This window comes from Tenrec ecaudatus, chromosome 18 (genome assembly GCF_050624435.1).
Source record: "Tenrec ecaudatus isolate mTenEca1 chromosome 18, mTenEca1.hap1, whole genome shotgun sequence".
Taxonomy (NCBI): domain Eukaryota; kingdom Metazoa; phylum Chordata; class Mammalia; order Afrosoricida; family Tenrecidae; genus Tenrec; species Tenrec ecaudatus.
The window spans coordinates 15,083,599-15,155,687 of NC_134547.1; the positions used below are offsets into that span (position 1 = coordinate 15,083,599).

At 45.0% G+C, this 72,089-nt stretch overlaps 3 protein-coding genes across 4 annotated transcripts in view; all 3 read right to left on the reverse strand.

The window, feature by feature from the left end:
• Positions 1–572: 572 nt before the first annotated feature.
• LOC142432119 (uncharacterized) lies at positions 573–18,082 on the reverse strand. Its single transcript, XM_075537218.1, is given in 6 exon segments — positions 573–3,396; positions 3,398–4,922; positions 9,427–9,553; positions 13,249–13,307; positions 16,753–16,823; positions 17,937–18,082. Coding segments are annotated over 4 exon segments (1,788 nt in total). The 5' UTR covers positions 13,264–13,307; positions 16,753–16,823; positions 17,937–18,082; the 3' UTR covers positions 573–3,275.
• A 6,183-nt stretch (positions 18,083–24,265) lies between these two features.
• Positions 24,266–46,028, reverse strand: LOC142432118 (uncharacterized). The gene is made up of 4 exons (XM_075537217.1): positions 45,830–46,028; positions 39,588–39,666; positions 35,252–35,378; positions 24,266–32,098 (listed from the first exon to the last, which is right to left on the reverse strand). Exons 2-4 carry the CDS (start codon positions 39,600–39,602, stop codon positions 30,249–30,251), a joined length of 1,992 nt encoding a protein of 663 aa, XP_075393332.1. The 5' UTR covers positions 39,603–39,666; positions 45,830–46,028; the 3' UTR covers positions 24,266–30,248.
• An 18,610-nt stretch (positions 46,029–64,638) lies between these two features.
• Positions 64,639–72,089, reverse strand: part of LOC142432116 (uncharacterized) — a 16,231-nt gene continuing 8,780 nt past the window's right edge. The window contains exons 6-7 of one of the 2 annotated variants that reach the window (XM_075537215.1): positions 71,642–71,737; positions 64,639–67,632 (exon numbers count right to left, since the gene is read on the reverse strand). In XM_075537215.1, the coding sequence (XP_075393330.1) occupies positions 65,861–67,632; positions 71,642–71,737 (1,868 nt within the window). In that variant the 3' untranslated portion in view covers positions 64,639–65,860. The other variant, XM_075537216.1, reaches the window with a different exon arrangement.

Genomic DNA, 72,089 nt, shown 5'->3' on the forward strand with positions numbered 1-72,089 from the left:
ACTACTATTTGACATCGTTTTGTTCATCCGTGATTGTGCGCTTTGGTAACGGATGCTCACTGAAAACTCACAGAACGTATTGAAGTAGGAATTGAAAAGAAAATCCTCCCAAAATGCTGCCTGTAAACAAAACCATTAAGGGGAATATCCCTTTACCTATTACTTCATGCATATGTACCAACACAGATACGTAAAGCTGGAAAGAGAGGGGGGAGAAGAGAGAAAAATAAACAATGGAGAAGGAGAGTGATGGATGGGTTTGACTATGTAAAGAGGGCTATGATGGCCCAATTGCCTATTATATTCTATTAGTACATGTCTACACCATCAGGATCCCTGGTGGCATAGTGGTTATGAGTCGGGCTGCGGTCTACAAGGTCCACAGTTCGGAACCATCAGCCACTCCATGGGAGAAAGATGCGGCTTTCTATTCCCATAAAGTTATAGTCTCATAAACCACAGGGTCAGCTTTACCTTGTCCTGTAGAGTCACTATGAGCTGGCATCAACTCAATGGCAGTAAGAGACCATCATTCTACTGCAGCATTTCCCACTTACTGCCCCCCAGAGAGGGGAACTGAGAAAGCAATGCCCACATTTTGTCCTGGATTATGGGGCTACAGCACAATGTTTTAATTGTGGGGGTGGGGAGGCAGGAAGGACTGAGTAGGTCAAATTAAATTTGGGAAATTATGAGCTAATGGTTTCAGACTATTACAGGAATCTAGCCAAACTGATTCCTAATAGTAAACATATTCAATCCCAATAAAACATCGGGGCACCATGGATGGGTTACTCTGGTTTCAGTCGCTTAATCTCCTAAATCCCGATCCTGAGATTTCTGGTTCAGATATGCAAATGACGTATCTGAGGCACGCCTATCTGTCAAGCTATGTGTTCACTGCCACCAACACAGAGAGCATGTTGGCTCCAGCCCAAGGGATACAGTTGATGAAATTCTCAAAAGCTGCTTGGGTTCCCTAAAAGAAATGATGCAACAATTGAACCCAGTCTTATCGAAGCCATCACGGAAATGCAGAGATGTAGAAGTGAATGGCCAAGCCAAGACCATGCTTCTCTTCAGCAACTGCTACTTACACTTCCCAGCTATTAAAATACAAAATAGTTGAAAAAAAATCCAAAGGTCTAGTATGCAGTGTCTTGTTACCAGAAGTTGAACAAAACTTTTCAGCCTTGTATAGGGGTAGGGGAGGAAGGGGGCTTACACACAAGATGGTAGCCTTTAGGTGCAATTCTAATCTGTACACACGGGGCCTCGGAGAGTCGGAACCTACTTGACAGCAATTAGCAATCACAGCAGCCCTGTGGGGCCGACACTAATGGAGAGACGTCTTCATGTGCAGTAGGCTTTATCCTGTACTCAACTGAAAGAGGAAAAAGGGAAACGCCCACCCATCACCAGAGAATGGTGGATAGGTTTGGCTATGTCATGAGGGCACCAAGTACCCAACTCCCTTGTATGTTGTTATCACGTGTCTACACAGACCTAAGTAAAAAGGCCCTCAACTCATGAACAGAGGCTGGGAAAGGAGAGGAGCCAACACACTAGGTATCAACATAATCTTCCGGGTTCCCATACCAAGTGGTTTTCTGTATTCCAATGATTACTTCCCTGAATCTAATCTCCCCACCCCCTTTTTGTCTTCTTCTGGCTCCAACTTTGAAATATTGCACATTCTCTCCTTCTGAGTCACGTAACAAACGAGGACTGCGCACACCGACCAAGTTCGGGTCAAGGTTAAGGCTGTCTAGAGTCAGCAGTGAAGGGCCTGGCCTCAGGAAGCTCACATCCCAGAGGAGGAGGAGACTGATGCCCATCATCACACTTTTGTCAAGATAAGACCACACACTCCTGGTCTTTCCGCAGGAGCCCAGGTGGCAAAGTGGCTACACAGTGGACCGCTGTTAGGTCAGCAGTCTCCTTGGGAGACACACAAGGTTCTCAACACTTGTAGACTCTTCCAATCTCAAAAACTCACAGGGGCAGTTTCACCGTGTCTTACAGGGTAGCCAGAAGTCAGCATCCATTCAATGGCAGTGAGTTTGGTTTGAGTTTGGTCTTTCTAAGTGAGGCTGAGAATCCTGACAATGGGGCACCATTCGGTCGAGGCGATCGTAAGTCAGCGCAGACGTAAACCAAACCACCTCTGTTTGTTTTATTATGGCCTGTTTTTATCATACAGATCCAATCTTTGAACATCGGTGAGGGACCAGCTAAGGCTGACAAATACCATCAGGAAACTGTGTGCTGCGGCATTGTATGAAGGACCGATTCCTAATGTTACACTGTACCAAAATCATAAAGCAAAGTGTGGCTCGGTGTCACTAGAGGATATACTAAGTTGCCCGATACCTGTATCGCTGTCATGACTCAGTGTTAAGCCTCTGCTGCACTATTACACGAGTTCTTCTCTGGCGCGGGGCTCTGGACCACTGGGATGTGTTGAGCTGTGGCTGAAACACTCGACTGTCATGAAGCAAATGTTTTCACACGCAGGAGGCCCGATGATAGCAAGAGCTCAGGTGGAATAAGCATTTTTAATCAACCGTTCTACAGAACTTCTTGACTCTGACCGTCCCCGGCTGTTTCTGGCGCTCCTCAGGGATCCCAAAATTACCACCACCGCAAATTCTTTGCAGGCCTCCGAATGGCACAAGTTCTTTGAACTCAACTTTGAGACCGCGAGCAGGAAGTTCAATCCCATCCACCGGTGCTGCGGAAGAGGCCTGCTGGCTGCTTCTGTGGATACCGTTGTGTGCCGCGTCTCTCCTGACTCACGGCAACCCTACAGGGCAGGGGAGCGCTTCCCCACGGGGAATTCCAGGCTGTAACCTTTATGGGAGCGGACTGCCAAGTCTTTCCCCCTCTTTCGCAGCTGGGGATTTAAGCCATTAGCAGCCCACGGCTTAAGCACTGAGGTCTCAGGGCCCCTTACAGCCCCATAGACACTATGGCACAATTCTCTGTACTGCGTGGGGCCGCCATGAGTGGGAACCAGCGTGCCGGCCACAGCTTTCCCTCTAGATGTGGTCTGATGACTTGGAAGATCATGAGCTCAAAGGGACGTGCTAAGTCTATACCTCACGTTTGTGAGGTTTCTCTCCGGTCTGGATGCTGAAGAATGATGGAGTCTTAACTAAACATCTTACTGCCTCTGTCCCCTGTGGGCACTATGACCGAGTGGATGACCTGAGGCACAATCATTGACCCCTCCCCCATGCCATTAGGGACCTTCCTGTGGACCCTCTTGGTGATCAACATTCAAGATCCAGGTGAAGCCCCCACCCACCCTCTTCATATCTGTACAGCCTTTCCCCATCGTGAGCCCTCCGGTGGGACTGGACGGGGGAACTCTGGCCAAAGGTCTTTCCACTGCTCGCATTTGACTGGCTTTCCCCCACTGTGGACTCGCTGGTGTTTCCGAAGATACGAACCCCGACTAAAGCGCTTCCCACACTCCACACAGCTGTGGGGTTTCTCTCCAGTGTGGACACTCTGGTGGACATAGAGTTTGGAGGGAAAGCTGAAGCCCTTCCCACACTCCTCGCACTTGTACGGCTGTTCTCCGGTGTGGATTTTGCAATGGTTATAAAGTGTGGATTTTAAATGGAAGTGTTTCCCGCACGTCTCGCATTGGAACGGCTTCTCCCCAGTGTGGATTCGCTGATGCTCCCGGAAGCGGGCGGCCTGAATGAAGGCCCTGCCACATTCGCCACAACGATAAGGCTTCTCCCCTCTGTGGACTTTGGAGTGCACGTTCAGTTCGGACCGACGGATGAAGCCCTTCCCGCACTCCTCACAGTTGTACGGTTTCTCTCCTGTGTGCACCCGGCAATGAACTTTCAGGGCCGATCTTCGGCTGAAGCCCTTCCCACACTCCTCACAGGCGTAAGGTCTCTCTCCCGTGTGGATCCTGCGGTGGATATTAAAATCTCCCCTCCGGCTAAAGCGCCTCCCACACACTTCACATTTGTACGGTTTGTCTCCGGTGTGGACGACCAGGTGAAATTCATAATTGTACTTCATCACAAAACTCTTCCCACACAGGACGCATTTGTACGGCTTCTCTGTCGTGTGGACCCCCAGGTGGGACCGAAGGTGCGAGCGCTGAATAAAGTTTTTCCCGCACACTTCACATACGAAGGGTTTCTCACCGCTGTGGATCCTCTGATGGGTCCGAAGCCCGGCGGACTGACGGAAGTCCTTCCCACACACGGCACACTTGTGCGGTTTTTCGCCCGTGTGGAGCATGTAGTGGATATTCAGCGTGGATCTACGCCGGAAGCTCTCCCCGCATTTGTCGCACTTGAAAGGCTTCTCTCCAGTGTGGATTCTCTGGTGTTCCCGAAGATGGGAAACATAAATGAAGGCTCTCCCACATTCCTCACAGCGGTACGGTTTCTGTCCTGGGCGGACGCTGCAATGACTGTTCGGTCCGAATCTGGGACGGAAGCCTTTCTCATACGCCTCATACTGGTGTGGTTCATGCACAGTGTGAGCGTTGGGGTGAGTTTGCAGATGCGAGCTCTGACTGCATTCCTTATCGCCGTGGCCGCACTGGCAGCATCCCTCCCCTGTGCGAGCTTCCTGAGGAACATGAACGGCGGCGCTGTCATGGAAGCCTTTCCCACACTCACTACGTGTGGGAGTCTTCTCTCCCGAGTGAAATCGCCGATGAAGGTCAGAGCCGGAGGCATCGCCAAAGGATTCTGGATGCTTATGACCCTGACAACGCTTCTCTGACGTGCGGATCGTCGAAAGTCCTGCCCCAAACTGGCTGGCCGAAGCATCCTGCTTGAGGAGCTGAGAGTTACTTCTCCTGGGGCCTTGGGACTTTGTTAGGTTTCGCCAGTAGGAAAGCTCTGCTTCAGGGCCAGTCGTCTTCTCACTTTGGATTTGGTCTGTGATGACAGAGAATTCGGAGATGTGGACAAGTGAAAGCTTTGTTTAGAGGGTTCAACAATTCACACCTAGGACAGAGCCTGAGACGCTAACACACCCAGGAAGGACTCGGTTCCACTCTTTCACTGTGTAAAATGTGCTCTGGCTTACAGGCCTACAGAAGTGAAAAGGTGGCCCAGTGCACTCCTATTCGCTAAGCCTTAACGAGACCTGTTAGATCACACCAAGTCTTCTATTAGACGGAGAAGTTAGACACCAAAGGCTTAATACAGGAAGGAGAAGCATCCGGTGAAGTGATACAAACTGTTAACCCGTTGTGACTGCTACTGAATTTTAAAGTCAGCACAAAACCTTTATGGTGAACTTTCAGACTAAAAAAAATTATAGAGATATGGCTGGGACAACTACAGTCCCTCTGTAAAAGAACGAAGCTGGACCCATTCCTCATGCCGTATATGAAAATGAACTCAAAATGTGTCAAGGACCCAACCCACAAAACTCTTGGCACAAAACACAGAAGCCACACAGTAACAATGTGTTCTGCGACCGGACACCAAAAGCATGAGCGACAAAAGAGAAATACCGTATAGACTCAAGGATAAACCGAGTTTTTCAGCACTTATTCTTTTTTTATCGTTTTATTGGGGGCTCGTACAATTCTTTTCGCAATCCATACATCCATCCATGTGTCAAGCACATTTGTACATTTGTTGCCATCATCATTCTCAAAACATTTACTTTCTACTTGAGCCTTTGGTATCCCGTCCTCATTTTTCCCCCTCCCTCCCACTTCCCCCTCCCTCATGAATCCTTGATAACTTACAAATTATTAGTTTTGTCATATCTTACACTGTCAATGTCTCCCTTCACCCACTTTTCTGTTGTCCATCCCCCAGCGAGGAGGTTATATGTAGATCCTTGTTATCAGTTCCCCCTTTCTGACCCACCATCCCTCCACTTTCAGTACACTTTTTAATGCTGAAAAGCCCCCCAGTTTTTTTGTGATAAAACTAGGTGCCTCCACTTATACTCGAATATATACGGTAAACTGGACTTCATTGAATTTAAAAAACCTTTGTGTATCAAAGGACATTATCAATAACATAAAGAAGCAACCTGTAGAATGGGCGAGAACTTAGGAGCCATGGACCTGAGAAGGAATTAAAGTTCAAAAGGCACATCTACAGGACTCCTGCCGCTCATCAACACAAAACCAACAACAATCCAATTCTTAAAAAATGGACCAAGGGTTTGGATAGACAAATAAATGACCATGAGCACAAGATGCCCCATGTCAATAGTCAGTAGGGAATGGGAGGCAAACCCACAGTAAAACACACTGCACCCTCACTAAGCTATCACCAGAAGAAAAGAAAGGGAACATAATTTTTAATGAGGAAGCAAAGAAGTGAGCATCCTCGTGTATCATTGGGAGGACTGTAAAATGACCCTTCCACTGTAAGAAACCATTAGTGGTTCCTGAAAAAGTTAAGCAGAAGCACCATCCATTTGGCCCAGCAATTCCTCAGTATATGTTTCCCCAAAAGACTTCCAAGCAGGGGCTCACGTAGTTGGATATCCGTGTTCACTGCAGAATGATACCTAAGAGCCACACGGTGGAAACATCTCAACTGTCCATCACTAGACGAATAGACAAACAGAAGGTCTATCCATTCCATGGAATAGTATCCTAGCATCAAGAAGAACGGTCAGATGAATCTGGAAAACACTAGGCTGAACGAAATAAGGTGGACACAAAATGACAAGTGGTGTGTGGTTCCACCTATAGGAAGTATCTCAAATAGGCGAAAGTCTAAAGCGCAAAGTTTATTAGTAGCTACCAGGGGTGGGTGGGGGAACAAGAGGTGTTATTAATTAAGGGGCACTTGTTTCTGTGAAGTGCTTTACATGTTTCTATTTAATTTGGATAAAAAAATTGGGCTGCATGTGAACATGATTAGTATTACTGAACTGTACAGGTAAAAATGGTTGTGATGGCAATATTTCATGTATCACAATATCAAATCAACTGGCAAAAATTTATAGAAGAAAATTTGAATGAACAGGAACTATAAGAAAAGCAGAAATAAAATTATTACTTGAGCTTATGCATCATATCTGAAAAAAAATCAAGTTTCTATGTGGTTATGGCTATACTGTCATGGCTGGAACTGTGGCCCCACAAAAGTATGTTGAGGACAGTCCCTGGGACTTGTGAACCTGACCTTTTTTTGAAAGCAGTCTTTGAAGATGGACAACCACTGCCATCGAGTCAATTCTGGCTGACAGCAACCCTACAGGACAGCGTCCAACTGCTTTTTATGGTTTCCGTGATTGTAAATCTTAACAGACGCCTACAAAACTTTTTCGTTGGGAGTGGCTGCTGGATTCAAACTGCTGACCTGTTGGTTAGCACCCCAAGATACCTGGACACTAGAAGACAGACTGGGTAGGTCCTAATGCAAAGGAGTGATGCCTTAATGAAAGGGGAAAGACCAAAAGGCACTCTCACACTGCAGCTACAAGTGAGGTTTGCAGAGGGTGACAGGGAGAAGACAACCTCCTCCCATAGAGACCTTGAACAAGAGCATGTTCACTAACACGCTGATTTGATTCTGGAGTTCTGGCCTCCAGCACCTGAAACAATAAATGTCTACTCACAAATCCACCTAGTTTGTGATGGTATGTGATGGAAAAGCAGTATTTTCTTTGTCACTTGGGGTTATTGTAAAACATCCACAAGTGGATGGCTTCAAAAATCCAGATTTCTTTTTAATAGTTCTGGATGCTCTAAGTCCAAACAGGAGTCTTGGCCATGTCAATTTCTTCTTTATTGGTAGGCTTGGGCATTCCTTGATATCTTGGCATTCCTGACTTATACAGGATTCCCAAGTGGCATATGTCTTCCCTAGTGGGAAGACATCTCCATTTACAACTGGGAAGCAGAATAATTCTATTTCATCTATTTCAGAATACATTAGATTACATCATGGACACAGGATCTACTCAACGCCAAAAGCTTTAATCATATATCACTCCATGACATCAGCTAGACAGATTGTTTGGACAAAAAACTGGCAATCACAGACTAGCCAAATTGACCACCACATACTCATACATACATATTCAACTGCACACACCACCAGTACAATTGTAGAAAATGTGGTCCCTGCTGATACTCGACAACTAATCAAAGGCAGTGTTTCTCAAACATATTTTTTCTAACATGAAGAAATAGTTCCGGAAACATTTCCCTAAGTACATAAATACAAAGGGGCTTCAAAAAGTGGGTGTGTGACACGATCGCTGAAGACAAAAGGGGTGCATAAGCAAATGTGGTGAAGACAGCGGATGGTGTCCAGCTACCAAAAGTTATAATAATCTGGGGTCTTAAAGGCTTGAAGTTAAAACAAGTGGCCATCCAGCAGGGAAACAAATAAACCCACATGGAAGACGCACACCAGCCTGTGTGATCATGAGTTATCAACGGGATCAGCTATGAGGTATCAAAAGATCCAAAACAATTATATTGATGTAAATGAGGGGGTTAGAGTGGAAACCCGAAGCCCATCTGTAGACAATTGTATATCTCCCCCCACATAGAAGGGTTATATAAGGAAGGGATGATTCAACCAAGGTGCAGTACAGCACCAATGAATCACACATCATTCCTCTAGTTCCTGAATGCTTCCTCCCGCCCACTACCATGATCCAGTTCTACCTTACAAATCTGGCTAACTGGAAAAGACACATTGATATGGATAAGAGCTCTGGACATATGAAATTCAGGACAGATAAACTCCTCAGGAACAGTAGTGGGAATAGTGATATCATGAGGGTATGGGATGATTGGGGAGGGGGGAGGGAGAGAAAGGGAGAACCCATCACAAGGTTGGAGATGTAGCCACCACCACCCTAAGGAGACAAATAACAGAAATGGGGGTAAAGGGAGACGACGGACAGTGTAAGATATGAAATAATGACAATATGAAATTGATCAAGGATTCATGAGGGTGGGAGAGGTAGGGGGGGAAAAAGGAGCTTATACCAAGGGCTCAAGTAAAAAATGTTTTGGAAATGATGGCAATATATGTTCAAAAATGTGCTTGCCACAATGGGTGTATGTATAGATTGTGGCAAGAGCTGTATGAGCCCCCAATAAAATGACTGGAAAAAAAATAGTGGGTGTGAATGTGCTGTATAATTTTTTCCATTTCCCCATGAACTGTTTGAAGCTCCCATGTATCACTGAGACATGGATTGACCCACTTCTGACCAGTGTCTGCTTTCAGTAAGTCTCCTTCCACTGACTCTCATGTCATTCATATGATTGGTCAGTGGATGCTGAACAAACTCTGGTATTTTCTACCCTATTTTGTTTCATAAAAAAAGGGGGGGAGAGATAGGGGAGTCAGTTCCCAAAAATCCAGTGACCATTCTAGGAGCCCCAAAGCCTTGGACACCTGAAAAAATACCGAAACTCCAGAGAGAGGCTGTCCTCACCCACAGAGACCAGGTTCCGGAAGTTCTCCAGCATCACCTCCTGGTACAGCTTCCTCTGGTTGGGGTCCAGCAGCCCCAGTTCCTCCTCGGTGAAGACCACAGCCACGTCCTTGAACGTCACGGATTCCTATAACATCAAGCACAAGTACGGTCCACCAGAAAAGGGGCAACACTGGCTAGGTAGGATGGGGGTGGGAGTCATTCCAGATTGTGTGGGATGGCCAAGGTGTGGGTCTCCCAGCCCATCTTGAATCTTGACAATGCCCTCTTTTCCTCAGCTTGACAGGAAGTGGAGGCAATGAAGTACAGCACTTCTATTTTCACTTGGTGTCTTCAAACGAAACCCCTATTGCTCTCCAGTGGTGCGTGCCAGGATACACAGTTGACCTACGGTCAATGACCCCAGAAACGTTTACCAATTTCTTTTCAACAGAATTTGATAGCATGTACCTTCTTCCGTATACAACCTGTGGACAGTTTGCTGGTCTGCCTACCTAGCAAGGTTTGGGTAACCTGTCTTGGATCGGTCTGTCGTTGGTCCTGTGTAAGGTCAAGTGGCACTTCCTCAGCTCTGAACTGCAGCATTTGATTTAATGCTTGGAGCCATCCAACACCCCAAGGGCCTGCTGTGTCCCCAAGGACAAGGACCTTCACACTACTGTATAGAATGGTTCTTGCATTACAGGGTTCTTTGGGGGAGTAGGAAAAACAATGGACAGGTAGCCCCCGACTTCTGTAGTTGAGTCCCGGCAAATTGTAGTCAATGCCATCCTTGGCTTTTGCATCTTCTTGTAGTTGCCATGTACAACATGCAGTGTTACAGTGTGTAATCTGCGGATGTTATCAGTCTCACACTGACCACCAACAGCAATGATTGGATTTGCAAAAGTATTGATCATCAAAAGTTGTGGGAAACAGAAAGATTTTTCCCTAGTGGTCTCCCCCAAATATATGTTAGACTCAGGACACTGCTTGCAGCTCGTGGTAAATGATTGTCAAGTTACCTCCCTGAAGGCAGCCAGTTGCCAGACTACTGTCTGGTCCCACCACAGGTAGGGCCCAGTCCCTGCTGTTAAGGACAATGGGCTTCTTCTCCCTAGAGGCTTGCGGGCATCAGTTTGGTGCCTGCAGGGTGGGTTTACACCCTACTGATAGTGGTTTCTATAGTGAGCCAGAGAACAGGGCAAACCTGCTCAGTGACATCCAAAGTTAGGCAGCCATCATGCATCTAGGGTCCGCCCATCTCGTTGCATGTATATCCTTATTCCCTTCTCTTCCAATAGCATATGAGCCCCTAGATCAGTCCCCTCCCTTTACTGTATTACCTGGAGCACAACCCTTTCCTGTGGCGTATGCCTTCACCTGTAATTAGGGGGCTTGCATGTCCCCAGAGAATATAAAAGCCTTGGTTAGCAATAAATAGCTCTCTCTACGTGGATCACCAAGTGAGGCTGAGGTGAGCATGCTACCATGAAATGTGTCTGACTCCATTATTTCAATCCCTCTTCTATCTCTCATGCTCTCTGTGACTTTAATCTGTACATATCATTGCTGTATAATTGTGCCTACCGGACCTGTGCTGATGTGTTAGGGGTGGGTAGGCTGACAAAAAGTAAAACAACAACGACAAAAAAACAAAGAGCAGATCAGCCATACAATGAGGTAATTGAAACAGAACCCCGACTCCCTATACATAGCTCTTGAACACTGGCACAGACAGAGTGAACACACATCAACTGCTTTTCTTATTTTCTTTCTTGTTCTTGCTCTCATCTCATTTCTTGGCTGCACATTAGTCCAGATGTGGAACAAGGAATTTGGCTGGGTTGTTCCTGGCTCCTACATGGAGCCGATAAACTAAACCACTCTCTGCCATCGAGTCGATTCCGGTCCCAAGTGACACAGTAGGGCAGCCTAGAGCTGGTCATGTGGGTGGGAGAGTGCAGCTCTTTACAGGAGTAGAAAGTCTCATCTGTCTCCCACGGAGCCACTGGGGGTTTCAAACTGCTGACCCTGTGGTTAGCAGCCCAGAATGCCACCAACTACACTGCCTGGGCTCTGAACATAGCCTGGAAGCCTTGGTGCTTTTGCAGTGATTCGAGCATCTTCATTGTTCAGCGTGGGTACCTGGGACACACTTGATCACTTAGTCCATCAAGTAATTCAAGACGGTGACTTGAAATCTCTTTGCACAGCCAGAGATTCATCCGAGGACAAGAAGTTTAGCGGGCTAAACTTCTATCTCCCTAACTTCCAGGATGTGGGACTCGCCTTGGTTCAGGGTCTTGGGCCCATGCGGGGAAATCTCATTAAAAACTCTGGATACCGAAGTTCAGATAAACCCCCCCCCCTTGGCTGACAAGATTCTGTGCATCGTCACACATCGAAGTGCCAGGAGAGAAAGGAGTCCTTGCAGACAATGACAGCTTTGTCTTTGGGACCCTCCCATGACTCAGCCTGTGTGCGTCTTCCTCTGGTTGGTTATGTTTTATATGCCTCTGTTACAATAGATCTGTTAATGTTAAGTACGGTGGGCTTTCAAAGAGTCGTGGAAGAATTCCATTTCCCCTTAATTCCATTTCTCCATGAACTTTTTGAACACCCCTTTCCCCCCAGCCCGGTTACGCCATCTTTCTTGAGTGCTGTGAGATGTTTTCACAAATGATTGAAACTGAGGGGTTGGTGAGAGGCCCTAGTTTGCAGTCAACTGGTCCCAAGGGATGGGTGGCGGTTCAAATCCATCAAGAGGCGCCCTGGGGGAAAAGAGGCTTAACTACTCTAATGGTGCGTAGTGGGTTACAAGTTGGGCTGGCTGCTAACCGTAAGGTCAGCAGTTCGAATCCCCAGTCATGTATGGGAGAAAGAAGAGGCTTTCTACTCCCATAAAGAGTTACAGTCTAAGAAACCCGCAGGGGCAGTGCTACCGGTCACTGAGTAGGAATGGACTTGATGGCAGTGAGTTTGAGTTGGACCTGCTTCTGGAAAGTTCCAGCCCCGAGAAACCCCTCTGGAGTGTAGTTCATCCCTGAAAGACCCGGGGTCACCAGGGGTCGGAAGCAACTCGAGGACAGCTGCTATTTTACAAAATAGTCAATGTGCCATGTGTCCAACACGCCTTTTCAACTGGAGCTCCCAAGTACACGGAGGACCACACAAATTGAAATGGCCTATCTGCCTTAGAACTATCATTAAGTAACCCCGCAGGATTACTTAGAACAATAAACCGCCTCAATCACTTCAATGGATACGAGTGAGGACCGTCAGTGGGAACGTGGAAGTGGGAACATCAAAACGAAGCGTGATGTAACCTCCGATGCAAAAGCACCATTGAAAATGAGGCGGGCAGCATGGACACAAACAGAGTTAGGAATGCCCACGAGGGAACAAGAATGAGGACAATGAGTTCGTGCGGAGGAAAGCGGCACAGTGGGAGGATTGGCTCCTTCTTCTTCCTTTGTTTGGAAATGAGACTCAAAGATAAACATAAAACAGTGGGAAATCCAAACTCCAAACCCACTGCCGTCGAGTCGATTCTGACACTCGGAGACCCTACAGGAGAGTGCAGACCTGCTGCTGTGGGTTTTCCAACACTGGCCGTCTTTACGGGAGTGGACAGCCTCATCTTTCTTCCACGGAGAAGCACGGATTCCAAGCACTGGCCTTGTGGCGAGCAGTTCACGGTATAAACCCCAAGAGGCCAAGTTCTCCGGGCACCCACACTGTCCTGAAATGCCCGCTGTTTCCCTTGAGCGCTTCGCCCACAGAGCCAACAGGGAGTGGTGAGATAGGATTTTAACAGTGAGAAAGGCAAGGTCTACTCACCTTGAACGTGTTCATTTTGCTTCTGATATCTGGTGATGCCGAAGCCTGAGGAGGCAGAACTAGGGAAGGGTTAAAAAGGACATGAAACAAAATGATTAAAAAAATAATGAGAAATGTTCTGTTTTGCTTTTTTAAAGGCATGGGGGGGGGGGGCATGAAAGGTGGCCAGGGATGCTGTCTGCCTACATCACCTGTCTCCCTCAGACCGGCTGGTGGTTTGGAAGAGCTGACCTTGTCCTTAGCAGCCCCAAGTGCAATCTACTGTGTCACGAGGGCTCCATTTGGGGATGTTGCTCTCTTTTAACAGTGTCAGTGGCATGTAATTCACCTATCATACTTGTTCTTATTGAGTCGAGGGTCTAAATTCTGCAAAGGGAGCTTCTGTGTGCTACGTGATTTTTAAATTCTCTCACATTTTTGCCTTTTCACCGTTACAGCGTGTTTTGATGTTACCTTCGAAAGAGTCCTGTCTTTCAGTGTTCGGGGGTTGTTTTCCGACAGTTAATACTGTGAGGTCATAGTCCCTGTTTTCCCAGATGGATAGTCAGTTGACGTAGATTAAGAGATGCAAGAGTTCATTAGCCTATTGCGGTGTTTTCTTTTCCCACACCAAGCTAGTTTGTTTCTATCTACAGGTTGACCTCTATTCGTTTTCAGTCGGAGACTGTGATTACTACTCCCATAGAGTTAGTCTCAGAAACTCACAGGGGGACCAACTCAATGACAGTGAGTCGCTTCGTTATTATTCTACGCTGAAGAAAGGATGGCCCTGTAAGGTTCTAGTTCCTCTTCTAGATTAGCCTGGTTCCTCCTAACTTCCTTTCCACCTCATTTTTATAATCGCCTTATCGATGTCCAAGAAAACACAATGTTGATTACTTTTATTGGGTTTGAATTGATGGTGCAGATTACTTAAGACCTCTTGGAAACACGGAATCTTTAAGCCGTGAACACAATTATTATTCATTTATTTGGAGGAATGCCTGTTATACATGAACAGGTTTTCTGGTTCTTTTTAGGGGCGCATACAACTCCTTTCACAATCCATACACACGCACATTTGTACATTTGTTGCCCTCATCATTCTCAAAACATTTGCTCTCCACCCAAGCCCCTGGCATCAGGTCCTCATTTTTCCCCTCCCTCCCCACTCCCACCTCCATAAGCAGGTTTTCAAAAGCTTGTGGGAAATGTGGTTTTTACAGCCTCTCATACAGACATGTCACTTAACATCACTTCAGGCAATGACGGATTACACATGTGACCATGGTCCCATAAAGGTGTTTTTGACTGTGAGCAGTTAAAAAAATTTGTTGTCAAGTTGAGAGGATTAAGAGTGAAGGGTGAAGGGGTGGTATTTAGCCTGTCAATCGGGTCGGAGCTTGATGATCTCATTTGGAGGCATGAGGAAGATAAATAGCTCACTGGAGGTGGGACACTTGCTGACTCCCTGGGAGACACTGAGGCTGACAAGACACATGGAACTATACTACTGACCTGAGCTGGAGGAGCCACGTGGAGACCCGCCAGCAGAGAGATGCTTACAACGCCACTGGATCAAGACTGCCCACCCACTGGCCTGTGATCTTCCTGCATTCGGCATCATTGTATGTGTGTTTCATGAGTCTAAAGAGGCCTTTATGGATTGGTATCAGACTTATGGACTTGATCTGGACATGGTGGCATGTTTTCTCAATATTCAACTGCTCTTGTATATACAGCTCTCTCTTATATACCTATGTCTATGAATTTATTTCTCTAGTCTACCCAGACTACCACACTGGCTCTTGGCAGGAAAAAGGCTCCCCACCCCTGGCCTACAGGCATGCTTATTGGGAATTAGCCAAGGGACCTCGTTCATCTGGGTGGCTGTGACTGTACACAAGGCTGATGTATTGAGCCTGGCATGGGCACTAGATGCCTGGGACTGCTTTGGAGCTGTGGTTCAGTGACTACACACAGTGGTCCCACCAGCAGATTGCCTGGTGGCTTCAAAACAACCTTCCTAATTCTGGTAGGATAGTGATTGAGATGACATACTGCATGAGTCATCTTTGGGGTCCGACAAGATGTGGGTTCCTCTCTTGGCAGATCATCTCACTAGCTGTCATCCTCTTGGGGAAATGATCAACATCTCTTTACCTCCATTCTTTCTTCTGCAACAAGGAAGTAATAGAGCCCCCGTGGCACACAGGGCTCTTCCTTCTTGGCAGCTATAGAGAAGTATATACTACTCTGGTCTCATGAAGGCAGTATCTATCACAGGGCCACGGTCCGCCAGATGGACCTTTGTTATGATTGGTCGCATGAAGGTCATGTGTGACCTCTAACAAAATCTGTTGAGTCGGCTTGACTGTCCTCCTGAATCGTTGCCGGCACAATGTTGTAATTAGTATCAACAACTGTTTTCTAAAATGATCAAAATAAGTACATTTCTATCCTGGAGCAGAAAAGATCTTTTTACCTCGGTGAACAGTTGAAAGGAAAACATGAGTAATTAATGAGTTACTGTTTAGAAAAAGCAAAAAAAACAAAACTTCACTAATACTTAAGGGCAACTATTGTCTGAAAATAGTTCGGTATTTTCTCAAAAGTTACACACAAAACTACTGACACCAGCTGCTTGCCCAGGAGAAACTGGCATTTTGTGTTTCTGTTCTCTTTAGTGCCAGGGATCTTAAAAACTTTCAAGTAGCCTCCAAGGCATGACAATCCGTCTGTCTGCCTGTCTAAAAGACCAGCTGAGGATGAAGGAAGTGAGGTATGTAAGGAACGGGTGACTAATGGCCAATATGAACAACCTCCTCCTTTGCCACGAGACCTGAAGAACTGGAGAGTGCCTGGCTACCACCACTGAACATTTTGATCGAAGAGACTATAGAAAAAAAATCCTGATCCAACAGGAGGAAATGCAGAACAGAACTTCAAATGCTCACCCACTCGACTTTCTGGACTCATGGAGGGTGAGTGAAGCTGCACAAATATTGCCCTGTGATCAACTTTAAACCTTAAATAAAAAATATCCCGAGGGGGTTCTTAAAAGCAAGTCAGTTTGGCTTAACTAGTAAAAATGGTCTGCATGGAGCTTTCCGCCCTTTAAAGAACCATCTGTGTGGGATCACCTGGACAACTCCGAGGATTGGACAGAAATCTTGGGAGAGCACTGAGTTCACCTTAGGAAGGAACAACTGAAAAGGGAGGGTGAGGCTAAGATTGGTTCACCTTTGGATAATGTAATCAGATTATGACCCTGATTGTGCATCCAGAAACAGGTGGTGTATGTGGAGCTGTGTATATTCCCAACAACAAAAATATATAGTATTTTTATTTTTTGAGTACCAGCTCATAAAAGTACCATGCAGTATCAGTGCATTCGTTGGTATAACTCCCTTAGAGAGAAAAATTAAAGCCTTTATTATTACCATTACTCACAGCTGAGAATACTTCACCCACACTCTACAATAGAGCTGTGTACCTTTGTGGAAAAGCACAAATCTTACCCACCTGGTTTCTGCTGCTAGCCACCAGTCAGTGAGGGTCTCTACCTCTGAGTAGTTCATTTAGAGAAGCTGGGACTGAGGAAGAAAAGGAAGCTGTAAATTATAATGGTTGCTTCTGATGGCAACGAATGTGCAAATGTGCCTGACACCATGGATGGATGGATGGATGGATGGATGGGTTGTGGGAAGAGTTGTACGAGCCCCAATAAAATGATTAATAAAATAAAACACATACACACACACACACAATGGTTGTTTAACTGCCCCAGATAAACAATTAACTCTTCTCACCCTGTCTCCCCTGCTCAAAAGCCCACTGGCCACCCAGTCAATTCACCGAGTCTCACGGTGACCGCGTTGGGTTTCTGAGACTGGACATTTTTATGGGAGGGGATAACCTCCGCTTTCTCCCCAAGAGCAGCTGGTGGGTTTGAACCACGAACCTCGGGATAAGCAGCCCAAAGGCTATCCTAAAGCGTCACCCCAGGGGCCCGTTCACCTTTGTCTCAGCTGGAAGCAATACCCTTCTTTCTAAAAAAGGAGTCAGAAGGGATTCGGGATGATCCACTTTCCTGCAGGCTAGAGGAGCGATGGGACAAGACCACTGCAGGTGGACACCTGACGGTGTCTCCAGTTAGGTCATAGCTTTATGGGACCCGGGGGCTTCTTACTATTAATGATGGCAACTTGATCACATGTCAGGCATGGCATGAAGAAGTCTTGAATTGATACTACCGCCACCACCCACTTGCACCGAGACCTCGTATGGCGATGCTGCGTGTGTCCCAGCAGCTGAATTTTCCCAAGTCTTCCTTTGGAAGCTCCTCAGGGTGGGCTGGAACCGCCAACGACTGGCACTCCCTAGGAATTCCTCATAGACACCAAGGAATGCCTCATGAACACCTAGGAATTCCTCATGGGCACCACCCCCTCCATTCTCAGAGCCATGCTGCTAGGAAGAGACGTGGCAGAAGTGCGATCGGAGGCAGAGAGAGAGCAAGTCACTCGTCCGGAGCGCTGCCACGTGGGTGGCAGCGCCTGTGGCAGGGGGAGGGTGGCAGTTGCTTGCAGCTTAGAGACTGGTTGACTCTCCGAGACCCGAAGGATGCACCAACCGAGGCCGGCCCCGACCCGGGGGCCCGCGCACACCCGCAGAGACATGCAAACCACCGACCGCCGCCCTCAAACCTCTGCTTCCGCTGCGAGGGGTCCCCGCTAAGACGCTGTCCGAACGTCGCGGACGTCCAGCGCAGGCCTGGGATAAAAGAAAAGAAAAGGTGGCCAAACGCCGGACGGCAGCACCACCACGTTGGGAAAGATGGCAGGTGCGGAAGTAGAGCTCAGAGCCCCTGGACTACATTTCCCAGAATCCCACAGAGCGTCCCGGTAAACGGAAATGACGCAGACACCGCAGGATTTGAGCGGCTGCTTAACCGCATTATGTTTGCTAACCTAGACTGTAATGCCCACAATACCTGCAGGGAGCAAAGCCTTAAGACTTTAATTGCTTCCAAAATAAAAAATCAGACTCACTGCCATCAAGTCAATTCCGACTCGTAGCGAATGGCCCTTGTGAGTTTCCCAGACCATAGCCCTATGGAAGCAGAAAGCCTCCTCTTTGTGCCTTGGGTTGGCTGATGGGTTTCAACTGCTGACCTTGCAATTAGTCCAAAGCGTAACCCACTGTGCTCCGGGTTCCTATACCCAATCTGTTTAGATAGAATGAATTAGTACACTGCACCTGGATCTTCTAACAGAAAATAATCCGTACAAGGGACATTATTGTTTGTTTTGTTTTTAAATCATTTTATTGTGGGCTCATAAAACTCTTATCACAATCCATATATACTCCAGTTGTATAAAGCATATTTGTACATTGATTACCCTCATCATTCTCAAAACATTGGCTCTCCACTTAAGCCCCTGGCATCAGCTCATTTTCCCCCCTTCTTTCCCGCTTCCCCTCCCTCATGAATCCTTGATAATTTATAAATTATTTTTTGTCATATCTTACACTGTACAAGGTCTCCCTTCACTCACTTTTCTGTTGTCCATCCTCTGGGGAGGAGGTTATATGTACATCCCTGTAATCCGTTCCCCCTTTCTACCCCACTTTCCCTCCACCCTCCCAGTATAACCACTCTCACCACTGGTCCTGAAGAGATCATCCACCCTGGATTCCCAGGGTTTCCAGTTTCTGTCTGTACCAGTGTACATCCTCTGGTCTAGTCATATTTGTAAGGTAGAATTGGGATCATGATGGTGGGGAGAAAGCATTTAAACACTAGAGGAAAGTTGTGTATTTCATCGTTGCTACACTGTACCATGAGGTATCGTCTCCTCCCCGTCGCCCTTCCATAAGGGGGTGTCCAGTTGCCTACAGATGAGCTTTGGGTCCCCACTGTGAACACAAGGATATGATTTTTTTTTTCACAAGAGAAAAGCTTGTAGTTAGTTCAGGGATCGTTTGCTGGCCCTTAGGACCGTTTTCCAGTCCAGTCTGTTGGGGCACCACGCCCTGGCCCCAAAGTCCACTTTCAGCATTCCCTGGGGACCTTGCCACTCCATTCCCTTGCTGTTCCGCTGTACTCCCCCAGTGATTTGCCTCAGTGTGGTGGGATCAGGTCAGGTGCAATTCCCACACTGTGTCTCCGGTGCTGTCCCCTGTATCGCCCTTAGTCACTGAGGGGCATCATGTCTCATAGTAGGGCCAGCCATGTTGTTCTCTCTGTGGACTGGCTGCTCAGGATATGATTTTTTGTCCTTTGATGCCTGATATCTGATCCCGTCAGCACCTCGTGATCACACAGGCTGGTGTGTTCTTCCATGTGGGCTTTGTTGCTTCTGAGCTAGATGGCCACTTGTTTGCCTTCAAGACCTTTAAGACCCCAGATGCTATATCTTTTGATAGCCGGGTACCATCAGCTTTCTTTGCCACATTTGCTTATTCACCCGCTTTGTCTTTAGCAAATGTGTTGGGACGGTGAGCATCATGGAATGCTAGTTTAATAGAACAAAGTATTCTTGCATTGAGGTAGTACTTGAGTGGAGGCCCAATGTCCATCTGCTACCTTAATACTAAACCTATACATATATGCACATAGATCTATTTCACCATCCTTATATATAAATATATTTACATATGTGCATGCCTTTATTTAGACCTCTATAAGTGACGTTGCTTCCTAGTTCTTTCCTCTATTTTCTTTCACTTTCCTCTTGTCCCACTATCATGCTCAGCCTTCATTTGGGTTTCATTAATTCCTCTTGGTTAAATTACCCTTGGTCACGCCCTACCTGGTCTCCTACACCCTCCTCACCACGCATTTGGATCACTTGTTGTTCCCTTGTCCCTGGGTTTGTTAACACCAGTTCCTTTCCCCCCACAAGCGACATTAAAAAAAAAAAAAGATGTTGTATTGTTAATTGTGAGAGGTGGGGGCAGGAGGCACGGAACAGAGATAAAATTTATCCAGGAACATGAAAATGAGAAAGATTTTATTGAGGCAAGGAAAAACTCCCAGGAGGGAAGGGAGAGCAGAGAAGGACGGGGGAATCTTGAGCCCCCCACCCCCCAGGGGGTTGCAAGACCCAACGAGTTAGGTCAGGGAAATCACACCTGGCAGTGAGGCCGTGGGACATATATAGGGCTTGAGCCAAGGACGTATGTGTGGATAAGGGAAAGAAAGGCCATCTGGTGCTGCATTTGCAGGGTCTGAGCCAGGATATGGTCTGTGAGTAAATCATCCTGGAACACTGAGGGAAGACGCTGTACAGACCCAGCCTGGAGAGATAAGCTCCTTAGAATGCTGGAGGCAGGGACTGCACAGTCTAGCTCTGGCCTTGAGAGGTGGAGGGAAGGGGCGGCACAGTCCAGCAGGCTATCTTTCTGGAGAGCTGGGGGAGGGGGCTACATGGTCCAGACCCAGCCCAAACAAATTGCATAAAGCTTTAGAGAGAAAATCTGTTTTCCATTCAATAATCGACACAATATTTATCTCGTCTCACCAAGTTCAACACCCACAATGTAACACCCCTTATCCCACTCCCTCCCTGTGTTTCCAGTTCCCAATCCTCCCTTTCCTAGCCCATCTAAACCATGTCCTTGGTTAAATGCTGCCCTTCCTGATTTCAAACTCTTGCTTGTTTTAAAGTGCCCCTTTCAGAGCAGTTGATAGTGATAGATGGGCACCATCTCATTCTTCTGGTCCCAGGGTCGTGGAGAATGATGCTCAAGAGGTCCATGAGCCAACTAGACATTGTTTCCATGGATTTTCATTTTTCATTGATTTTGTATAGAGACCACTAGTTGCACTGTAGAGGGCTGTTCATAGTTTTTAAGAACACTGGTACTACTCACCAAAGTCCCAGTATAGGGTCGCTATGGGTTGGAATCAATTCAGTAGTGGTGAATTTTGTTCCATTGGATATTCTATTGTGTGTACATACCACAGTTTATTCATCCTTCCATTGATGAGCACGTGGGTATTTCCTCTTTTTGCTATTGTGAGTAGTGCTACAATGAACAGGATGTACATGTATCTCTTGACTCTGACTGCTCTAGGATATAAATCAAGTAGCAGGATAGGTTGGTCGTATTTCCATTCCCAATTGTTTGAGGCAATGCTGTGGGATAGATAAAGATTTCTCCCAAGTTGTCTTCCCCAAATATATGCCAATCTTAAGACGTTGTTTGCTAAAATGGTAAACACTTGGAGGTCAAAGATAGCAGGTCAGAGGTTATTCTTCCTAAGGGTTATCAGCCATCTAGAGCAATCAGACTGTATATTTTGTTCCACCCTAAGTAGGGCCTACTCCCTTCTGATAAGGATAGTGGATTTATCCCTTGAAGGAGAGCCCAAAGGCAAGGTCAAGAGCACTCAAGGACGACCAAAGTTAAGCTGCTATATTGAGTCTAGGGTCCACCCATCTTGTCACACATGTACGCCTAATCCCTCCCCTTCCTATTGCATGTACACCCCTAGATCATCCCCCTCCTATTGCTTGTGTTGCCTATGGCACAACCCCTTCCTGTTGCATATGTGGCTATGTCAGGGGAGCCAGCCCCTAACAAATTATCACAGGCCAGGCAGGTGCAATTGTACATCAATAATAAGTAAAGATTACAGTAAAGTCATAGAGAATAAGAGATAGAAGAGAAAATGAAGTAAATGAGTCTACTATATTTCACTGTAGGTAATATGGCAATGGTAGGGGGACAATCTAGGGGTCTACATGCAATAGGAAGGGGAGGGATTGAGGGCACACATGTGACAAGATGGGCAGATCCTAGATTGGCAGGATGGCAGCCTAACTCTTGATGTCACTGAGCAGGTTTGACCTGTTTTCTGGCTCTCCATGGAAACAATTTTCAGTAAGGTGTGAACCCCACCTACAGTGGACCAGACAGCAGTCTGATGGCTGAATGTCTTCAGGGGGAATATCTCTAAGCATCTGACCTCCCACCATGTGCTGGGAAACAGCCTCTAATGTTTGCCATATCTTTGGGCGGAGACATAGCTGGGGGAAAGCCTTTTATATTCCACATGGTCATCTTTAATCAGGAGGACTTACATGCTCCCAGAGATATATAAGCCTTGGTTAGAAATAAACCTCTCTCTCTCTCTTGCCCTCTCCTCCCTCACCTCCACATGGACTACCAAGAAGGGCTGAGGTGAGCATGCTACTATGAAATGTGTCTGACTCCTTTATTTTAATCTCTCTCCCATCTTCTATGGCTTTATGTGATCTTTATATATCATAACCATACAGTTGCACCTACTGGACCCGTGATGGTGTGAGGCACTGGTCTCCCCACTCACAGTGCCACACTGATTTCCACAGTGGTTGCACGATTTTACTGGCCACCAGTAGCGTATGAAGGTTCCAGTCTCTCCACCTTCTCTCCAGCATTTGTTGGTTTGCATTTTTAAAAACATTGTTATTAATCCTGGGGAAACATGTTACCTCAGTATTGTTTTGATTTGTATTCCTTGAATGGATAATAATCATTGGCATTTCTCCCTATGTTTCTTGGCCACCTGAATGTGTTCTTTGGTGACGTGGCCGTTCATGCCCTCTGTTATTAAATTGAATTATAGGTATTTTTCGGGTTAAAATTTCTATCAATTTTAGAGATGAGTGCCTTGTCTAGTATGGTTTGGTGAGATGAAAAGCCCCAGTCTTGGCTCTCTTTGTACTCTTTTGGTGCAATCCTTTGATGCACAGAAAGTGTTTAGGGAGGACCTGCTGGTGTACTGTGATGCATATGGGAGGCAGCTGCTAACTGGGCTAGGTTAGCCCATTTGAAAACACCAGCCACTCTGAGAAAAATAAGGTTTTCTACTTTCATCAAGTTATACTCGAGGGTGGGGTGGAAAGGGGGAACCGACTACAGGGATCTACATAAACCTTCTCCATGGGGGACGGACAACAGAAAATTGAGTGAAGGAAGACGTCGGACAGTGTAAGATATGACAAAATAATAATTTATAAATTATCAAGGGTTTATAATGGATGGGGGAGTGGGGAGGGAGGGGGGGAAATGAGGAACTAATGCCAAGGGCTTACATGGAGAGCAAATGTTTTGAGAATGATGAGGGCAAGGGATGTACAGATGTGCTTTATGCAATTGATGTCCGTATGCATTGTGATAAGAGTTGTATGAGCCCCCAATAAAATTATGTTTTAAATCTAAAAAACAATAAAATAAATAAAGTTACACTCTTGGAAACCCACAGGGGAAGCCTGCCCTATGGAGTCACTATGAATTGGAAATGACTCAATGGCAGCGAGTTTGGTTTTGAGGTTTGTTTTTTGAACGCTATGAATGTGAAGTTAGCTGGAATTGATTCCAGGGGCCATATACAGCCTTGGTCTATAAAGTCTTGATCTGTTAGTTTTCTGCTGTTCTGTGTTTCCAGAAACTGTTGTCTAGTGCTGAAAGAGTTTGGGTTTGGGGTCTTTAATACCCTGAGGGGGAAGTAAACAAAAGTGGAGCTGCTTCCCCTTAAACAAACCTACACCCCACTAATAGGACCATGGTCACATATCTAGTAAGACAGTACCCAAACTTACATTCAGTGACATATTTGTATGAGGGGCCTCCCAAAATAAAAATTTCCAAAAAATTTTGGAAACCTGCTTGTATAACAGGCATTCCTACAAATAAATATTAATATTTTATTCATGGTTTGAAGATTCGGTGTTTAAAAAAGTCAATATTTCAAATAATCTATGTTATCGATTAAACCCAAATAATTAATGATTGACATTGTTTTCCTAGACATTGGCAAGGTGATTATAAAACTGGGGTGGAAAAGCAAAGAGCTGTAAGGAACTAGGAGATGCGTATAGAATTAGTCTTGAAAACCCACAGGGACAGTTTTAATCTGTCTACAAGATCCTGAGGAGTCAGAATCTGCTTAATAGCAGTGAGTTTACATTTATTTTTTGAGCAAACAGTTTAGAAAAGAGTAAGTCAAAGTAGCCAACAACCAATGAAGAGGTATTAAAGTTTATTAAGGCCAATGAAACTGCAAGTTACAACCATCTAGCTCAGAAGCAACAAAGCCCACATGGAAAAAGTACACCAGCCTGTGTGATCACGAGGTGCCAAAGGGATCAGTTATCAGGCATCAAAGAACAAAAAATCATATAATTGCGTGCCCACCTCCCTGATACGACCACTGAAGACAAATGGGTGCATAAGCAAATGTGATGAAGAAAGCTGATGGTGCCCGGCTATCAAAAGCTATAGCATCTGGAGTCTTAAAGGCTTGAAGGTAAACAAGCAGCCATCTAGCTTAGAAGCAACAATGCCCACATGGAAGAAGCACACCAGCCTGTGTGATCACGAGGTGATGAAGGGATCAGGTATCAAGCATCATCAAAACAAAAAAATCATATCATAGTGAATGAGGGGGGGAGTGCGGAGTGGAGACCCAAAGCCCATTTGTAAACCACTGGACATTCCCTTACAGAAGGGTCTCAGGGAGGAGACGAGCCAGTTAGGGTGCAATGCAGCAACGATGAAAAATACAACTTTCCTCTAGTTCCTAAATGCTTCCTCCCCTCCTCCCCCACCCCCTGCAGTATCATGATCCTAATTCTACCTTGCAAGTCTGGCTAGACCAGAGGATGGACACTGATACAGATAGGAACCAGAAACAGAGGGAATCCAGGGCGGATGATCTCTTCAGGACCAGTGGTGTGAGTGGTGATACTGGGAATGTAGAGGGAGGGTGGGTTGGAAAGGTGGAACCGATTACAAGGATCTACATGTGACCTCCTCCCTGGGGGATGGACAACAGAAAAGTGGGTGAAGGGAGACATTGGACAGGGAAAGATATGACAAAATAATAATTTATAAATTATCAAGCGTTCGTGAGGGAGGGAGGAGCGGGGAGGGAGGGGAAAAATGAGGAGCTGATGCCAGGGCCTTAAGTGGAGAGCAAATGTTTTGAGAATGATGAGGGCAATAAATGTACAAATGCGCTTTGCACAATTGATGTATGGATGGATTGTGATAAGAGTTGTATAAACCCCTAATAAAACAATTTAAAAATGGGGGAAAAAAGAAACTGCAAGTTAAATTACTCTTCAGTACCACTGCATCCTGACTAGACAGCTATAATTTTTAAAAATTTAAAGAAAACAAATATTGATTAAAAGGTGACCATTTGCAGTTTATTGGTAGTAGAGTAAACTGGTATAACCCTTTGGAAATGTCTGATATTAAGCATATCCATATACTCTTTTGGCCCCACTCACTGATGTATTACTCAAATAAACATGATAAAGAAAAAAAGTACTGCTACAAAAATCATAGTAACATTTGTGGGTTTTGTTAGGTGCCATCGAGTCAACTCAGATCCACGGTGACTTAAGTGCCACAGAATGAAACACTGCCTCATCCTGTGCCATCCTCACAATTGTTGGGTCCCTTGTTACAGCCATACCACGTGTGTATAGTCTGATCCATTCAAAGGTGCCCTGGTGGTAGATTGGTTATGGATTGGCTGCAAACCACAGGATCAGCAGTTCAACTACCAGCTGCTCCTCGGAGAAAGACAACGCTTCCTACTCCCGTAAAGAGTTAGTCTTGGAAACCCACAGGGGCCATTCTACCTTGTCCTCAAGTAGTGGTTCTCAACCTTCCTAATGCGGCGACCCTTTCATACAGTTCCTCATGTGGTGGTGACTCACTCCCCAACCATAACATTATTCTTTTTTTTCCATAAAATTATTTTCGTTGCTACTTCATAACTGTAATTTTTCTAGTTGTGAATTGTCAATGTAAATATCTGGTACGCATGATGTATTTTCATTGTTATGAATGGAACATAAATAAAGCAGAGTGATTAATCACAAAAAACTCTGTAATTATATCTTGTGAAATGTTCATTTCTAATGGCAAATCAATGAAATTTTGTCTTGAATCATGGTGTAGCATGGGTAGCAGTCTTCATGCCGGGTACTCATAGGTGGGTGTATCTGCACTTGAGTGGACCCGCCTGGAGACAGAGAAGTGGTGTCTTGCTTCCTAAGATGTTTTCTGATGGTCTTAGGTGACTCCTGTGAAAGGGTCGTTCGACCCTCAAAGGGGTCACGACCCACAGGTTGAGAACCACTGTCCTATAGGGTCACTACAAATCAGACAGCAATGAAGTCTGCTTGTTTGCTTATGTGGGCAGTTGGCAGGAGTTGCAGACTATGGCTAGAAAGGGCCATATGAAATAATTCACAGGACCATATCTTAGCCTTTTGGCTAATATCAAGTGTGGTCTAGTTCACATGACCACAATTGAGTAAGTGGAAACAATAGGTAAGACAGGATCTCTCCCTAGAGCCGCATTCTGGCTGTGAATGTTTTTTCTCCAGAATCTGGAGAACACAATGTCTGTGTCTCAAGATGCTCACCCGTGGATTGTGGGGGAGGTCACATGCTCACAGGCATCCTCCGTGAGGGCGATCAGTTGCCAGACTGCAATAGGCCCACTCCCAGCTGTTAAAGACAATGGACGCCTGCAATCATCTATTTGGTTCTGTAGGTGGGGTTTACACACTACTGATAATGGATCCTATGGAGACCCAGAGAATAGGTCAAAGTTAAGCTGCCATCCTAAATCTAGGATCCGCCCTTCTTGTCACATGTATACCCCCAATCCCTCCTCTTCCTATTGCGTGTATGTCCCTAGACCACTCCCTCTCATTACTGTATTACCTATAGCACAGCCCCTTCCTGTGAATGTATGTCCTCACCTGTAATTAGGGGGCTTGCATATCCCCAGAGAATATAAAAAGCCTGGGCTAGCATTAAAATTTATCTCTCTCCCTCCACGTGGACCACCAAGCAGGGGTGAGCATGCTACCATGAATCGTGTCTGACTCCATTTATTTCTATACTTCTATCTCTCATGCTCTCTATAACTTTACTATGATCTTTACTTATTATCGCTGTACAATTGCGCCTACCGGACCCGTAATGATGCGTTAGGAGCTGGCTTTCCCTGACAGTGGATGTTGTTAGGGCAGAGATAACCATGCCTGAGCACATTAAATGATCACTGTAGTGTCTACAGATGACCCCTGAATCTGCTTTGTCCTTACTGGTTCCATGTTCCCTAATTACTTCCCTAAATATTCTTCGGCAGATAAATCCTCCCCACCTCTTTTACATTTCAAACATGCGTATCCCTCTTCATTCTTTTCTCTGAAATCTGCCCTTTCCCTGTTATGGATTGAGGATTTTAGAAATGCTAGAAATGAATCACAAAGATTTACATACTCGCATCAATTTTTCTAGCTATTCAACAATCTGAGAATTTTTTACATTTAGAAAATGATTTTACAACGGAAAAGCTTTCTGGGGTCTCGTGTTGACATTAAGGAGTTTTGTGGAATAGTGACACACTGGGCTGCTAGTGGCAAGGTCAGCATTTCAGAACTACCAGCTGTTCCTAGGGAGAAAAATGAGGTTTTCTACGCCTGCAAAGAGTTGCCCACTTGGAAACCCATAGGGGCAATTCTACCCTGTCTTGTCACTATGAATTGGAATCAACTTGACAACAGTGCATTTGTTTTCTTTTCTTTTTACAGGCTTTTTAAAAAAAAAACATTTTATTAGGGGCTCATACAACTCTTATCACAATCCATACATATACATACATCAATTGTATAAAGCACATCTGTACATTCTTTTCCCTAATCATTTTCTTTTTTTTTTCACTTTAATTTTAGAGGCTATATAATGTAGGTCAATCATACTTTTCCAAATACTACATGATTTACTGATTGGGTATGTTAATTCTCACTGAAAAAATTTTAAATGCTAAAAAATGTTTCTTAGAGCCAGAGAAAATCACTAATTGTCATGACTCTCTTACACATGCTCTTAAGCATGGGTACATATGTATACACACGAGTATAAAACCTATTTCCCCCAAAGCCAGATGCAGTCTGATGGTGTATTTATCTGTATGTCATCTTTTTAATGCCTTCTTGCTATTACAAATATAGAAACTAAAATTCCTCTAAGTGAACACTTGTTACTTCCATTCAAAAACCTTCAGTGACATCATTGATGATGTGGCAGTCTTTTTTTGGGGGGGTGGCGGGGGTGGCATAATCACAATTCTCAAATTTTAAAAAAGCACCCTATACATCTTAAAACAGACCCTTTTGTAAGATATAACAAAATCATAATTTATAAATTATCAACGGTTCGGGGCGGGGGGAAATGAGGAGCTGATGCCAAGGGCTCAAGTAGAAAGCAAATGTTCTGAGAATGATGAGGGCAACAAACGTACAAATGTGCTTGACACAATGGATGGTGATAAGGGTTGTAGGAGCCTCCAATAAAATGATAAAAAACAAAAACTCTTTCCCCAAAACCATGCATTCTGCAAACAGAGAAAAACATATCCGTTTCATCCCAGTGGTGCTTTTGATATACTTATCGAATTCTTCATTTGGGGGGATTTGTTTTGGGTGTAGGAAATTTTATATCCTTCCAGTAAGAGACAGTCCCTACCTGGGAACATTTCATTTAAAGAACATTCATTGCACAGTAATTAGAAGGTAACTGTGATTAGCATTTTTGTGTCAGTGTGGCACCTGTAAGAAGATATGGGTGGAGGCTAGCCTATCAGTCTGGTTACAGCCTAGTGACATCCCGCGGAGGTGTGGCCTAGATATGAGGCTGTAGAGGCCTTGCAACCCCTTTTTGCTGGAACCAGTGTGCTACCTGAAACAGTCATCTGGTTGCTCCACTTGGACCAGCTGCCTTGCACTGTCACACCACGGGGTCCTAATGTGACCTGCTTAGCTAAGCGGCACTAGCAACCTCAATGCTTCACCACACATCCTTCAAACTCCTGCATCTTTGGACCCTGGGCTTGGAAGCTCTGTGAGTTGGAAAGACCTTTAGCAGGTTAACTGACCCACAAATTGAGCCAGACTATCTGCCGCTGTGTAGACTGCTTTCTGGTTATAATTCCCTTCCACAATATAAGCATCTCTACTTATATACATTCCTAAGTGTCCTGGTTTTGCTTCTCTAGGGAACCAGTGTAATACAGCCACCAAATCAAAGGCTGGATTAATATCAGAAAACTATCGATAATAATGATCAACTTAAAGATGATTAAACTATTTTATTGGCAGCTATTTTTAATCTTTTCAAAGGGTTATGACAAATCCCTGCCTTAAGACGACTGATAACCTACTCATATATTTAATACATAATCTTTAGTTGCCAAGTTAATAAACATTTTTAATCTGTACTGTCAGGGATTAAAAAACAACAACCAAGAAATGGTAAGAGAATGTGATGCTTGCTGTATAGAAGTACAGAACAGTAGACAGAGCCCTTAGCAATGAGAGCCAAGGTGGGAAGAGGATGTTGGGTGGACAAGAGTCCATTGCAATAGGTTACTGACTGACCTATTAAAAGGTCAGACTGCCGTTCTGATTTACATTTTTAATATTTCTTTGAATATTCACTTTTCTAGGTTTTGACTTCTGGATAAAGATATTCAAATACTCCATTTTCTCTCTTTTGATTCACTTTACAAACGAGTATTGAGCAGCCTCGCGTGCTAGCCAATGCTACAAGTTGATTCATTCTGTAGTTGAGGTTCGGCCCGCAGGGGACACTTTCCAGCGGATATCAAGTCGGACACGCCCATCATTTGTTAAAGGCCAGATCGCATTCTTTTTTCTTTCCAAGGCTTATCGATTATGCAGTAGGTGGCAAATGCCAGGATTCTGACTGAAGCCTTTAATGCACCACTTACTAGGGTTCTCTGGCACGTGTTGTTTAGATTACTGGGCACGTGGAACCGTGATTGGAACACAGACAGAAGCAAGGCAACTACTTTCTCTCCTAGGGCATGATGACAAGGACAAGAATTCAGGTTGTAAATGAAGATTCTTTAAAAAATATATCATTTAACAGAACTACTTTCCTGTGAGGAGTCTCTTAACAGAACTACTTTCCTATGAGGAGTCTCTGATATTATTCTTATCGATGTAACCGCTTTCAGAAGTTTTACCACCCGCGTGGGTTTTGTGATGACTTACAAGATTGGATCTCCAAGTGAAGTTTTTACCACACATCTCACATCTGTATGGTCTCTCGCCCGTGTGAACTCGCTGATGATACTGAAGTTGGGAGGACCGGCTGAAGACTTTATTGCACGTCTCACATTTGAACGGTTTCTCTCCCGTGTGAACAATCTGATGGAGCTGAAGGCTCGAGGCCTGACTGAAGTGCTTAGCACACTCCTCACATTTATACGGTTTCTCTCCTGTGTGGACCCTCTGGTGCATGTCGAGATTCAAGTTCCACTTGAAGCCCTTCCCACACACTTCACATTTGTATGGCTTTTCTCCATTGTGCACTTTTTGATGGGCTTCGAGGTGTGAACTTCGACTGAAGTTCTTCCCGCATTCTTGACACCTGAATGGTTTTTCTCCGCTGTGGGTCCTCTGGTGAGTTAGCAGGTGTGAGGCCTGACTGAAGCCCTTCCCACACTCCTCACAGTGATAGGGTTTCTCTCCTGTGTGGATCCTACAATGAATTTTTAGATCTGCTCGGCGACTGAAGCCTTTCCCACACTCTTCGCATTTGTACGGCTTCTCCCCAGTGTGTATCAGCTGATGGACTTGCAGGCGAGCACTCTGATTGAAGCCTTGCCCGCACACCTCACACTTGTAAGGTTTCTCTACATAATGAGCTCTATGGTGGATTTTAAGATACGAACTCTGGCGGAAGCACTTCCCACATACGTCACATTTGTAGGGTTTTTCTCCCGTGTGGACCACCAGGTGAACTTTGTAATGAATTTTCATCCTAAAACTCTTCCCGCATTGCTCGCAGGTATATGGCTTCTCTCCGGTGTGGATTCTCTGATGGGCTTGGAAACTTGAACTGTAAATGAAGCCCTTCCCACACACTCTACAGATGTATGGCTTCTCTCCAGTGTGGACTCCCTGATGGGCCTGAAACTGCGACGGCTGAATGAAGCTCTTACCACACTGCTCACATTTATAAGGTTTCTCTCCTGTGTGAACTCGCTGATGAATATAAAGGTTTGAGCTACAAGTGAATCCCTTTCCACACTCCTCACATTTGTACGGTTTTTCTCCCGTGTGGACCCGGCAATGATTATTAAGGGCTGATCTACGACGGAAGTTTTTACCACATGTCCCACATTTGAATGGTTTCTCTCCAGTGTGGATTCTCTGATGCTCCTGAAGATACGAAGAATGGATGAAAGCCCTCCCGCATTCCTTGCAGCTGTACGGCTTCTCTCCGGTGTGGATTTTGTAGTGTACGGTCAGTGCTGATTTACGATTGAAGACTTTCCCACACTTTTCACATTGGTGTGGTTTCTCAACAGCGTGGACTTTCTGGTGAGCTTGCAGATGTGACCTCTGACCAAAGTCCTGACCACACTCAACACACTGAAAGTGGTTCTCTCCCAGGTGAATTCTCTGGTGGTTGTAAAGACCTGCCCTATAACGGAAGCTTTTCCCACACTCTCTGCATGCGTGGGACTTCTCCCCAGAGTGCATTTGCTGGCGAAGATCACAGCTGGAGATGTCGCTGGAGATTTTTGTACATTCATGGATCTGATAAGGCTTCTCTGATGAGTCAGAAACTGGTAACCCTGTCCCAACCTGGACCGCCACATCCTCCTGTTTGTGGAACACTGAACTTTTTATCGGGGAGTCTTGGCACCTGGCTAAGTCACTTGAGATTTGTTGCCAGGTTTCCCAGCAAGAAAGCTCCTGCTGGCGCTCAGCTTGTGGAGCAATCTCCAGCCCCTTCGGGCTTTTGGCTCCTGTAACGACAGAAAATTCAGGGACGCCGTGAGATGATGGTTATTTTCTTTTCAGGGTTGCACATATATCGAAGGACAGGAGACATCCATGAATTCATAGCAGGTTTTGCTTCTATTGTTTTTACAGGTCCTGTTCTCTGGTGTAAAGAGCCAAGGAGAGGTCCCGTGGGCCCTAATTCCTAGCGCTGAGACTCCCCCATCTAACAAACACAAGGCCCCACTGACTTTAGGTTGAGTGCGACTCCTGGTGACCCCAAGGATTACACAGTACAAGTGCTCAGTGTGGTTTTCTTGAGTGAAATCTTTCTGATGGCTGCAGATCACTAGGCAATTATTTCAAGGTACTGCTGAGTAGCTTGAACCACTAACCTTAGATTAATAAATGAGCACGAGATGAGACTCTTTAAATCAACTAATTCAACTGTGTGAGGCAGTTTTAAAGTCAAGATATACATTTTAAAAATCCTAATATGATACAAATTATTAAGCTGCTGTTATTTCTATTTAATTCCGTGATCAATATGGAATCTTGGATAATAAAATAAGGTAGTAATAAACCTTAGGTGGAAGTGAAAATGAATCAAGGACTTTGGAGAAAAGTTATAATGCAATTAAAATATTAGCATATTAGTGTTTATATAATATATCCCAAAAGTGACACAGGGACCAGTGCTTACATCTATATAGCAAAAATACTTCCAGACAGTCTGAGCACTACGTACTTAGAATCTTTTATTTATTTATTTTTAAACCATTTTATTGGGGCTCGTACAATTCTTATCACAATCCATACATCCATCTATTGTATCAAGCACATATGTATATTTGTTGCCACTTAGAATCTTTTTTGTTGATACAAATCACCTATCATCTAATGATTATTGCAAACTGTGACACCTCTAAAATAACTCAGGTTAGAAATGTTATTTTCTAAAATGCCTATCCTAATTGGTATTTTAGAGTTTTCAAATTTACATAAAGCATTTTAATATGTTTATAAATGTTTTCATTAAACTTCTCAATTAAATATTAAAATGTATTTGTGAGCAAATTTTTACCAAGGAGAATTTCACTTTCTCCTTAAACTCACCATTACCTAGTCAATTCTGACTGCAGTAAAATCCACAGCGATCTTAGAGAGCAAAGTAGAACCGTCCCTGTGGGTTTTGAAGACTCTAGATCTTTGTCTTAAGTTGAAAGCCTCCTCTTTTTCTAAGAATAGTCCATTCAAATCTGCCTCATTTGCAATTGTACACATTTAATCAGTTCGTGTGTAATTCTATTGTGGGTTATCTATTGGAAAATTACTTTAATATCTAGTGGAGGGTGAGTGGGTTGGAAAGGGGGAACTGATTACAAGGATCCACATGTGACCTCTTCCCTGGGAGAGGGACAGCAGAGAAGGGGGGAAGGGAGACTCCGGATAGGGCAAGATATGACAAAATAACGATGTATATATTACCAAGGGCATATGAGGGAGGGGGGAAAGGGGAGGGAGGGGGAAAAAAAAGAGGACCTGATGCAAGGGGCTTAAGTGGAGAGCAAATGCCTTGAGAATGATTGGGGCAGGGAATGTATGGATGTGCTTTACACAATTGATGTATGTATATGTATGGATTGTGGTAAGAGTTGTATGAGTCCCTAATAAAATGTAAAAGAAGAAAAGAGAAAAAAATGATTAGGGCAAAGACTATACAGATGTGCTTTATACAATTGATGTATGTATATGTATGAACTGTGAAAAGAATTGTATGAGCCCCAATAAATGGTTAAAATTTAAAAAAAATATCTAGTGAGCTCAGAGGCTCCAGAAATTTGACTTAAATGCCTGAGAGAAAAATACATTATCCTTTATGGACTGAAAAACAGCACTGGAGTAGAACTCCCTTAGGTTTTGAGTCTATGACTCCTGCAGGACAATGGGAAATGGAGGAAGGACAAGGCTTTCTACTCCTGTAAAGACTTACCATCCTGGAAACACACAGGGACAATTCTACCCTGTCCTATAGGGTTACTACGAATCAACGTTTCATAGAGAATTGCAGGAACTGAGAATACGACAGGTCGCCTGGCAATGGAATAGGAGGATTATTTTCCATGATCTGGCTTATGTTCAAAAGGCCCTCCCTGCATGAGAGTTAGAGAGGAAAAGCGACTGGTGGGGGGAGAGGGGAGGAAAAAATAAAGAGCTGACACCGAGGGCTCAATAGAGTAGATGTCTAGAAGAGAATTAGGGCAACATACGTATAAACCTGCCTGACTCAACTGATGTGTGGATTGTGATAAGAGTTGTACAACCCCCCAATAAAATGATTTTTTTTTTTAAAGAAAAAGCGACTAAAGAAAGATGGTCTCCATACTTTTGGCACATTATTGCTTGATAAAGTAGAGAGTTGGTGAAAAAGAGCAAGACCTTCACCAAGATGGATCGATGCACTTACTAAAACAATGGCCTCAATAACCGCAACAGGCGTGAGGGTGGCTCACGACGGGGCAATGCTTGGTTGTCATCGGTTTGCTCGTAGTTAGAACTGGTTTGATTTCACTTCACAACTACAATGAGTGCTTGAAATTCCATGTGCATTAAAATTAAAATATTCTTATAACACCTCCAAAAAAAAAAGGAAAAAGAAAAATGGGCCGAGTAATGCGAGGCTTTGTGAATGTAGGATATGGGCCCCATGGGGAGGAATCAGGTAGCCTATAGGAGGGAGCTGGAGATGCAGCCAGAGAATTCTCCACAGAGAGTGGCCACAAAGGCATGCTCACTGGTCAACATCTCAAATTTAAGAAAATGAGGCCCGTGTTGGACTTCTGGCCCACAAAACTGCAGGACAACCCATCTGTGCTGTTTAAGCCACCACATCTGTAGTAATTGTTTCGATAAAAGATATACTCGACTCATAAAACACCCTAGAGATGTCTGAAGAACAACAAGGAGAACTGGCAAGGAGATTGGTGGTGCATCAGGAAAATGGGGCCTGGGGATCAGACCATGCGTACTTTACTTGGTATTCTCTACTGGGTTGTTATTTCATACAAATATCATGGGTAGGAGAGTCAGTTCCCCAAATTCAGATGACCATTCCAGAAGCCCCAAAGCCCGAACTCCCGAGGAGTGAAAAAAAAGCTCCCGAGGGAGGCTGACCTCACCTAACGAGACCAGGTTTCTGAAGTTCTCCACCATCACATCTCGGTACAGCTTCTTCTGGAAGGGGTCTAGTAGTCCCAGTTCTTCCTCGGTGAATATCACAGCCACATCTTTAAATGTCACTGATTTCTAAAACATCAATACAGGAATACAGTCTTAGAAGTACCCTTCATTTGAAAAAGGGCAGCATTAACATGGTTGGGAGGATATGGAAAAAAGGGAGTTGTTTGGGATTTTTAAAGACATGAGTCAACTTATAGATTTCTTGGCTTTTCTTCTAACAGCCAAAGTTGTGGGAAACAGGTTTTGCCCCAGGCTGTTCCCCCATATTGCATGCCAAACCTAAGGTGCTGCTTACTAACACATGTCAATGACTATACATTTGGAGGTCAACTGCTTGAAGGTTATCAGGCATCTAGAGCAATCAGATCCTATAGTCTGTCCCACCTTAAGTAAGGCCCACTCTTTTCTAAAAAGGAAAATGGATTGTTACCCTCAAGTAGAGCCCAAAGACAAGGATAAGCCAACTCAAAGAGGACCAAGGTTAGGCTGCCATCTTGAATCTAGGGTCTGTCCATCTTGTCACATGTGTACCTCCCTTCCTATTGTGTGCACACCCCTAGCTCATCCCCTTCCTGTCACGAGTCTTATTGTAAAGCCCCTTCCTGTTACATATGCGGTTATCTGTAATCAGGGGGATTGCATGTCCCTGAAAGGTATATGTGCTGTGATTGGAAATATATTCTCTCTCTCTGCATGGGCCTGGCTGCTGAGATGACGGCCATCCAGGAGGTGAGCAATTACATGCTTTATCTTGCCTGATGTCTCTTTAATTTTACCCCTCAATTACACAACCACCCCTTGGGCCCGTTCGATCGTGGGAGCTGGTACCCCACACAAGGTCATATTACTGTTTTTCCTTAGTTTCACTGAAACAGGGTAATGGATCAAAGTCCTTATATTTTCATTGGGTGTCCTCATAGTATCAAGTATGAACAAAACTTAAGCAAAAACATGTGTGCTGATGCTCGGGCAAATTTTTCATACACGTTCTTTCATATTGCCAGCTACTGTACTCTTATAAAAAAGTTTACAAACAAACAAGCAAAAGTTTACAATTGTCAACAGAATGTGACAGTATTCGCTCCCTCTTCTCCATACAGAAAGAAGCATCTAAATATTTGAGGAAAAGCTCCACTGTCTTGTCTCTGAATGCCGCTTTCCCAAACTTCTGGAAGTTCACTTGTCTATGGCATTAAGTGCTTAGTGAACCCCAGCTGCCATTAAGCTGCCACGCACACACCTGTCAACGTATACTGTGGTGACCTGTCTGTGGTTCTGATGCTGGACGATCACTCATTGGGTGCAGGGATCATGTGTGTTCAAACATCACGTGGGCAGGCTGCGTGCTGTAATAGGAGGATAGGTGTTGGGTCCTTGGGCCATACTTAGGCAATCTGTGTGCTCAGCATGTAATCTGAGAAGCTGAAGCGGAGGAGGAGGAGCTTGACAGCGGGCTGGGAGGATGACTCGTTAATGACCTGGGATTTGCCAATGCCAACACTTACTGATGACACCTCCAGAATGGACTACACATACACAAACACACACACTCCTCACAACTAGACTACTAAGCAGGCGTATGATAAATGGAGAACAGATGGAAGCTGTAGAGGATTTCTGTTGACCTGAATCCCTAATCAATCAATGCTCATGGACACAGCGGTCAAATCAAACTATGTATTCCACCGGGCAAATCTGCTGTAAGAGATCCTTTTAAAAAAATGTTAACAAGCGAGGTTGTGTGTGTGTTGGGGGGAACGAGGCTGATACCACCGGCTCAAGTAGACAGAAAATGTTTTGAAATTGACGACGGCAACAAATGGACAAATGTGCTTGACCCAACGGATGGTTGGATGGATTGTGATAAGAGCTGTAAGAGCCCCCAATAAAATGATTAAGAAAAAAGAAATAAAAGGCAACAACAACAACAAAAAGCAAGGATGTCATTTTGAGCCCCTGTCCTAAGCCGTAGTACTTCTAATCACCTCATCTGCATGCAGACGCTGGACACTAACGAAGAGAAGGGGGATGTTTGAATAACAGCATCAGAGATGGTCCTCCAAAAGCAGTCTGGGCTTCATCCTTCCTTTCTGGCTGCTGATAAGATTTAACTAAAATAAGATAATCCCCTTTTTCTGAGCCTCTCTGGAAGGATCAACAGAGCAAAGCCTTTCGGGAATTTTCGGCTCAGCTACTGTATCCCAGTCCAGTAGTGCCTGAGCCTTCGTGTACTCTTTCACAGATACGGTTTCTGTGGTGAGATCTTTTCCATCAAAATGCACCCTGTTAACAGTCAACCCGACTAAATCATATACTATTACTGACATCTTCCAAAACCATGTCCTCTCCAGACGCACCAGGCAGAGAGGAATGTACTCAGTGGGGATATTCATTCACACTCAGGAAAGCATGTAAGGCAGCCATCTCAAGCATTCATCTCCCCATGGCCTGCTCTGCTTCTCTGCTGCATTAGATAACTTGTTGCAAAGATCACACGGAATTTACAGACACTATTAGGGATTATGGGGTTCACTGGAGAAATGACAAGTGACAATATTCAGCATTAGAAAGTACTCAGGATACACTTCTTGGATCAGGATACCTTCTTGTCAGCAATGCCCTCAGGCAGGCATCTCTCTGGGCCTCTTGGCTAGAGAGTCTCTTGGCCCTGTGGCATCTGCCCTGTTCGGGCAAGCACTACAAAACTCTTTAGGCTCCGCCATGCTGAGAGGCACCTGACTCATCTAGTGAGCTTCCAGCCTAAAGATGCTCAGCTTTCTTGTTCCATGGGCCCAGAAGCCAACTGCGCCCTCTCTTGCTGGTCTCCTGCAGGCCTCTGACTTCTGCCCTTTCTCTGCCACTGCTTTTTACTCTCTGAGGAAGATGCTACATCCCTCTCTGCTTCTTGGGTCACGGTGGTTCACAGTGCCAGGACTCCAAATCCCAAAGCTGTACTTCACTCATAGTTCTTTCTCTCTTTCTTTCTTATTTATTTATGGTTCTTTCTTGGTGACAAGGAAATCTCCCTTTCTGAGGGAAATAGAAATATTTCTCCCAAGTTGTCTCCCAAAAATATATGTTAGACTTAGGACACTGCTTGTAGCTAATGGTAAATGATTGTCAAGTTACCTCCCTGAAGGCAGTCAGTTGCCAGACTACTGTCTGGGCCCACCACAGGTAGGGCCCACTCCCTGCTGTTAAGAACAATGGGCTACTTCTCCCTAAAGGCTTGTGACATTAGCCTGGTCCCTGTAGGTGGGGTTTACACCCTACTGATAATGGTTTCCACAGAGAGCCAGAGAACAGGTCAAACCTGCTCAGTGACATCCAAAGTTAGGCTGCCATCCTGACTCTAGGATCCGCCCTTCTTGTCATACGCGTACCCCTAATCCCTCCTCTTCCTATTGCGTGTATGTCCCTAGACCACCCCCTCTCATTGTTGTATAACCTATAGTGCAACCCCTTCCTGTGACGTATGTCTTTACCTGTAATCAGTGGGCTTACCCTCCCCCCAAAGATATATAGGCCTGTGTTAGCAATATAGAGCTCTCTCTTGGGCTCCCCTGTTGACCTCTCATAGGTCCCCCTTCTCCTCTCCTTTCCTCGCTCCTCTGTTCCCTTTCCCCTTGTCCTTCCTTCCCTTCCCCCTCTCTCCATGTGGACCACCAAGCAGGGCTGAGGTGAGCATGCTACCATGAAATGTGTCTGCCTCCATTATTTCAATCTCTCTTCTATCTCTCATGCCCTCGATGACTTTATTATAATATATATAAATCATTCATATATATATATATATATATATATATATATATATATACCATACAATTGTGCCTACTGGACCCATGATTAGTGGGGGGGGAAACCACCCCCCAACACCTTTCCACCTGGGATGTGGAGTGAGCGCAATGGCAGAGTAAACTGACCAATCACCAAGTGAGAGCACCATACACTTCATTTGCATGATCTCTCTTCACCAGGATGTCCTGTGCCTTATTTACATGTTAAGCAGGACAGCCAATCCCCTCGGTTGCTATGAACACCTCACATTTGCGTAGTCCTACTCAGTCATTTGGCAGAAGTTACAAATGACAGTTACAGGTAGAAGAGCTGTAGTAAGTTATTCAATAACCGTAGAGAGCAAGTAAAAAATAGCCAACACACACAAGAAGTCCTCAAATATCTCTTTGTTTTTCCCACCAAAAGAGAGAAAATTGTGTATCTGATCTGAGTATGGAGGAAGGAATTTTAATAGTCAGAAAAATAAGCCCCGCTCACCTTGAATAGACTCATTTTTTTACTTCTGGCTTCCGGCGAAGCACACAGAGTCCTGAGATACACCACGGTCCAGGGAAAGCTGAACATGGGAAAGAGAAGGACAGAAAAAGGTGGTTAGGAATGCCCTTCACTTTCATGAATGCCTATCGTAAATTAAAGACTCCGTGGTAGAGTGGTGAGTCAGGAGTTGGCCTGCTAGCCGCAAGGTCAGCAGTTCAGACCTGCTATCAACTCCCTTGGAAAAAGATGACAGTTGTCAGCTCCAGTGAAGATGAACAGCCTCAGAAAAACCTGAGAGGACCCTGTCCTAAGGGTGGCTCTGAGTCAGACTTGATTCAATGGCAGTGAGTTTGGAGCTGGGGTATCGTGAATGGCCAAGGCATCAGGTCCGCCCGAGTGTTGCCTCGTGACTCCCAAGGTAGCAAATCTGATTCCAGTGCCATAAATACTGAGATAGTATAACGTACCGATTAAGCGTTAGCTCTGAGCCAATATGTGTGTGTGTGTGTGTGTGTGTGTGTGTGTGTATGGGTCTTCTTGTGGGTATAACTTGGTCTGAGCTGTACTATCATCTTGGGCAAATTAATAACATCTCTTTGCCTCCATTCTGTCACCTGTAGTTCAGGAAGTAAGCATCCTCAGTGATGGGATTGTAACAAGGGAGCCACAAGTGTACAGGATTTCTTATGTTCTGGTGGCCGCAGAAAAGCATGATATTCCACAGGATGCCGATTGTTCTCACCAACAGCGTTTCAACCAGGGACATGTGGTAAGCAGTGTGAGCCACTGAAAACCTGCCACACAGGCTCGGCAGTCTTCCCTAGGGAACTTGTTGCCTTAATAATAATCCCCCAACAGGCATACCCAGTGATTTTCTGAAAGGTGTGAAAATGTGAATTTCCAGGGGGTAAGCAGGAATGTCGGGAACAGATCTTTTTGTCAACACTGAACAGAAAAGTGCTACTGCAGGTCCTGGATAAATCTAGTAATACTGGGCGATTTTAGATGGAGATTCTGTAGACCCTTTAATTCAAAAAATATCTCTTTAGAAAAGTTCGGCAGCCTCTTGAAAAGTGACACACAGACCTACCAATGGCTCTAGCTCAGTGGTTCTCAACCTTCCTAATGTGATGCTTTCAAACAGGTTCTCATATGGTGGTTGACCCCCAGTCACAAAATTATTTTTATTGTTACATCATAACTGTAATTTTGCTACTGTGATGTATCGTCATGCAAATATCTGATAGGTAGGATGTATTTTCATGGTTACAAATGGAACATCATTAAAGCATCGTGATGAATCACAAACACAATTTGTAATTTTATACTGTGAAATATTTATTTCTAATGACAAATACATGAAATTTTGTGTTAAAGCATGGTGTAGCATGGGTAACAGTCGTCACACCAGGTACTTGTAGGTGGGCATATCTGCATGTGTGTGGACCTACCTGGAGACAGATAGAGGAGTGGTGTCTAGGTTCCAAAGACCATGGGACATAGGTGTTTTCTGATAGTCTTAGGTGACCCCTGTAAAAGGGTCATTCAACCCCCTCCCCAAAGGGGTCATGACCCACAGGTTGAGAACCACTGACCTAGCATTTTGAAGCCACAGGACCGATGCAAGAAAAACGAAAACTCATGTCCACACATGCACAACTCTCTATACAAAAACTTACCTGTGTGTGTCCATAGTAGGATTATTCATAGAATGGACAAACAATAGTCTATCTATGTGATACAAAAATCACACAGCACCACAAAGGGAAATACAGACATGCTACAATATGAATGAACCTCGAAACCAGGCTACATGAGAAAGCCAGTCAACAGACCGTACATTATGTGATCATATTTGCTTGAAATGTCTAGAGGAGGCAAATCTACAGATAAGAAGGTATCTGCATACAGATATACAAAGTGGTTACTTGGGGTATGAGAGATCTTATTGAAGACAGTGCTACTTCTTTAAACGGATTCAAGGTGATGACTGCACCACTCAGTAAAGTATTTAGAAAAAACCCACTGTACCGTGCACTCGAAATTAGTGGATTCTGTAATATGTATACTTTTGTCACGTTTATAAAAAGAATGATTTAATTATCTACAGCCCATGCAAATTAACAAGACTGAATTGGGTCCGCATTGAAATAAAACCGCTATTTGAATAAAGAAAGAAGAAACTGATCTTTAAAGAATGGCTACTAAGAATAATTCGACAGTAGGAAAGTGGCAGCCCAAGGAACACAGTGAGCGGATCAATAACTGGACAAACCAACATCACTGGCCTCCTGACACGCTGTGTTGAGAAAGGTACTTCCTAACTTCTGCGGATCCTCACTGATGATGAATCTGAATCTACCCAGGGAAAATACCAGACAAGCCCCAAATGAAGGCCTGTCTTTACAAAGATCCATGCTCTTCAAAAACACCAAGATAAAAGACACAAGAAAAGGTTGAGGAATCATTCTGGGTTACAGGAGACTATAGAAATATGAGAAGTCCTGGGTTGCTAACCACAAGGTGAGCAGTTCGAGCCCACCAGCCACTGCAAGGCTGTCCCTGTTCCGGTGAAGATCGACAGGACACTTGGACATTCACTGGGTTTGTTCTAACTGTCCTTTATGGTTGCTAGGAGAATTAAATGAATGGCAGTGTGTATGACTCTTGGTATGGAAACAGGACACTGAAAAGCAATGAATAAATGAGCCCATAAACTCAGCAGGGGCACTTTTAGAGTAGATTTGACTGGATATGGATTCTTGACTTAAAACCGATGATCTGCTCTGTAAAACCTTCACCTAAGTCACAATAACTTCGATCCCATTGATTCTAAGACACAGTGACCCGATAGGACAGAGTAGAATTGGCCCTGTAGGTTTTCTGAGGCTATAAAAATGTATGGGACTAGAAAGCCTCATCTTTTTCCAGCGGAGAGGATGGTGGTTTCAAACTGCTGACCGTGTGACTGGCAGCCCAACTCTTAACCCATTACACCACCATCAAGTCACAGAAACAAGCAAACAGAAGACCATACTGGAACAAAACATCAAATTACTATTAAATGTTATCTACTAGTATCCAATAGACAAAACCGTGAATGACTGTTATCTAATGAAACATCTAAAAGCATTTACCGGTAGTATACTATGCCCAAACCGGACAACTCATCCCGTTTAACTGTCTCTTACCAAGATGCTCCAGCATTTCCCCCAGTGTCTGGGCTTCTTGGCTGTAGATATTACAAATAACATGCCTTTAATTTCAGGCATATTTCTGATAGTACTTAGCTGATGGACAAATAAGCAAAATGTGAACAGCTTGTCAATCTAGGTAAACAGAATTTGGGAATTATGCAAAAAAATGTTCATCGTTTTCCCATAGGTTTGGAATGACATTAAAAAATGAAAGTTTTTTTTAAAAAATCTGAATAGTCATTGTAATAATAAAATGAATGATGATGATAGATGATAAATATTAGTCATTTCTTTCTGGGCAATGTTTGCACCATTTTAGAGTTTACAAAAGTAAGGGTAAAAACACAGGAAGCATGGTGTCAATTTGAAACATTTATGTAGAGAAACAGACAAAAGAACCACTACACTGATGTGTACCTCAAGCTTTGCAATTGCTAGTTTAACAGCCTGGAGTTAGAAGTAATTCAAAGCATTTTAATCTTCATACATATCTATTTTATCTGAATTCTCCAAAATGACCTGGCTCAATATGAGCACAAAATATTATTTATAATCAAATGAAAGAGCTTAGAAAAAAAAGTGTTTTTCAATTTCACGTAGAAGTTCAATGAGTCCTATTAGCTTTGCGTTTAAGATTTCCACCATCATATGATAAAATAATAATTATTTATAATTATTAAGGGTTCAGGGGGAGGGGGTAGGGAAGGGGAAAATGAGGAGCTGGTATCAAGAGCTCAAGTAGAAAGCAGGTGTTTTGAGAATGATGATGGCAACATACGTATGAATGTGATGGACACAAATGATGTATGTATGGATTGTGAAAAGCATTGTATGAGCCCCTAATAAAATGATTTTTTTAAAAAAAGATTCCCACAATCAACTTCAGTTCCCTATGGTTCACGGAGAGCAAAGGGGGTGGGGGGTGTTTCAGAAATCCATGGAAACGTGGCATGAAATGGGAATGGAATTTTCCCACGAACTTTTGGAAGCCCCCTGGTTTCTCTCAGACATGATGAATTTGAGCTCTGGATTCAGACTGATGGTGTTCCTACTTCAGTTTTGCTTTCTGGCAGTTTAGTGACTCAGGGTAAGTAACAGAATCTTCTCATCGTAAAAATAGGGTAAAGCTTAGTGCCACCGTACAGGGCCACCAAACCCACTGCCACCGAGTCCGTTCCAGCTCAAAGCACGATCCTACAAAGGGTTTCCAAGCCTGTGTTTCACAGGACCGCACATGAACTGCCAACCTATTGGTTAGCAGCCCAACACCTAACCCACAGCACCACCACGGTCCAGTCACATGGCCAGAGTGGCATCCATGTATAAAGTCACATAAAACCCTTCAGATGGAAGTTAACATACTAAAGCTTTTTTTTTTAATTTTAACAATTTATTAGGGGCTCATACAATTCTTATCACAATTCATACATATACATACATCAATTGTATAAAGCACATCTGTACAGTCTTTGCCCTAATCATTTTTTTCTCCTCTTTGCTTTTTTTACATTTATTAGGGACTCATACAACTCTTATCACCATCCATACATATACATACATCAATTGTATAAAGCACATCCATACATTCCCTGCCCCAATCATTCTCAAGGCATTTGCTCTCCACTCTAAAGCTTATTTTTTAAAGATAATCTGTTTTTTAATTTATTTAAATCATTCTATTGGGGCTCATACAGCTCTTATCACAATCCATACAGACATCAATTGTGGAAAGCACACCTGTACATTCGTTGGCCTCATCATGCTCAAAATTCGCCTTCCGCTTAGGTTCCTGGAATCACTTTCCTATTTCCCTCCCCCTCCCTCCCCGCTCCCCCTCCCTCTTTTTTTTTTAAGATCGCTTTATTGGGGGCTCTTACAACTGTTAACAATAATCCGTACATCAATTGTATCGAGCATATTTGTACTTACGTTGCCATCATCATTTTCTAAACATTTACTTTCTATTTGAACCCTTGCTATGAGCAACTCTTTTTCCCTCCCTTCTCCTTAAAGCATTGGCTCTCAACCTTCCTAAGACTGCGACCCTTTCATACAGTTGCTCATGTTGTGAGGACACAACTATAAAATTATTTTCGTTGCTACTTTTATTTTTCCAAAGCAGAACGTTGATACTTATTAACTGTCATTTTGCTACTGTTATGAATCTTTCACAAGGGTAGCTCGACCCCCAAAGGGGTCGCGACCCACAGGCGGAAAACCGCTGCCCCAAAGCTTAATTTTTATCCTTCCTTAGACGGAAGTATAGGTCAGGCACATGCTAGGACTAACTTGAAAATCGTGTTCCCTTCCCCTTTAAATATTTTTTAATGGGTTTTGCTCGCCCTTGAGAAAATAGCACAACCCAAAGACGCCGATTCAACCCTCCATCCAGGTACCATTCAGCCCCACGGATGACGCTTGGCGGCGCAAGTCTTCCTGAGTTGCTGCCCTTGCACTGATGTGCAAATCCTGCAGAAAAGAGCGCTACGTCCGACTCACCTGGGAGCCCGCTACCGTGACCGCCTCCCCGCAGCCCCTTTGGAGCGAGAAGCCGAGGGAGGAGGCTGCGAGGCCGCATCGCCGCCCTCGATAAACCACTGTTAATCCCCCTGACTCGCTACCACTTTCTTGCATTAATGGGGCCAGATTGTGCGTGCGGATCCAGCTGCCCGCGGGGGTCAGGGCAAAGGGTCAAGGCCACAGCGGCCCCTCCCCTGGATGCAGGGCTTCCAGGGACCCGAGCGGGTTCTTTATTCCCTGGGAAATTCACCAACGGCCGCGCCGGGAACTGACAAGGCTCTCCAGGTAGTCTCGGGACCGATCGATGGCGCGAGTTGTGTTTGTTGTATTTTGGGGGGTGGGGAGGGCGTGGATTCACAGGTGATAACAGGGATCAACAGTCACCGCCCGCCACCAACTGTTGTCGCACGACCTTTAGGGACACCATCGCCGGTCGCCCTCGGCCGGGGAGGCGGTGGCAGCGAGCAGGAAGCTGGGAGCCCAGGAGAACCTTAAACCGCGGGGGGAAAGGCCCAAACCCGTTACCTGCCCGCGGTGCAAGAAACGGCCCCCGGAGCAGGCGGATGCCCCCAAGAGGGGGGTTAAGCCGCCAGAATGGCCTCTCTGACCTCCCGGTACGTCATCATTTCTTGGTCCCGGTCCTGGCGGAGCCCGAGCCCAGGTCCAGGTGCAGGAAGTTCGTAGGGTGGCGAGGAAGAGCTGCACCAGGAAACTGGAGGATGTGCACTCCTCCAGCGGAAAGGCCCGAGCCGCCGGCGCGGCTGGACTCCATTTCCCAGAACGCACCTGTCCTCCAAAGACTACACTTCCCAGGATGCCCAAGGAGCACTCCATCCACCACCTCATCCTTGCAGGGAGGGAAATAATTCAGATAAAGGGGAATTCTTGGACTGCAACGCCCACAAAGGCCAAAGGGAACACATCTCAAATGCCATAATGTGCTTTAAATACACCGAGAAGGAATACTGCCTTTCCCCAGGCACTACAAGGGAAAAAAGAAATGTCATTCAGAGCACAGTCCTGCCAACTCTGACAGTTTTGTTTGTAGGGGAACCTGGATCTAGGGAATGCAATCTATAGGGAGTTAAGGGAATGTTTTCCTTAGGATGCAGGAGGTACCTGAATTAAGGGTGGTAATGATTGGTATAAGTGATACGCAGCTAACCCGGGGGATTTGGAGAAAGGAGCAAGGGTGGGGGAGCCGGGGCCCCACAGAAAAGCCATCCTTCCACATTTAAACGTTTCAGGGTATTATGATACCCTCATTTAGAAGGAGAACACACAACATTTTGGATAAGGTAACATATTGCCTAACTTCTCCAAGCAAGAGCTTAGAGAGATTCTGTAGGTGAAGGACATTTTCTCAACAGTTTTACCTGTTCATGCTTTGTGGCTGAAACTATTGTGTTTAGTACTTACAAAGCTGGTCTGCGGGTGAAGCACATTAACAATATAAAGCACATTTTAAAATTCGCCCCAAATATTATTGCTTGAAGAGAGCCAGTTCAATAGGGTCTCAGATTGGTGCAAACGGGTCAATGCTGGATTATTCGTTTAAAAGTTTGTGGGGCACACCTGTAGAGGGAAAGCTTTCGCAGCCCAATGACTAACCCGCTATTCCACCAGGACACCTTACAAAACCGATTTTCCTACCACCAATACAGCAAGCTTGTAAATGTCAGGCTGGTGCCCAAAATGAATACATTTGATGAAAATGTCAATTTTGTGTGTTGAACCATAACACAAAGATCTATGTTTTCATATTTAAAACAAAATTTTGTTGTACTCTTAACCGATTTTCATCTTGATGGCCAAGTGAAGAGGCTCACAGGCATGCAGATGATGTACAAAGGAAGCTCCCGCTCCCTTGAAGAGGGCGCCTGGGGGGTTCAGGACCTGGAGCTGCTAAGTCTTTTGCTGACATGTTCTCATTGCCAGGAAGGAGCCAGTCCGTTTGTTGTAAAGTAATTTGGTGCTCTCAATGGTGGCAAAGGATTTGGTAAGAGAAGAAATGAAAATCAAATGGGACAACAGGATGACTTATAATGCCTAGATACAACTTTAATAAAACCTGAATTGAAACAACTGTTTTCTAAAGAGCCCTCAATAAAATGATTTTTTTTAATAAAAGAAAGAACTGCTTCAAAAAAAAAAAAAAGAAAATGTCAATTTCAGCACAGATGGAAAAGTTTTTTTATTTGGTCCGGTAGGCGCAATTGGACGGCAATACTAAGTAAAGATTATAGTGAAGTCATAGAGAGCATGAGAGATAGAAGAGAGATTGAAGTCATGGAGTCAGACACAATTTATGGTGACATGCTCACCTCAGCCCCGCTTGGTGGTCCTCGTGGGGAGAGCCTGGGAAGGAGAGCCGAACTTTATTGCTAACCAAGGTTTATAACTACTTAGGGGGGCATGGTCACAGGTAACCATGCGTGACGGGAAGGGGCAGAACAATAGGCACACTCATCATAGGAAGGGAATGTAAAATAGGCATAAGTATGACTGGAAGGGGATGAGCTAGGGGTGTGCACATTGGAATGGGAGGGACTAGAGGTGTACATGTGACGAGATGGGAGGATCCTAGATTCATGATGGCGGCCTAACCTTGGTCACCCTTTGGCAGGCTTGACCTCTCAGGGTCTCCTACAAGTGTCAGGGGAATCCAGCCCCTAACACATCATTACGGGTCTGGTAGGCACAATTATACAGTGATAATAAGTAAAGATCATAGTAGAGTTATAGAGAGCCTGAGAGATAGAAGTATTGAAATAAATGGAGTCATTTACGATTCATGGTAGTATGCTCACCTCTGCCCCACGTGGTCCACGTGGAGGGAGAGAATGTGTTCTTTAATGTTAGCCCAGGCTTTTTATATTCTCCAGGGACGTGAAAACCCCCTAATTACAGGTGAGTACATACCTCACAGGGAGGGGTTGTGCTATAGGTGATACAATAATGAGAGGGGGTTGTCTAGGGACATACATGAAACAGTAAGAAGAGGAATTGGGGGTATACATGTGATAAGATGGGTGGATAACTTAACTTTGGATGTCACAGAGTCAGTCTGGCCTCTTCCCTGACTCAACTGATAGAGATCATTATTGGTAGGGTGAGAACTCTTGGTTGCAGGCCTCAGGGAGGAAGTTTATTGTCCCCAGTACCAGGGAGTAAGGCCTACCCTGTAGTCTGGTGACTAACTGCCCTTGGGGAGGATGTCTGTAAGTGTCTGACCTCTCCCCACATACAAGGAAACAGTCCACTACTATCCTTATCACAAGGGAGTGGGTCCTACTTGTGGGATAAACAGTGGTGACTGCTTGCTCTGGATGGCTGATAACCCTTAGGGAGAATAACCCCTGACCTACTTCTGTTGACCTCCAAGGATATAGTCATTCACCACACGTAGCAAGCAGCTAAGCCTGGCATATATATGGGAGAGACAATGGAAGAAATCCTTCTGTTTCCCACAATTCATTTTACAAATGAGTACTGAGCATGCCTACAAAGCACTAGTCAGTGGTCCAGCAAAGGCTTGATCCTAGACTTACATTCTAGTGAATACGGGTTTTGTTGTGTTCAAATAGTCACTTTTGTAAAGCACTGATCAAGCCCAGTCTTTCTCTTGAGTCTTAGTCTATCTCTTGAGTAAGGATTAATGTTCTGACGAAAGCCTTTCCAGTGCCGCTTAGAATGGGTCTCCACTATGGTTCTTGATCCCAGGGACTTGGTGAGTAATCCTGGAAAACCATGGCTTTCATGAAACAAATGTTCTCCTTCTGTCAGGGATTGAATTGTTTCCCCCAAAGGATTTGTCACCTTGGCTGAGTCACGATTCTCAGTGGTTTAGCAGTTATGTGGAATAATCTAACCACCCCTCATAATGTGATCAGACCATCAGTTTTAAAGAGGCTAGGGTGGCATGGGACACCCTGAACTCAGGTCAACCTTTGATCTGATGGAAGGAGTTTCACTGGGGTGTATGAGATTATAAAGAGACTTTTGCCCAGCTTTGTCTCCCCCAAAAACATGCCAAGCATTAGGGGCTTTTTGCTAGCATATGTGGGAGGTCAGATGCTTAGAGACATCCTCCCGGACCCACTCCCTGCTGTTAAGAACATTGAGCTACTTCTCCCTAAAGGCTTGCTACCATTAGCTTGGTTCCTGTAAGGTGGGTTTACACCCTACTGATAATGGTTCCTATGGAGATCCAGAGAACAGGTCAAACGGGGCTCAGTGACATCCAAAGTTAGGTTGCCATCCTGAATCTAGGATCCGCCTTTCTTGTCACATGTATACCCCCAATCCCTCCTCTTTCTGTTGTGTGTATGTCCCTAGATTGTCCCCCTCGTTGCTGTATAACCTATAGTGCAACCCCTTCCTGTGACGTTTGTCTTTACCTGTAATTAGTGGGCTTGCACGCCCTCCAAAGGTATATAGGCCTCATTGGCTCCCTCTCCTCCTCTGTTCCCTTTCCCCTTGTCCTCCTTCCCCTCCCCCTCTCTCCATGTGGACCACTAAGCGGGGCTGAAATGTGTCTGACTCCATTATTTCAATATCTCTTCTATCTCATGCTCTCTAGGATTTTACTAAAATCTTTAGATATATTAACCGTACAGTTGCACTTATCAAACCCATGATTAGTGGTGGGGGGCTGGCCCTCCCCACACAGTCCTAGTGCAGCGGCCTCTGGCTAGAGTCCAGCACCCCCAGCTCCTCTTCAGTGAAGCCCACAGACACGTCCTTGAACATCACTGGTTCCTGCAGCATTAAGCACATGCCCAACCAGTCTCAGAACTGATGCCTATTGAATTGAGACCGCAGTGAGAAGGTTGGGAGGGTGGGAGAAGCAGGAGTTGTTTCAATTTTTTTTAAGATAATTTTTATTGAGGGCTCTCTTACAGCTCTTATAACAATCAATATATCAACTGTATCAAGCATTTTTGGACATATGTTTCCACCATCATTTCTCAACATTTACTCTGTATTAGAGCCTTTGGTATCAGCTCCTTTTTCCTCCTCCCTCCCCCACCCTATGACCCCTTGATAAATTATAAATTATAATTATCTCCATATCTTAGGCCAACTGCTGCCTCCTTTCACCCATGTATCTATTGTTTGACCCCCCTTGGGGGTGGGGGTTATGCGTCAATCATTGTAATCAGTTTGTTTCAGATTTTGAGGAACATAAATCAATATGCAGAATTCCCTGCCTTTCTCCTTCTGTCCTGCCAAAGCCAACTAGGAATTCTTGGCTTTATCCAGGGTAGCAATGAATGACAGCCCTTGTGGTTTCACTTGGCGTCCTCTGAGCAAGTCCCTAGAACTCAAGTGGTGCATGCTGGAACATAGAGGGTTTACTTTTTTTTCTTCTTTTTTTGGTCATCGTTATGGGCATTTATTAGGGAAGTCAATAGGTTACCACAAGTCAGGATCAGCAGACAGTAGGAGACAGTTATTGGTCTCTTCGGCCAGCAGCCAAATCTTTTTCTGTTGCTCAGCCACATAGTCCATTGGCCTCTGCCTCTATGGGCCAGGAAGATGGCCTGCCTATTGCCCTGTCCCACTGTTCGAAAGTCTCATGCCAGAGGAGACGGAAGTGCTTCATAGTCTCTGCGCTGCTTCCTTGAGTTTCCATGCCACAGGCTCCGAAGCATCTGATCTGAGTAGAGTCTCTGCCACTCCAGAGAGAGATCTTGAATATGTTCTTCCAAGGGCCATCGAGTGTCTTTCTTCCTGCTGCTTCTTCAACAATGGCTCATCCTTATGGCTAGGAGGGATGGTAGTTGGGGTTTACTCTTTAGTCCCCTACATGGTTTACTTTTGGAACCATATTGGTCATTTCTTCCCCACCCAGTTGAGTTTTGTTTACCAACTTCAACAAAACTCAGTGGCACCCACCTTTTGCCTCTCTCAAACAGTAGCCTTGGACAGTTGTATAATCTGTTGAATAGGAAGCATTTGATAACCCATCTTACACAGGTACAAGGGGGCTTTAATAAGTTGTGAAAATGACCCTATCTTTGAATTCCATTTTTTCCATGAACTTTTAAAAAAATCACTTTATTGGGAGCTTTTACAGATGTTATAACATTCCATAATTCAAGTATATCAAACATAATTGTATAATTGCTCCTATAATCAGTTTCAAAATATTTTCTTTATTCTTGAACTCTTTAATATCAGCTCCCCTTCATCCCTTCTCCATGAACTCTTTCAAGTCAGTGCCGGTGGGTCCCTGTGTGGTGTGTGTGGTTTGCATATGATCTAAAGGTTAGCAGTGTGGATCCATTAACAATACCATGGAAACAAGGCCTGATGATTGGCTGTGTGCTGATTCAAGTTTGTGTGAGTCCGGGTAGACTAGAGAAACAAATCCAGAGACGCTCAGGTGTGTCTAAGAAAGAGCTTTGTATACAGAGCAATTGTATATTAAGAAAACATCCCATCCCAGTCCAGATCAAGTCCATAAGTCTGATATTAGCCCACATGTCTGATACCATTCTATAAATTCCTCTTCAGACTCATGCAACACATACAATAACACTGAATGCAGTAAGATCACAGGCCAGTGGGTGGAAAGTCTTAGGGATCCAGTGGCGGTGGGATCATCTCAGTTGGGATGGGTCTCCACGTGGCTTCTCCAGCTCCAGGGCTCTGGCTACATCAGTGTACCACATCTGGCTTGTCAGCAGGAAGACTAATCAGAGTGTGTAGGTCTGGCCTCCAGTGAGCTATTTTTCTCCATAGCACCTCCAAATGAGGTCATCAAGCTGTGACCTCATGGATAGGCTAAACTATTAAGAGTGAAGTCTTAATAGTCTCAAGTTGACACCAGATCATGTAACGACCCCAAGTGCTAATCCTTGAAGGCAATGCTCCTGCTCAGAGCAGCTCATTTCCACGGTGATGGTGTAGTGGTTACAAATTACACTGCTAACCACAAGGTCTGTAGTTCAAAACTACCAGCTGCATCTCGGGAGAAAGATGAGGCTTTCTACTTCCATAAACAGTTACGGTCTTGGAAACCCACAGGGGGAGTTCTACCCCATCCTACAGGGTCACGACGAGTCAGACTTGACTCAATGGCAGTGAATGTGGTTTTTTGTGTGTGGGTTTTTTGGTCTGTATCAAATATGATATACTCATCAAGTAATGAAAAACAGTGATTTTTGAAACCTGCTGCTAGCACAATCTGTCTGATAAAAATGCCATGTATTTCCGGACTAATACACATGCATAAATACTTATGAGTGCAAAAAAAGGTCGAATAACCTATTTGTAACCAATGTCGGAAAACCAGCTGCTGCTGAGCACACCCTGACTTATGGCAAGTCCGTACCTTAGAGCATGTGAGTTCATTGGGTTTCAAAGGCTGAATTTCTGCAAGTAGCAAGGTAGGTCTTTCGTTTGCAGTTCCTCAGGGTGCATTTGAACCTCCCATCTTTTAGCTCACAGCCAAGTGTCATTAACTGTTTGCACCACCCACTCACTCGCTGCCAGTGAGTGAATTCCGACTCCACAGAGACTGGAGGGGACAGAGTAGAACTACTCCTGTGGGTCTCCGAGACTAACTCTTCACAGGAGTAGAAAGCCTCCTCTTTCTCCCATGGGAGTGGCGGGGGTGGGGGTGGGGTTCAACAGCTCACTGTGCAGACACCTTTCGTGCGACACCCCCCCGCCCCCACCACCGTGCTCCAAAATGTCTAACAAGCTTCGGCATTTCCTACCCTCTTTCACTCCAAAGTGCTCGTGGGGCGCAATGCATTGGTTTGAGAGCTCCAAAACCGGTCGGGCATGGGCTCTGATATATAACATCAAGGTATACCAGCGCACTGTGCATTTATACTTGTTCTTCGCATTGATACTTGTGGGGTGAACCACAGGAATAGTCTGTCTCTCTGTCCCACAAGGCTGAGGAAAGCAGGTCCCCCAACTTGAAGCCATTTCCAGAGTCCCCCCCACACACACCAAAAAAAAAAATCTTGAACACCTGAGGACACAAAAGACACCCCAGGGGGCCAACAGTGCCAGCAAGCGCCGTGACCTCACCCACGGAGACCAGGTCTCGGTACAGCATCCTCTGGGTGGGGCTCAGCAGCCCCAGCTCTTCCGCCGCGAAGATCACAGCCACATCTCTGAACGTCACTGCTTCCTGCAACACGAAACATGCCCAACCTCGGCCTTACAACCTACATCCACTGGGAGAGGGAAGAGCACGGAGCAGGGGGAGAAAATATGAAGGAATATGACGAGGACTATATTCCCTAACTCATAATAACAGAGGGAATCTGGACAGCTAGTGTTCCATGGTGGGAACACCTCCACTTTGGTAAGTTTGAGGTAAAGTCCAAGTACATGATCCTGCTTTAAATGTCATTCCCACAGATTCTCCCCTAACAGCTCTGCTGCCTTACAGTGAGCACGTGGTTGATTCTATCTCCCTACAGAAGCAGACATTATCTTTTTGTTCTTTCTTCCTGCTGTGTCACTCAGTCCCCTCATACTGTGGGAAACAGAAGGATTTCTCCCAAGTTGTCTCCCTCAAATACATGCCAAACTTAGCTGCTTGAAAATGACTATACACTTGGAGATCATCAGGAGTAGGTCAGGAGTTATTCTCCCTAAGGGTTATCAGCCATCTAGAGCAAGCAGATACCACTGTTTATCCCACAACAAGTAGGGCCCACTCCCTTCTGATAAGGATAGTAGTTGTCTGTTTCCTTGTAGGTGACACCACAGAGGTCAAGCCTGCCCAAGGGTGACCAAGGTTAGGCCGCCATCATGAATGTAGGGTCCGCCCATCTTGTCACATGTATAACCCTAGTCCCTCCCATTCTTATGTGCACACCCCTAGCTCATCCCCTTCCTGTTACGCTTATGCCTATCATATACCCCTTCCTATGATGTGTATGCCTATTGTATTGCCCCTTGCTGTGATGTGTGGTTACCTGTAACCATGTCCCCCTAAGGTGATATAACTCTTGGTTAGCAATAAAGTTGGGGCTCTCCTGCTCTTGCTCCCGGAGCTTCCCCACAAGGACCACCAAGCAGGGCTAAGGTGAACATGCTACTATGAATTGTCTGACTCCATTGATTCAATCTCTCCTCTACCTCTCACGCTCTCTATGACTTTACTATAATCTCTACTTATTATCGCTGTACAATTGCGCCTACCGGTCCCGTGATGATTTGTTGGGGACCCTCCTCTCCCCACACTCCCTTAACAGCTCTGCTGCCTTACAATGAGCACATGGTTGATTCTATCGCCTGTAGAAGCAGACATTATCTTTTTGTTCTTCCTGCTGTGTCACCCAGCCCCCTCCTACCTCCTCCCAATGCAGGTATTAGATTTCCTCACCTGTGAACTCAAGGACCTTACTGTAGATACCACCCGCCTTGGGATGCATGTAACTACTGAATCTGCATGTCTTAAGGCTGCCTATAAATGTCCCAAGACAGTCAAAGCCCTTTCTCTCTTCTCCCAGTTCCATGGGGACCATCAAGAGGCACAGACAGCAAATGTGTCTGACTCCTTGATTTCACTCTCTCTCCTATCTTTCTTATGCTCTATGACTTTACGATCATCTTCCTATATCACCGCCGTGCATTCGTGCCTCTGGCCCTTGGGTTATTGGAGGCTGGCTTCCTCGGACAGGGAGCTGCTTCAGACGGCAAGAGACTTGAGTCAGCTTGTAGCTGTCCCACCGATACTCCATACTCTCTGTACACTCATGCCGGACACTGATTTTCCTCCACCTCCCCATCATGGAGCAACGATGGAAGGCCCACATCTCCTGACTCAGGGACTCCCCCAAACAGACAACACCACAGGCACTTGGCACATGCTGGGTTCTCCGATGCCTCGAGTCTTCCCGTGAAACAATAACAAGGGCCAATTTGAGTCATGAGATGGAGGAGAGAGAGAGAGAGAGAAGCCATGAGGACTCACTCACCTTGAATGTACTCATGGTTGCTTCCCACTCCCGAAGTCCAGAGGCCTGAGAGAGCCAGAGGCCTGGGACGGTTCACCTGGGGAAGGAGGAGAGGGCAGAGAAAGGTGGCTGGGGGGATGTTCCTCACCGACAGGAATGTGGATGGTGCATTAGCCTGGGGCACGAGTCTGACTCTGGGAAGCTTGCTGAGCCGAGGACAGCATGAAGGGAGACCAGACGACCTTTCACCCCATGCACGGGCTTCAATAGCAGTGAGGTGAACAACCTGCCCACACTACACATAGCGGCCCGCTCACCAGCACCGTCTGGTGGCTCTGAAGGAAGCGATTTAGATTCTGGTGAGAGAAGCAAAATGGCACAATGGATGGAGTGAGAATCAGTTCTGAGGCCAATATGTCTGGGTTCAAATTGAGGTATGGCTTCAGCCAGTTGTTTCCTGCTGGGGCAACTCATGCTATCTCTTTGCCCCAAGTATGCCCCCTGTATACCTCAAAGACAAAGAATGGTCTGGGTGCCTCCCCCAACCCCCCCCCCCCCAGTGAACTAGGTTGTCAGTTCATGACAGCACAGAGGGAGTCCTGGTGGCAGAGTGGGTTATGCATTGGGCTGGTAACCAAGGTCATTGGTTCAAAGCCGGCAGTCACTCTCAGGGAGAAGGAGGAGGCTGTCTGCTCCCATGGAGATCTGCAGCCTCAGAAACCCACAGGGGCAGTTGAACGCTGTCCTATAGGGTCCCTGGGAGTCAGAAGGGACTTGATGGGTGGAGTTATAGTTATGGCTCTGGGGGAGGTCCTAGGCTGGGAGAGCTTTGCTCCCTCCTTGCATGCTTCGTCCCACCTCCATCCTCTCAACTGCTATGCCAGTGTCTACCAACAGGAGCAGGTTTAGAAGCCACAACCAGGCCACCTGAGAGCAGACTCTCCTCACAGCTTTCCTATGGTACACCCAACATCAGAATCGCATAACGTCCTATTTCACAGAGCGCTCCATGGACGGCTGTGAAGCGAAGCCAACCTACACAAACACTCGCCTTCCTGGTTTGGGTGATTATACAGCGATGAGGAGAGACACCATGCTTGGTCTTAGGAACATCCACTTAACTATTTAATGGCCAGGAAGTACCCTGTCTCCAGCTGAATCTCACATGGCTCAGCACAAAAAAAAATGCAGAAAAATGATGAAATCACAAAACTGTAAGAGAACAATAGCTTTGAAACGTTTCAGCACGTAAGTTTCTTGACACTTCCTATGTATACATCATTGCTCTAGAGCAGTAGTTCTCAACCTTCCTAATGCCTCAACCCTTTAATACAGTTTCTCATGTTGTGGTGACCCCCCACCATACAATTATTTTTGTTGCTACTTCATCACCGTAATTTTGCTACTGTTATGAATCAGGCGACCCCTGTGAAAGGGTCGCTTGATTCCTAAAAGGGTCGTGACCCACAGGTTGAGAACCGCTGCTCTAGAGACTTAAATGGTATAAAAATGTTGTTTTATTAATCAAGACACAATGATAGTGATCACAGAAACAATGACGGTGACAATGTCATTCGGAAGTTCATGAATACATCCTTTCTGGGTGAGGTTGAAAATTTTCCAAAATTTCCAAAAACTCACGGGCTCAAGTAGAAAGAAAATACTTTTAAGATGATGATGGCAACATATATACAAATGTGCTTGATGCAATTGATGTATGGATTGTTATAAGAGCCCCCAATAAAATGATCTTTAAAGGAAAAAAAGTCAATTTTTTTCAATTGGCGAAAACAAAAACCAAACCCCAACTCACGCCACGATCTTAAAGGATAGCACAGTACGGCCCGTGTGGGTTTCCAAGACTGTAGATCTTTCTGGAAGCAGAAAGCCTCATCTTTCTCCCTCGGAGAGGCTGGTGGTTTCAAAATGCTGACCTTGTAGTTAGCCTAACGCAGAACCTATTAAGCCACCTGGCTCCTAACGCTTACGAGTAAAGGAACATTAATGGTATGGTACGAATGCTGTGAAACGTTCCTGAACAATACGCAAATGAACTCCACAGGTGTACGAAGAGCTCATACCTACAACCTGGCGCCCTGAATAAGCAAATTCTTTTTTGTAGACATGTCTGGCTTCTCTGCATTTCCCCCCAGGGTCCTGCTCACGTGGGGACCTGGCTGCCAGGATCCACGGAGTCGCTCCCTGCTCTGCGCAGTCCTCTTCCAAAGAATCAGGTCGGAGCTGGGGGAGGAAAGGGCTATGAAACACCGCGGTCGGGTCGCTGTCCTGAATTAGCCACCCTGATACCCGCGGAGGGGACCACCGAGCGCACTGGTGTGAACCACGCAGCATCCTCTTGCACGGGGATTCTTAGCGCACGCGCTGGTTTCATCCTCAGAGCCACCCTGCTAGACAGAGAGGACTGCCATCCATTCAGCGGAAGAACGCCGCGAAGAAGGGCGAGGGTGTGAGCAGGGGACCCATGACCCTCACATGTGGGAAGCGAGTCCTGGGTCTGTCTGACGCGCGCCTCGAACTCGGCGCACCCATCGCGCAGCGGATCCCCCGCGGGGCAAAGGCAAATCTCGGCCATCCCTTTGCAGAGCTCGGCAGGGCGGCGATCCATTCTCACGCGCGCAGCGGAGAGTTAGAGGGTGTCGCGGTAAGCTGAACCGACCCACAGTAGCCCGGGGAAGATGGCGGTACCCTCGCCTCCAGGAGCCCAAGTTCTAGGGAGTCTTTGGACCACACTTCCCAGAGTCCCAGCAGATGCTCCTGAGAAGCACACACGCGCCAGAACTACACTTCCCAGCATGCCAAGGGCGTAGAAACGGGAAGCCTGCCACCTACGGGAACGCAAGTGATCGCGACGCAAACCAGTGCCCAGACTACACTTCCCAGGAGCCCCATACCACGACGCGCGATCTCATTGGTTGTGCCTTGGTTTTTCACTTGGCCAAAAAGGCAGCAGGTGCACTGATGGATGGCAGCGTGCTTTACTACACTCAGAGCAGTGCATTCGCTTTCCTGGATCCTGGAGCAGAAATAGTTCATAGAAATAATCATCCGTTGGAAGAAGTACAACCAGAATTGTCGGAAACTAACACTGGGTCAAATAAGATGAGGACTATATTCCCTAATTTAGAGGGAATCTGGAAAGCTGGTATTCCACGGTGGGAAAGCCTCCACTTTACTATGTTACAGGTAAGGTCCAGATACATTATCCTGCTTTAAAAACCATTCCCACAAATTCTCCCCTTACCAGCTATGCTGTCTTATAGTGAGCGCATGGTTGATTATATCTCCCTGTAGTAGCAGACGTTATTCATTTGCTCTCTCTTCCCACAGTGACACCCAACAGCCCTGTGGTAGTTACATAATCTGGTGTCAATTTGAGACTATTAAGAGTTCAGGGAAAAAAATGATTAGGGCAGAGACTGTACAGATGTGCTTTATACAATTGATGTATGTATATGTATGAACTGTGATAAGAATTGTATGAGCCCCTAATAAATTGTTAAAATTAAAAAAAATTTTTAAAAGATAAAAAGAAAATGATTAGGGCAAAGAATGTACAGATTTGTTTTATACAATTGATGTATGTATATGTATGGATTGTGATAAGAGTTGTATGAGCCCCTAATAAAATGTTTTTTAATAAAAAAAAAGAGTTCAGGGGTGGAGTTTAGCCTGTCAAACAGGCGGCAGCTTGATGACTTCATTCAGAGGCACTAAAGAGATACATAGCTCACTGGAGATGGGACACACACTCGCCCTGTGAGACATTCCTGTTGACAAGCAACAAGCAGCTATGCTGATGGCAGCCAGAGCCTTGAAGCTGAAAGAGCCACGTGGAGACCCACACCAGTGCTAGGATTACCACTGCCACTGGATCCACAAAACTTTGCACCCACTGGATTCTCATCATTGCATGTGTTGTATGAGTCTGAAGAGGAATTTACAGAGTGGTAGTGGACATATGGGCTAATATCGGACTTATGGACTTGATGTGAACTGGGCTGGGATGTGTTCTTAATGTACAATTACTCTTTATTTAAAGCTCCTTCCTATACACAGGAGTGTCTATGAATTTGTTTCTCTGGTGTACCCGGACTAATACACCCCCTTTTATCCTTCCCCCAATGCAGGCATTAGGTTTCCTCACCTGTGAGCTCAGAGACCCTTAATGTAGATACTGCCCTCCTTGTGATGTATGTAACTACTGAATATGCATGTCTTAAGCTTACTTATAAATATCCAAAGATAATAAAGACTCCCTCTCACTTCCCCCAGTTCTCCAGCATACTTGGTTCTGTGTGGTCCATCAAGAGAAGCTGAGGTGAGTCTGCTACCATAAAATCATGTCTGACTCCTTTATTTTATTCTCTGTCCTATCTTTCTTATCCTCTTTGACTTTACTATAAGCTTCATATATCATTGCCATACACTTGCGCCTTCTGGACCTTCGGTTGTTGGAGGCTGGTTCCGCTGACACAGAATGCTCCTTAAAAGCAAAGATGGTGAGAGACTTGTCTCACCTATTTTGGGCATGTTGTCAGCAGAGGCCGGTCAATGGAGAAGGCCGTCATACTTGGTGAAGTAGCAGAGTAACAAAAAGCGGAAGACCTTCGACAAGATGGATTGACACAGTGGCTGCATCTATGGGCTCAAATGGGAGGACAATGTTACGGACGGTGCAGAATCAGGCAGTGTTTCATTCTGCAGTATACAGGGTCGCTATGAGGTGTCAACTTCACGGCCCCTAACAGCAATCATCTGAAGCCCGAATGCCTACAGTTGTGATTAGAGCATGCCTCCAAGATTTTCAGTAAGCCAGGCAATATAATCTTCAACGACTGTGTTCTGTCTATGGATAACATTGCAAATAGCAGGAATACCAAACACCTAATTGGGCTAATACAATCGTTATGTAGGCCAAGAGGCAGTTGTTCAAAGAGAACAAGGGGATATTGCATAGCTTAAGATCAGGGAAAATGCGTTGAATCCTTTCATCATACTTATTCAGACTATATGCAGAGTAATAATCCAAGAAGCTGGGCTATATGATGCAGAAGACGGCATCAGGATTGGAGGAAGACTAATTAACAACCTGTGAAATGCATATAACACAACCATGTTTTCTGAAAGCCAAGAAGACTCCAAGCACTTACTGATGAATAAAGACTAAAATATGGATTGCGCCTCAACACAAAACAAAAGATCTTCACAACTGGACCAATAAACAATATCATGACAAGCAACAGCATGAAGTTGTTGAAGGATTTCACTTCACTTGCATCCACAATAAAAGCTCACGGAGAAAGTGTTCGAGACATTAATAAATATCTACCCAAATTCATTGACGTCGAGTCAATTCCAACTCATAGCAACCCTATATAGGACTTCTGGGGATGAAAATCATTCCGGGAACAGACAGCCCATCTTTCTCTTGTGGAGGATCTGTTAGGTTTTAACAACTGACTTTGTAATGAGCAGTCCAATGCTTTAATGTGTTTCTCAGCCCATAGAGCAAGTCAATCTGAGTGCTTTGGGCCAGGAGGCTGGCTTGTGAAGTACCTCTGGACACTTAATTCAGAGAGCTGGGTTTGCTAATCAATGGAACTAGAGCTAAATGCCTTCAGATTGAGGTTCACTTAAGCGGGCTGCTTCTGGGCACTTGATTCAGGGAGTTGGGTGTGCTACCCCTGGGAGCTGGTGCTGTGGATTACAGCAGAGTAACGTGTCCTTTAGGCATTTATTAGTGACCTTAAAAGAACTCTGTGTCATGAACTGACTGGACAACTGAAGGCTGAGCATTTCTCACCCAACTTGTAACCTGTGAATTTCCTAGTAATCACTTTAATTCTGAATACTGCGTGTGAGTTCTACATAGCTGTGATACGTTTATTGTGCCAACCTGGCCAATAGGAACACGTGGGCAGAGATTAATCAGGTCCCAGTTCGATTGGTGGGCAATGAGATAAATGGCTCTACAAGGTCCGCCCCCCTCCCCCTCCCCCTGGTCTCTCTTGCTCTCTGGTGATTGGACCAATGTGCTGCTGCTTTAGCTAGTTCTCTGTCTCAATCCACACTACCTGTGGGCCAAGCCAACCTGTGGATCGTGTTGCTAGGGCATGAGGCCCCTTTGAGACCTGCTTCAACACGCTGATGATACATACATTGTTGAGCTTGAAGCTAGTGGGATCCTGTCGCCTTGCATTGCTTGAGTTGATATCCCAACTGGGCCTGCTTTGCTACTGACTGTGGCTGACCCACCCTGCTGTCTGCTGCCTGAGAGCAGATTCTGTTGTCTGTTGCCTTGACCTTGGACAAAGCCCTCTCCGTGAGTTGAAGGACTTTCAGTATATTAACTGTTCCACGAAAGTGAGTTGAACTGAGCCCTCTGTCCTGCTGTGTGGGCTCATTAGCTGTTATATTCCTTCTTGCTGTATAAACCTATCTATCTATATCTATATAAAATCTTAAGTATCCTGGTTGTGTTTCTCTAGAGTACCCCGCCTAACACAGTAGTCATTGCCATGAATTATAGAACCTAGCTGAAAAAGTAGAGTGCTGTGTGAGACAGAGCACCAGGCCTTCATCCACATGAACGTTTCAGGAATTTTCAAACCTCAATGTTAAAAGTGTTTTTTATAAAAAAGATTTAAAAACCACAACAAAACCTCCCCCAGCAGGTTCAACAGCCTGTAATATGCAGATGGCACAACTTTGCCTACTGAAAGGAAAGAGGACGTGAAGCACTTATGGAGGATGATCAAAGACTACACAGCCTTCAAGACGGATTATCACCCAACCACTCACACCTGGGCCAACAGACAACATCATGATACATAAAGATGGAAAGTGTCTTAGGGCAAGGACTGTGCGGATGTGCTTTATACAATTGATGTATGTATATGTATGAACTGTGAAAAGAATTGTATGAGCCCCAATAAATTGTTAAAATAAAAAAAATTTTAAAAAAAGAACTCACAAAAAAAAAAAGATGGAAAGTGTCAAAGGGTTTCATTTTACTTGGATCCATAATCAACACTCATGAAAGCAGTAGTCAAGATATCAAGCCACGCGTTGTACTGGTCAACTCAGCACAAGACCTCTTAAAAGTGTGACAGAGCAAAGATGTGAGTGTGAGGACTAAGGAGTGCCCCATCCAGGCGACGATATTTTCAGTCACCTCAAAGGATGCATATAAAATCTGAACCCTGGATAAGAAGACATGGAAGAATTGATGCATTTGAATTACGGTGTCGGTGAAGAATATGGAAATTTCCACAGACTGCCAGAAGAACAAACTACGTTACAGGGAGGAGTACAGCCAGAATGCTTCTTAGAAGCGAGGATGATGAAACCTCGTCTCACATGCTTTGGGCATGTTATCAGGGGAGTCCAGTCCCTGCAGAAGAACATGAAGCTTGGTGTATGTAGGTCAGCAAAAGAGAGGAAGACCCTCAGTGACATGGATTGACACGATGGCTGCACTGGTGGGTTCAATCACAACTGGGAGGACAGCACAGGGCCAGGTAGTGTTTCAATCTAGTGTGTATAGGGTCACTGAGTGGTAAGTGATTTCACAGCGCCTAACAACAGGGGGTTCAAGCATGGATAGGATAGACAATCATTTATTGGCATTAAGCGGGGCTGAGTTGGTTCTGGTCCCGTGTACAACAGAACAAAATACCACCCGGGCCTGCACCATCCTCCCAATTGTTCATATGTTTGAGCCCATTGTTGCAGCCACAACGTCAATCCATCTAGTCAAGGGCCTTCCTCTTTTTTCCCTGCCCCTCCACTTTACCAAGCATGATATCCTTCTCCAGGGCCTAGTCTCTCCTGACAATGTGTCCAAAGTAAACGAGGTGAAGGCTTGCCATCCTTGCCTCTTCGGAACATTGCGGCTCTACTTCTTCCAAAATAGATCTGTTTGTCTGTTGGGCACAATCGGTGCTAGCCTGGCACCCAGGGAAGATAACAGAATTGGGCTCACTGGAAAGTGAGGGTCCTTGACCCCGTCATAGACCTATATCAGGTCTCTGTTAAAGCGTGCTTTTCTTCCCCCAATAGAATGGTTCTAAAAGTTGACTAATTCCTGGTCCCTTTTTGAAGGCAGCAAAAACCTTACTACCTGGTCCCATACCTGCAACTGTATGGATATTCCAAGAAGGGAAGAACCAAACCCAAGCCAACTCACTGCCATCAAGTAGATTCCAACTCACAGCAACCTTATAGAACGGAGTGGAATGGCCTCTTGTGGGTTTCCAAACTTTTAACTCTTTATGGGAGCAGATGGCTTCACCCTTTTCACTTGGGAGTGACTGGTGGGTTCGAACCACTGAGTTGGCAGTTAGCAGCTCACTGAACCCACTATGCCACCAGGATTCCATAAAAAAAAAAAAACCACCTTAAATTGCCAGCACTGACTTTCTTAACTAGGATGCCAGCTCTGGTGATATCTCATGAAGGCCATATGAAATAGTGAACCAGTTACACGATCTACAAAGAAAATACCTGTGACTCTCATAAGAAACGGGCATGCCAATGTATATGCATCAGAGGCGCAATCATGTCACTGTGCATTGGCTATGCTTGGCTTGGCTTGGAATGCCTCATTTAGCTCATGGCCTGGGTCTATTACTCTAATTCAATGACAAACTCCTTGGGCTTTCTTTCACCCATACTTCCCTCTCCATTTGTTTGGGGGCATTTAAACACTAGTTGATAAAAGTAACTCTTGGAGGCAAAAGGAAACAAGACAAAACGTGGAGCTGCATGTGCTACTGACATCCTATATATGACGTATATGTAGCCGCTCAACATATAGGTAAATAAGCTCCAGGCTGGCCCTTGATTTTCTTCCAGTAATTGCTTCTAACAGTAATAGGGAAATTTCAATTAAGGCCAACTAAGATATCATTATAAAACTATCAATAGATGTATAAATTATTTAAATTGATTTTGAAATGCTAAAATCAAAACAAAACCCCAGCAAATAAAGTGCTGATGAAGATAAAGAACAATTGAGACTCTCATATACTAATGGGGGAAATCCAAATGGTAAATCTTTTTTAAGTCAGTTTTCCATAAAGTTAAAATACTCTTACTTTACAACCCAGCAATTCTATTCACTTAAAACTTCTAATCTGACATATATCTGGGTATGTGAACACTTGGAGCACATTTCTTCATAACTGTCCACTAGAAAGAACCCAAATGTACTTAAACTGGTGACTTTACAAACCCTGCTTTTAGGCAACAGAGGAATATGCAGCATCAAGAGGATAACTACTAACACTACAAGACAGATGAATCTCAGAAGTTCTCAAACAAGTGAAAGAAGCCACACACAAAGGGCGACATATATGATTTCGTTTATATGGCATCTGAGACAGACAATACAGTCATTGGTTGCCAATGGCGGGTCAAAGAGAGAGGGACTTCAGACGGTAGAGGGAGAACGATGGAGCTGTTCAATGCTTGCGGTGGTACTTGTTACATGACAATACACATCTGTCAAAACTAAGATTCATCTACCAAAAAGGCCATTTTACTGCATACAAAGGATCACTTAATAAAAAGTTAGCTTATAGAATTTTCATAAATGCCTTTTCTCTCACAGAGAAATTTTTATCAAGAATGAAGGTTGAATTTGTCAAATGCATCCTCTGTATTGAGATTCTCATATATATTTTTATTCAAAGGATTCAGACGCTCAAAAGGTTATAAACTGAGCCCATAAACAGGCCTAACTTTTCTGTGGTTATAGAAACTGTGAGACTTGTTGCCACTGGAAGAGTTTGTTCACTAGAGATGGGTACAAGGAAACCTGCTGGCATAATAAGAATATTATAAAATTGAGATGGCTGATGATTACAAAATTACATTTATTGGTTCAAATTCGTGAGGATATAAACTTGAAGCAAATGCATGTTGCTGCACGCAAATTACATAAAGTACTATTAGTATACAAAACTGTTGGACACAACCCAATTTACTTCTGAACCCACTTACATGTTGCCACCTTCAGTTTGACTAATTCACAGGACATGTAGGCTTGGAAAAGTGAGTTCATGTGACTAACTTAAATCATCTCCAAGCCTTGCAGAATTCCCAGAGTACAATTTTTAAGAAAAATAAACTGAATACAAACTTCAAATATGATGGCTCTCTTTTTTACTCATTTGACAAATGACTAAAAACCTACAAAACGTTAGGCACTGGCAAGGCAGAAAAGATTTGGCAGTCAACAAAGTTCCACTATTAGGAGCTTATTTCCAGTGAGAGAGATTTTGACATTATTATTATACTTTTGGTTAAATTCACAGCAGACCATTTTTCTTAAGACTTGTCTTCTGTGCTGCTTTCAAGGAGCTTGATGACATCATGATACCTCCTCTCTCTCCCTCCCTCCCTCCTCTCCCATAAGGCTTCTCTGCTGCGTGGTCTCCTGACCACTGTAACATCTGACCCGTGGTTGAAATAGTGATTCTTTTATGCAGGAAGGTTTTTGTGTCCTATGACAGCTCTGAGAGATGGAATAGATCAGCACCCCTTTGAGGTAATAGAATACATAATTTTTTAGAGCTTCTTTTCCGTATGAAATCTCTTACGAAGGAAAATCTTTATCAGCCATACCATCCGCATGGACTCGCTGATGGATGATAAGACTCGAACTCCAGCTGAATCCCTTCCCACACTCCTTGCATGTGTACGGCTTTTCGCCAGTGTGGACTCTCTGGTGGGCTTGAAGGTATGAACCCCAACTGAATACTTTCCCACACTCCTCACACTTGTATGGTTTCTCTCCCGTGTGGACCCTCTGGTGGACTTGAAGGTAGGATCTCTGCCTGAAGCGTTTGCCACACACATCACACCGGTAGGGTTTCTCTCCTGTGTGGACTCCCCGATGAGCCAGAAAATTTGAGGCCCGGCAGAAACCCTTCCCACATTCCCCGCACTGATATGGTTTCTCTCCCGTGTGGCATCTCTGATGGGCTTGAAGCTGAGAACCAACGCTGAAGCCCTTGCCACACTCTGCACACTGGTATGGTTTCTCCCTTGTGTGAACTCTCTGGTGGACTTGAAGACTTGAAAACTGACTGAAGGCTTTCCCACACTCCCCACATTTATAAGGTTTCTCTCCGGTGTGGATTCTACAATGCACGTTGAGATCCGAACTGCGACTGAAGCCTTTCCCACAAGTAATGCATTTGTAAGGCTTCTCCCCGGTGTGGCCTCTTTGATGAGCCAGCAGATTGGAGGCTTGACTGAAGCCTTTACCACACTCTTCACATTTATAGGGTTTTTCTCCCGTGTGAACCCGAAAGTGAATGTGGAAATCTGAGCTACGACTGAACCCCTTACCGCACGCATCACATCGATAGGGTTTTTCTCCAGTGTGGCTTCTCTGATGGTCTAGGAGATTCGAAGCCCGACAGAAGCCCTTCCCACACTCCCCACATTTATATGGCTTCTCACCAGTGTGGCTTGTCTGATGGGCTTGAAGGTGTGAACTCACACTGAAGCCTTTCCCACACTCCTCACATGTATAGGGCTTCTCTCCTGTATGGATTCTACAATGAATGTTAAGGTAGGAACTGTAACTAAAGCCCTTGCCACACGCATCACATCTGTATGGTTTTTCTCCAGTGTGGATTCGCTGGTGAGCCTGGAGTCGTGAAAGCCAACCAAAGGCCTTGCCACAATCACTGCATGTGTAAGGTTTCTTTGTCGTGTGGATGCTCTGGTGGAGCTGAAGATGTAAACTCTGAGGAAAGCTTGCCCCACATTCCTGACATGTAAAGGATTTCTCTCCCATATGAGAAGTCAGGCGAGCTTGCATAAGGGAGTTATTCCTGACCGTCTTCCCACAAGCCTCCTCGTATTTGTCTGTTTCCTCTCCACTGTGGACTCCCTGATCCTGGAGAGGATGTGGCCCCTTCCACAATGCATCACGCTTGTGGATTCTCTGATGAGCCCGAAGGCTTGACAAGCGACGGAAGGTGTGGTCACATTTTTCGCATTTATATGGCTTGTCTCCTGCGTGGAGCTTCTGCGTCAGTTGAAGACAAGAGTTCCAAATGGAACCTTTACCACATTCCTTCCCGACTAAGTCTTTTTCTCCACTGTAGACATTCTGCTGAACTTGAAGGTGTGAACTCTGATTAAAGCTTTCTCCAAACTCCCCATCCTTAAAGGGCGCATCACTTTGTTTTGGCAACTGAGAAACAGTTCCCTGAAGAGTCATCGCAGACTCTTGAGCACGGGCTAATTCGCTTAAAACTTGCTGCCAGATTTGTAAGCAGAGAAGCTCTCCGTGTGACAGGTACCTTACTCCTACTTCTCGAAGACTCTCCACCTCATGTAGATTGTTGCCTCCTGAAAGGATATAAAGAGAGTTTGGGTAAGTGGCAAATGAGTGCTCTGTTCAGAGATTCCAAGATTGTAAACTGAAGCCCACAGTGTAAGTCTTCATTGATGCAGGAGGAGGTTTTAATTCATTTTTAATATCATGTTATTGGGTTTGCATGTCTACAGAAACCAAGAAGTAGTCCACTAGGTACCCATTCATATAGCAATAATGAGACCCATTTAGAATCGCACTCAACAAGTGAGCGATAAGTAAGAACTTTGGTGGTTGCACGGCAGAAAAAGTACTTCCCAGAAAATCTTAGAAATTGTAGCTATAAGCTCCTTGCCTATTACTACAGGAGGTGTTTCATAATTAGCTTCATAATTAGCTTTCACATAATTCTCCCTGTTACATACAAATCTCAATAAAGTGGCTCTGCTCCAAAAGCCTAGTAAAATCTTTATAGACAAAATGTTCCTAGATAATGTTTACAACATTTGCCTAGGATTATTCTACTGGGAATGGTTAGAGGCATGGGATTTGTTGGAATGCCTGGTGTGTCTGGGAGGAAAACACTTATCTCAGTACCCAAAGTTAAGAGTATAAGCCAAACGTTGTCTTCCACCTCTTGGTAAATATATTCCAGAGCAACTGGAAAAGGGGGGCGGGGGCGGGGTGTTCCAGCCGTAACATACATTATTTTACAGTCACTAACGTTTCTGTAATCTCCAGGGGAAAAAAAGTGAATTGGGCTGCTCACTTCAATGTTAGCAGTTCAAAACCATCAGCTGCTCTGTGGGAAAAAGACAGGGCTTTCTACTCCACATGGGTTTCAGATAGAAGAGAGGAGAAAAGGAAAAGGGATGTAAGACGAGAAGAAGCAGAGGGACAGAGCTGTGAGGAGCTTCCTCAAAGAGGTGTCTCTCGGGTCAATGGCCGTCTCACTCTTTGCTTCATAAAGAATTTTATAGAACGATAAAGGTCCTGCTATATATACACCATCTTCTTAAATTAGGATGATGGAAAAGATAGGTCACATTCTTTCTTCAAGCTCGCTGGAGGAGGTGGATGGCTACCACAGGGTAAAGTCTTTGAAAGACTCCTTTGAAAGTTAGGACCCGACATCTTCTCTTTTCTGATGTCAAATGTAGGCGTTTTCTCTTAGAAGGGGCCTGTCAATAAAAGAGCGGCCGTTAGAAACTCCATTCTATAGCATGGTTCTTCCTCCAAACAATTAAGACGTACTTCTGAAGGCTGCAGGAAAGCCAGGTGGGGAAATGATATTCCAATGGTGTTACCACTTCAAAGGGAATACTGTCATGAGAGTAAGGTCAGTGGCTTGCACCCGCTAGCCACCCCATGAAAGAAAGATGTGGCAGTCGGCTTCAGAAAAGATATTCATCAGAGGGTGAAAAAAAACCCCAAATGAAATAAAACAATTGTCTAGCTCACTTTTGAGCCAGAAGAGCCAATCCTGTTCCTCACAACAATTTAAAAATCACTCTAGAGCCATAATGTAATTTTACCCCCAAATGAAGTCATCATTAGCTGAATAATAGCCTTTAAAAATCTTATAAATAAGTCTAGGATCGTTGTATTTTCATTTTCAACTCCACTTCAAGAGCCACAGCTTGCCAATCCCCGGTCCACTTGTCCGGCCGATCACTTCGCCACATAGTTTTGTTCACCATTCTTTAGATATCTCATGGTTAACAGAAAACCATGAACTCATTCATTGAAAAGGTATGCGGGGGCTTCAAAAACATTCATGGGAAAAAGAATCCATGATCTTTTCAGTAAAATGTACTGCAGGTACCCAATAAGGCTTCAAGGATTTACTGCATTGAGGAGCCCTGATGCTGGAGTGGGACCCATGCTGGGCTGCTAACCACGAGGCACTTAGACCCACCAGCCACCCTGTGGCAGAAAGACAAGGCCTTCTCCTCCTGTCAAGTTACACTAACGTATGTCACTACCACAGCATTCTACTCCCAGAAGTTACAGTCTCGGGAGCCCGAAAGGGCCGTTCTACTGTGTCTGCTGGGCTTGCTGTGAGTCAGAGCTGGCTCAGCGCCATTAAGTCTGGTTTGGTCAGAACCCCTGCCAGGTGTGCTTTAGATTGTTAGGATACAGAAACAAACAAAACAGACAGAAATTCCCCGAGATCACATGCCAGTGGGAATGAAGTGAGATATCCAGTCAATGAAAATCACATGTTCGTGAGATAGCCAATCGATGAAAATCACATGTTCGTGAGATAGCCAATCGATGAAAATCACATGTTCGTGAGATAGCCCATCGATGAAAATCACATGTTCGTGAGATAGTCAATCGATGAAAATCACATGTTCGTGAGATAGCCAATCGATGAAAATCACATGTTCGTGAGATAGCCAATCGATGAAAATCACATGTTCGTGAGATAGCCAATCGATGAAAATCACATGTTCGTGAGATAGACAATTGATGAAAATCACATGTTCGTGAGATAGTCAATCGATGAAAATCACATGTTCGTGAGATAGCCAATCGATGAAAATCACATGTTCGTGTGGTCAGTGGCAAGCAATGTTTACACAGAACAAGAGAGAGCAAGGCAAAGGAAAACGAAGGTAATAAAAAACAGGGAGGTCCTAAGAAGCCCTTCTTCTGATACTACGTTTAAGAAGAGATCCAAGTGAAGTGAAGGAGGCGCCAAGAGGATATACGAGTGAAAGAACATTCCTGGCAGGGAAGAGAACTAGATGACGAGACAGAGCATCCTTGGCCTGGCCATGAGGCAAATTCGTCGGGGACAGACCGCCAAGGGGGAAAGTCCAGAGTGGATGGGGAAGAAGTGGGGGGGGGGGGTGGCGGGGGGCAACATGGAACATCGCGCACCACTCTAAGTCCACACAGTCCCCAACTTACGACGCACTGGACTTGTGACAAACCTCACTTAACGACCTTTGGTTTGTTAAGTTTTTTTGGCCCATCTTATCATTGTCATACATACTGTATCCAATGTTGTATCAAGTTACTGGTTGATGTTATCATTCTCGGATGTTCACCCACAGATGTTCACTGTTAGGGCTCATTGTTCAAAACACGACCAGAGAGAAAGTTAAACAATCATAATGGAGACTTAAAGAGAGAGAGGGCCCTGGTAGTACAGTCAAGCAAGCACTGGACTGCTGACCGTAAGGTCGATGGTTCCAACCTTCCAGCTGTTCCCAGGGAGAAAAATGAGGCTGTCTGCTTCCATAAAAGATTTCCGGCCTCTGAGGACGGATGATCCCTTCAGGACCAGTGGTGAGAGTGGCGATGCTGGGAGGGTGGAGGGAGAGTGGGGTGGAAAGGGGAAACCGATTACAAGGCTCTACATGTGAGCTCCTCCCTGGGGGACAGACAACAGAAAAGTGAGTGAAGGGAGATGTCGGACAGAGCAAGATATGACAAAATAATAATTTATAAATTATCAAGGGTTCTTGAGGGAGGGAGGTGCGGGGAGGGAGGGGGGAAATGAGGAGCTGATACCAGGGGCTTACGTGGAGAGTAAATGTTTTGAGAATGACGAGGGCGATGAATGTACAAATGTGCTTGACACAATGGATGTATGGATGGATTGTGGGAAGAGTTGTATGAGTCCCTAATAAAATGATTTTATATATATATTTCCAGCCTCTGAAACCCTACAGCGGGTCACTATGTGTTGGAATGGACTCAGTGGCGGTGGGTGGGAAGAGGAGAAAGAGACTTGGCTCAGGTCCAAAGCGACCATGACAGAGCACAGAGAGGGAATCCCATTGCAAATCGGGGAATACTCATAAGCTGGGTTTGACCCCGAGTCAAACAAGAAGCTGTTGCAAGTTTGGGGCAGAGGAATGGCCATGACCTAAGACCTGAAAGAAAAAGAATCGCTCTGCGCGCAGGCGTGCAGGGTAGAAGGGTGAGAACCGTAGGAAGGCTCCGGTAAACCAGGCCTCAGGCACTGACTTCCATCATCACAGGAGGCGCTCGGAAGCCCCACGGCTTCACCAGCCCCAGGGCACTCACCTGAAGAGCTCTCTCTTCCGGTTGGTAACTTCATCACCCAGAGCTTGTCTTCTCTTTCTAAGGAGGGTAGTGCCTCTGGTGGGAAGGGCTGGGGCCCTGGGAGAAAGCAAGGACAAAGGCTTCAGATGAACACACTGGGAAGTAAACTGAACTAAATGCGGCGGGTGGTTCCGGCTGCATCGTCTTCAGGACGCTACAAGTAGAGCTTGCCAACTAGTCAATCCTGACCTACTGTAGAAAATATATTTTACGCAAAGATCCAAGATACGTGGACCAAAGTATAAATTACTGGGGGGTGTGGAGGAAGATGTTTATTTTCATTGTATTCTCTCCCCTGACTCTCCTGCTAGCCTTTGCTATCGCCATCGAGCTGATGCTGACTCATACAACCCTCTAGGACAGGGGTGGAGCTGCCCCTGTGGGTTTCCAAGCCTGTGACTCTTTCTGG

What these genes read in the sequence shown, in the direction of transcription:
- LOC142432118 (XM_075537217.1), bottom strand. An exon ending in CAGAAACCTGGTCTCGTTAG is followed by an intron (nt 32,099 to 35,251) that starts GTGAGGTCAGCC and finishes CTGTCGTTACAG; the next exon opens with GAGCCAAAAGCCCGAAGGGG.